The 72,089-nt window shown below is 37.3% G+C and overlaps 1 protein-coding gene across 2 annotated transcripts; it reads left to right on the top strand.

Moving 5' to 3' along the window:
* The first annotated feature begins 23,817 nt into the window (after positions 1-23,817).
* On the top strand, positions 23,818-57,005 carry ZBTB10 (zinc finger and BTB domain containing 10). 2 transcript variants are annotated; one of them, XM_063079459.1, is made up of 6 exons: positions 23,818-24,066; positions 36,361-37,246; positions 50,538-50,636; positions 54,771-54,947; positions 55,152-55,324; positions 55,597-57,005. In XM_063079459.1, the coding sequence occupies exons 1-6, from the start codon at positions 23,971-23,973 to the stop codon at positions 55,900-55,902; spliced, it is 1,737 nt and encodes a 578-aa protein (XP_062935529.1). In that variant the 5' UTR covers positions 23,818-23,970; the 3' UTR covers positions 55,903-57,005. The 2 variants fall into 2 exon arrangements, with proteins under 2 accessions (XP_062935529.1, XP_062935528.1); XM_063079458.1 differs by lacking the exon at positions 23,818-24,066 and adding an exon at positions 24,932-25,956.
* Positions 57,006-72,089: the final 15,084 nt, after the last annotated feature.

A 72,089-nucleotide genomic window follows, 5' to 3' on the forward strand; every position in this document is an offset into this window, starting at 1 on the left:
AGAGGGTGGGGAAGTGAAGCCGAGGGAGATCATGCTGAAACTTAAAAGATTTGGGCCTTTATTCTAAGAATAATGCATAGAAATTGATTGGAAGGTTTTAAACTAGAGACAGACAAGATCAGATTTGTGTTTTAAGAAGATCACTAAGTCTGCTTGGTAGAGAAGAACTGGAAGGAAACCAATCTGAATGCAGAAAAAACTACTTATGCAGGGTCATTACAATAGTATAGGTGAGACATGTAATATATCTCACTAGGTAGAGAGAACTGGATGGACTTAAAAAATATTTTGGAGGTAGAATAGACAGGACTTGGCAATTGATTGGATAACGGTATGAGGTATGGAAGGTTTCTGGAATGACTGGCCATATTTTAAATATAAGTAAAAAGGTGGTGCTAACTGAATGGGACTGAGACCTCACATGGAATGACCTTGGTTTTATAAGACTGTGCTGGTTGGCAGTTTCTTAAGTCTATTCTACTGTATAGATTCTCTCTCTATTTCTCTTTACCACCCTTGCAATGTATTTAAGAAACTTGGTGCTACATATGCCACATCCTGGATTTTGCTGACTATAGCCCTATGATGTCATTTAACATGCTCCTCTGTCTCCTGTATTTCCTGTAACCTAGTAAGTTGTTTCAGAGGCTTGATGTGGTACAGGTTTGGTTCTTTGAAAAGACTGCTTCAGAGGTGGTGGTACACTTCCATCAGGAGTCATATAATATTTGGTTGTCTATCTATCTGATAAATTGGCAGTTAGTGGTGATCACTGTCTAGAACAGCACTGCCCAAGAGAAATACAATGTGAACCACATGTGTAATCTCAAATTTTCTACTACTAGAAAGTAAAATTTTAAATGTGAAATTTATTTTAATTATATTATTTAACCCAATATATGCAAAGTATCATTACTTCAACATGCAAACAAGACAAAAATAATTAAGGAAATATTTTATATTCTTTTTTTCATACTAAGTCTTCAAAGTCTGGTTTGGTTTTCCCACTCACAGCCAGTGAGTGGGTGCTGGAGCTGGCTCTCACTAGCCCAGGAGAGCCGACTGTGAGCATCACATCTCAACTCTACGTTTAGTGACATCCCATTGGTAGCTCGAAACTGGCTATGGTGGGAGTATTTGTACCATGGCAAACACCACAAACCAGGGTTTTGTCCCTCTCAGAGAGCCAGTTATTAAACACTTAGCAGCACATCAATGCTTTAAAAGACATCTCAATTTGGACCAGCCACATTTCAAGCGCCCGTCTGTCATGTACGGCTGGTGGATATTGTATTAGACAGCCCTGGTCTAGATCTTGTTTCACTAGGGATTTACAAAAGAGCATAATATATTCTATCATTCCTTCTTTCTTTATTATCTGGAATACCACTATAGAGAAAAAAAGTCTTCATGAACTATTTAGTAACACTAATGTACAGTGAATACAAGAAAGGCAGGATAAATCCTTGATTCTTTTTCTTTATTAACTAGTGTTCAAAATAATGCGTTGGTTCCCTAGCAAAAGTAACCAATGAATATTCTTGGTATCATTATGAACTCAAATATTCTAACATATTGACTGCTTCAACCCATTGCATTTATTATTTTTACTGACGCTCAAATTCTCCCACCTTTGGCCAGTGGAAGCCTCTTCAAGTTCAGAATCTACATTTTTAAATTGCTGTAGTACCACCAATACCTTCCAAACTTTACCTCTTATAATCTCAACCATTAAAAGGGATTGACCCTATTTTCTAGATCAAAAGTTCAGAAAGTCTGGGATTCATTGGCCCTGCTTGTTTCAAGTGCTCACTGCTGTGACCAGCAATGTCATGTGAGAATTTGGCAGCTCTGTTAGGAATTAAGGGAGTGGCAGTTCCCAGAACAAACACTTGGTAGACAAAACAATAGGTGTTCACCATAACATACTGAATATACCACACAGAAATTTTTTTTTTTTTTTAAAAGATGACCGGTAAGGGGATCTTAACCCTTGATTTGGTGTTGTTAGCACCACGCTCACCCAGTGAGCCAACCGGCCATCCCTATATGGGACCCGAACCCGGGGCCTTGGTGTTATCAGCACCACACTCTCCCAAGTGAGCCACGGGCCGGCCCAACCCCACAGAAATTTTAAAACACATCATCCTTCTCATATCATTGATTGGTTGCTTTGTTTATTCATTCAATACATAACTACCAAGAATGTATGATATGATGTTAGTTAGATCATAGTCAAGGGTTCAGATCCCCGTACTGGCCAGCTGCCAAAAAAAAAAAAAAAAAAAAAAAGGAATGTATGATAACCATGGAACTACTGTTCTGACTATATAAATTAGTCAAAAGAAGTATAAACTTATGTGAAATTCTGGAATCCTTAAAGATTTTTGACTTTATCAAACAGGAAAAGAATAAGTATTTAAAACATCCTGTAGAAAGCAGCACAGAAATTATGCCAATTGCACATATTTAAAAAGACAACAGGTTTTTGTTTTGTGTGATTTTAAAAAGCACCTTTTTACTCAGGTTGCCCCTTAGCCATTAAAAGTAAATTTTACATCTCATTTAAAATTTGTGTATGGTAAAAGTTATATTGAACAATGAACAGTTAAAAGATGACCAGTAAGGGGATCTTAACCCTTGGCTTGGTGTTGTCAGCACCACCCTCAGCCAGTGAGCGAACCGGCCATCCCTATATAGGATCCGAATCCGTGGCCTTGGTGTTATCAGCACCCGCACTCTCCCAAGTGAGCCACAGGCTGGCCCTGAACAATGAAGAGTTCTAACAGAGTAACTGTGATCCCTCTGACTTGTTTATTTACTCATTTTTTCAGCAGCTAACAAGTATGGGGATCCAAACACGTGACCTTGGTGTTACCAGCACCATGCTCTCCTAAGTGAACTAACAGGCCAACCCTGCCCTGATTTCTTAATATTGTATCCTCTCACTCACTAAAGTCTCTGAAGACACTAATGTTGATCCAGCATCCAAACTAATCAACTAAAGCTTGGGCAGATAAGTATTTTAGTGATGGTCATATGCTCGCATTAAAGGACAGATCACTCCAATTTTCAATGAGCAAAACACAAAGAATCTATGTCTTAGTAAAAAATAGAATTGGACCGGCCGGCCCGTGGCTCACTTGGGAGAGTGTGGTGCTGATAACACCAAGGCCATGGGTTCGGATCCCTATATAGGAATGGCCGGTTGGCTAACTGGCTGAGCGTGGTGCTGACAACACCAAGTCAAGGGTTAAGATCCCCTTACCGGTCATCTTTTTTAAAAAAAAAAAAAAATAGAATTGGACAATAACCAAAATATTCAAAGAGTGAATTATTAAAATTCATCAGTTACTCCAAAATAAGCAAAGTATTTCCATGATTTCCTTTTTTTTTTTATGGTCTAAACTTTATACTTGGATTTTTTTTTTTTTTTAATTTTATTTTGTCGATATACATTGTAGCTGATTATTGCTCCCCATCACCAAGACCTCCCTCCCTTCTCCCTCCCCCCCTCCCCCCCAACAATGTCCTTTCTGTTTGCTTGTCGTATCAACTTCAAATAATTGTGGTTGTTATATCTTCTTCCCCCCCCCCGGTTTTTTTTTTTTTTGTGTGTGTGTGTGTGTGTGTGTGTGTGTGTGAATTTATATATTAATTTTTAGCTCCCACCAATAAGTGAGAACATGTGGTATTTCTCTTTCTGTGCCTGACTTGTTTCACTTAATATAATTCTCTCAAGGTCCATCCATGTTGTTGCAAATGGCAGTATTTCATTCGTTTTTATAGCTGAGTAGTATTCCATTGTGTAGATGTACCACATTTTCCGTATCCACTCATCTGATGATGGGCATTTGGGCTGGTTCCAACTCTTGGCTATTGTAAAGAGTGCTGCGATAAACATTGGGGAACAGGTATACCTTCGACTTGATGATTTCCATTCCTCTGGGTATATTCCCAACAGTGGGATAGCTGGGTCGTATGGTAGATCTATCTGCAATTGTTTGAGGAACCTCCATACCATTTTCCATAGAGGCTGCACCATTTTGCAGTCCCACCAACAATGTATGAGAGTTCCTTTTTCTCCGCAACCTCGCCAGCATTTATCGTTCAGAGTCTTTTGGATTTTAGCCATCCTAACTGGGGTTAGATGGTATCTCAATGTGGTTTTGATTTGCATTTCCCGGATGCTGAGTGATGTTGAGCATTTTTTCATATGTCTGTTGGCCATTTGTATATCTTCCTTAGAGAAATGCCTACTTAGCTCTTTTGCCCATTTTTTAATTGGGTTGCTTGTTTTCTTCTTGTAAAGTTGTTTGAGTTCCTTATATATTCTGGATATTAATCCTTTGTCAGATGTATATTTTGCAAATATTTTCTCCCACTCTGTTGGTTGTCTTTTAACTCTGCTAATTGTTTCTTTTGCTGTGCAGAAGCTTTTTAGTTTGATATAATCCCATTTGTTTATTTTTCCTTTGGTTGCCCGTGCTTTTGGGGTCGTATTCATGAAGTCTGTGCCCAGTCCTATTTCCTGAAGTGTTTCTCCTATGTTTTCTTTAAGAAGTTTTATTGTTTCAGGGTGTATATTTAAATCCTTAATCCATTTTGAGTTGACTTTAGTATACGGTGAGAGGTATGGATCTAGTTTCATTATCCTGCATATGGATATCCAGTTCTCCCAGCACCATTTGCTGAAGAGGCAGTCCCTTCCCCAGTGAATAGGCTTGGTGCCTTTGTCAAAGATCAGATGGCAGTAAGTGTGTGGGTTGATTTCTGGATTCTCTATTCTATTCCATTGGTCAGTGTGTCTGTTTTTATGCCAGTACCATACTGTTTTGGTTATTATAGCTTTGTAGTATAGCTTAAAGTCAGGTAGTGTTATGCCTCCAGCTTTATTTTTTTTGCTCAGCATTGCTTTGGCTATGCGTGGTCTTTTATTGTTCCATATAAATGTCTGGATAGTTTTTTCCATTTCTGAGAAAAATGTCTTTGGAATTTTGACGGGGATTGCATTGAATTTGTATATCAATTTGGGTAGTATGGACATTTTCACTATGTTGATTCTTCCAATCCAAGAGCATGGAATATCTTTCCATCCTCTTGTATCCTCTCTAATTTCTCTCAGCAGTGGTTTGTAGTTCTCATTATAGAGATTTTTCACCTCCTTGGTTAACTCAATTCCTAAGTATTTTATTTTTTTGGTGGCTATTGTAAATGGGCAGGCTTTCTTGATTTCTCCTTCTGCATGTTCACTATTGGAGAATAGAAATGCTACTGTAGGCCAGAGTTCGGATCCCATATAGGGATGGCCAGTTAGCTCACTGGGTGAGCGTGGTGCCGACAACACCAAGTCAAGGGTTAAGATCCCCTCACCGGTCATCTTTTTTTTTTTTTTTTAAAAAGAAAGGCACTATGCTAATGTGTCATGAATACAAAGGTAACAATGACATGATGTCCCTTTAGAGAGTTCACAACATGGTGGTACAACAGATCCATGCATAGACACGTTAAAATAATGTGGTAAGGGCAAAGATGGGCAAGAATACTGGGTAGTACAAAGGCACAAAGGTGTTTATGTGTAGGTATATCGGTAAGAAAGACTTTCTAAGGAACAGATGGTAGCTAAGTAGGTTTTATGAAAGAATGATTAGTAAATAGCCAAATGATAAGGAAGAGGATAGAAAGGGCAGAGTGTTCCAGAGAGAAACAGCATCATTGCTGGAGAGCAAAGTTTCTGAAAGACAGGAAGTGAAGAATGATGAAAGATCAAAATATAAAGTTAGATGGGGGCCAGATCATAGAATTCTTTAATTCCATGTTAAGGAGCTTGAACTTTACCTTACAAGCAATGAGGAGTCATTCAATTTTTTAAATAGGAAACATATGGAAAGATGTGAACAGAGCCAGACCACAGATTAGAAGACCAGTTAAGAAGTTTGTTGCAGTATTCAGGATGGGCGAGGATGAGAGGCTGAACCAGGACAGTAATAGCAGAGGAGGATAGTATGAAAAGGATGCAAGAACTAGTTAGGAGGTATAATTGGCAGGAGTTGGTGATTGGTTGAATCTGGGAAATATGGAAAATGAAAGAGTCAAAAACAACTGTGAAGCATAGCATCAACATTAAGGGTGATAGAGAATACAGGAAAAGGAGTAGGTTTGTAGGGAAGTGATGGCTAATAATTTTAGGCTTGTTGAGTTGGAGATGTACCTGCAGCATACATGAACTACAGCTCTGGGGAAAGGTTTGAGGTGCCCCTGTAAACTTGGTGTCATTATCACATTAGTAAGAGTTAAAGTCATGTCAATGGGATAAGTAACTCAGAAAGAATGTTGAGTAACAATTTTTCTCTGAACTCACCGTAAAGTTGTACTTTGAAAGTGCTTATCTCTGCCATTAACTGTGAACTTCAGATGCAGTACCCATCATAAATGGATCAGCCTACTTGATTTATCATTAATTTATATATCTTCAAGGTTGTTCTCCAAAGCCTAGACATGTTAAGTGAAAAAGCACAGAAGAACAAAAAACAAATGAGCAAGTAAACAAAAGTATGTAAAATTGAACATATTGACAGTTCTCCAGGACTATTTCTTATATTCCATGGTTTTGACAAGACCCACAACATACCAATTCTTGTGTGTTCTACCTCTTAGTTCAGCTTTCATACCAAACTCTACCTATCTAGCAAAGATGTCGCTATATTTTAAGTGTTCTAGTTCTTTGTTCATGAATACATCATTTGACAATATGCTGTCAAGACAATCAATTTAGCAATAGTACGAGCTCTCTTATGGAATTTTTTTTTTTTTTTTTTGTCGTTTTTTCGTGACCGGCACTCAGCCAGTGAGTGCACCGGTCAGTCCTATATAGGATCCGAACCCGCGGCGGGAGCGTCGCCGCACTCCCAGCGCAGCACTCTACCAAGTGCGCCACGGGCTCGGCCCTCTTATGGAATTTTTAAAATAGCAGCTGCATTCTTTTTTAATTCTAAACAAGCCAAACAAAAATGATTATTTTTGTTGGCTTTTTTTTTTTTTTTTTTAAAAGATGACCCGTAAGGGGATCTTAACCCTTGACTTGGTGTTGTCAGCACCACGCTCACGCAGTGAGCTAACCGGCCATCCCTATATGGGATCCGAACCCGTGGCCTTGGTGTTATCAGCACCACACTCTCCTGAGTGAGCCATGGGCCGGCCCTATTTTTGTTGACTTTTAAGTCAAATCAAAACTATTTTCTTTTAGATCCCTGTACCAGCCAGCCACCAAAACAAATGAACAAAATTTTAAAAAACTATTTTCTGAGCTACTTCAAGGAAAGAATCATGAACAAAACTCCTGTAATGACATTAGAGAACCATGTGTGACAGCCATGCAGATTCGCACTCACCCAATTTCCAAGATATACTAAAAATAGACCTTGTGTAATTGGGCTAAATGAGTGGGTGGGTAGATTTTTTAGTAAGGCCATGACCTCTAAGATTTTCTGTTATCCTCACTCTGATCTATAAACTGAACAAAGTGCATTTTCTTTCTCATAGGGGTAGACCATCACGAATATGAGTCAAAGCATCTTATAAGAATGAAGATATAATTCTTCTTGTTGTTTTCACTGGCAAATATGGACTACTTTTACCTCTTCTATGTCTCATGTCCATGGTAAATAATGTCACAGTGATTCACAATTCCAGTTCCTAACAATTCCAATTTGCCACAGCATTTTTTGATGAGCCAGGACTATGCTTCAAAATCCTTAACATCGCAATACATAGCAATAACTAAGTTAGTACCAATCAATTGGGGCTGACAAGCAAGATGAAACTCCAGGGCAACTGCTGGTGAAGACCTTCCTTTTTCACACTTGATTTAGGGCAGCATCCAATGTGATTCTCCTTGAGATAAAAAATGTACTGAGAATATAAAGATAACCAGGATCATGCTCCTTCTTCAAGACATGTGAGCAGTCAACGGGCAATACAGCTAGGTAAATAAAATAAGGGGGATTACTTCACATTTACAGTCTAAACTGATTTTACAGTTTAAACAAGAAAGGGAAGAAGAAGAACACACTGTTAATCAATGCCATCTATGCAAGAATGTAGAGTACGTACAAAGCTCTTACCTCCCACCCAAACTGACATCCATGAGACCAGGAGCAGATCAACTTATTTCATTCAAGTAAGGGTGTTGAGAATTATGTCTTTGAAATGTCACAACAGGGATTTGAAGCTAATAATAAAAACAAGAGCGTGATGCTGATAACACCAAGGTCCAGGATTCGATCCCTGTACTAGCCAGCTACCAAAACAAACAACAATGAAAACAAAAATTTACCTTAGCCAGTTAGACATAAATAACTAAAACTAGTTTAGCAAAATCCCAAATTTAACATGGAGCAAATCCAAACATAGCACTACGATATATAAAATTATTATGTAAGAAATTGAAGAAAATTTTCCCATGATCCTCAAAGTGAGTCTTGAAAGTACAACATCCAGCAACAGACTCAACTTAGGGATATGGAGAAAGTGGAAGGGATTCAACAGGGAGTCACAGAGATGATTAAAGGGTTGGAAAAACAGGAGCTAGAAATTATTTAGCCCAAGTTAGAGAAGACTACTAGGTTTCTTAATAACAGTATTCAAGCACATAGGAAGGGTTGTTATATACAAGATGAAGAACAACTGCTTTCTATCTCAACTGGAGAGTGAACGGAAGAAATACAGTTTGATTAAAGCATGGACATCAGATATAAAAAAGAACTACATGTGAGAGGTTCTTAGGATCCTCTTCTTGCACCTATTTCTTTTTTTTTTTTTTTTTTTTTTTTTAAAGATGACCGGTAAGGGGATCTTAACCCTTTTTTTGTTTGTTTGTTTGTTTGTTTTTGTCGTTTTTTCGTGACCGGCACTCAGCCAGTGAGTGCAACGGTCAGTCCTATATGGGATCCGAACCCGCGGTGGGAGCGTCGCCACGCTCCCAGCGCAGCACTCTACCAAGTGCGCCACGGGCTCGGCCCAGGATCTTAACCCTTGACTTGGTGTTGTGAGCACCACGCTCAGCCAGTGGAGCGAACCGGCCATCCGTATATGGGATCCGAACCCGGGGCCTTGGTGTTATCAGCACCGCACTCTCCCGAGTGAGCCACGGGCCGGCCCCTTGCACCTATTTCTTAAAGGATCTGTTTTACAGTGTTCTTTTAAATTCTCTATTTCTTCTCACTTTATGTTTTCTCTTTATTTCATTTACTATGATTTTATTAACCCTCCTAAGCTGATAATTCTCAAATATATATTTAAATATTGCCTATCCAGACTACTCTCTAAAGGCCTGCTAGACATCAGGCTTTCATCTCTTACCTGTTCTATTTCCAAAGCATCATAACTGATACCTCTGACCCTCCAGTCTTCAATTCCATCCTCTGGTTTATATGGTGGTCTGAACTTTTCTATCTAAAAGCAAATCTAATTATGTCATTTTCCTTGCTTAAAATATTTCAGTGGGTCCACATCACTTACTTGCTCTCCACTATTTGGCCCCTGACTTATCCAATATCATCTCAGGTCACTCACCAAATGTTGTTAATTCCAAGGTAATTTTACTTCTTTCATCCCACTCATGCTTTTATGTCTCTTTGCTTTTTATTTATTTATTTATTTATTTATTTATTTATTTATTTATTTATTTTTTTAAAGATGACCGGTAAGGGGATCTTAACCCTTGACTTGGTGTTGTGAGCACCACGCTCAGCCAGTGAGTGAACCAGCCATCCGTATATGGGATCCGAACCCGGGGCCTTGGTGTTATCAGCACTGTACTCTCCCGAGTGAGCCACGGGCCGGCCCGTCTCTTTGCTTTTTAAAGTCAATGTGCTCTCTTGGGGCCGGCCCGTGGCTCACTCGGGAGAGTGCGGTGCTAATAACACCAAGGCCCCGGGTTCGGATCCCATATACGGATGGCCGGTTCGCTCACTGGGTGAGCGTGGTGCTGACCACACCAAGTCAAGGGTTAAGATCCCCTTACCGGTCATCTTTAAAAAAAAAAAAAAAAAAAAAAAAAAAAAGTCAATGTGCTCTCCTCTCCTCCTAGAACATACCTTCTCACTTCTTTCTGTGGTCAACTTCTACTCTCCAGTTCCAGGAATCTTTCCCTGACCTTACCAAGCTGAACTAATGACCCTCAATTAATGTTCATGAATTTCCATGAAAACTTCCCTTGAATAATGTTGTAGTTAGTATTGATAAGAGCATTTCTCAGATTCAATAACTACTCATTTAGAAAACATCTGTGTTAACAACAGAAACAACAAAATAGAAAAAAAATTAATGAAAAAAGTAAGAGAGAGAAAAAAATATAACCATCCGCATTAAGTGGCTAACAGAATCTAGGGATCAACCTGCAAAGACCATACTATTTATCCCTCTAGATTCAGGCTGCTGCTCACCTGACACCCCTCACAACATTGTCTCCGCCATTTCATTATTACTCTTCTACTATTGGCTCCAGTACCATTTTCCTGCCCTCTCTTAGCCCAGCACAGTTATCCATGTATGCTTAGCACTTTATGTACATCATGTCCAACTCAATTCTTACATCTCTGTGAAGCAGGATCAGTATCCCCATCATATAGCTGAATAACCATAACTACATGTAGATGACATATACGTGTATGTATACACATACGTAGTTATGATATATATATATTCCGAGCTCTAGCCTACTTAACATGTCCTCTTGTATGTCTCAAAAGAACCTCAAAATCAGATTTCCAAAAGTGAATTCACAATTTTACCCCTGAACTTTCTTCTTCTATTACCTGTCTTAGTGAATGCTGCCAGAAACCTGAGTTGTCTTCAATACTCTATTCTTTTTAAATCCCCATAGCCAATCCATCACCAGTTTCTATACATTTTCCCTCCTAAATCTCTCTCAAATTTGTTCAGTTCTCTCCAGCTTTACCATTATCAACCCAGTCCAAGATTTCATCATCTCTTCTAATAGCCTCTGTATCCCCTGGTTCTCTTCTTACTCATTCTCTGTAGCTAAGATGATCTCAAAATCCAAATCTGATCATGTTATTTCATCCTGTCCCTCCTACTTCATTCAAGCCTTTCAGCAGCTTTGCATTGTTCTTATCGGAAAGAGAAACTTAAAACTGCTACAGGGCCCTGCACCACAGATCCCACCCACTCCATCTCACACCCTGTTCCCCTCAACTGCTCCAGCCATTCGGGCTTGCTTTCCATCCTTCAGACCTGTGATGACCCATTCCTCTGCAGGCCTTCGCCCAGGCTGCAAAGCCAACTGTCTTCTCTACTTCACCCACTTACTTAACTCCTAATCATCCTTCAGCTCAAAAGTTTCTTTCCTAGGGAAGTCTTCTCCGATAACCCTAAAAAATCGGCTGAAATCTATTATAAACTCCAAAACTGCCATGTTCTTTCCCGGTCCCCTTCTCTTCCTTCCCCTCCTCCTACTCCTTCTCTACCTTTTTACTTTTTTTTTTTTTTTTTTTTTGGTGATCATTTGTCAACATCCCCCATTAGATTGTGAGCTCCGTGAGAGCAGGGACTGTGTCAGTTCCTGCTCATTTTGTCTCCAGTACCTAATACAGCATTCGGCAAGTAGAAAGTATTTAAACATATTGAATAAATTTGTTGGTTTTTATTTACCAGCCACTGAGCTAAGTGTTTTATATATATTATCTCATAAAATCTTCACAACAAACCTATGAGGTTTCTACCATTCTATTATTAGCTCCATTTTACAAATGAGAAAACCAGGGTCTAGAAATATTAAGTAATTTGCCCAAGGCCTCAAAATACTGAAGTCCTCTATAGTAAGACTATGTGTGACTGGTGCCCATCATTTGTGGCTGTCTTTGTAGATGTAAATGTGTTAACCAAAAAACATGGAGCATGTGAGAAGAAAGAGATCTCTGAATCATAAATTGATCATTTATGTCTCTTGAGCAAACCTGAAAATCCTGAAATATTTAAGAGTCAATAACAGAATCCCACAGTTGTTAGCTCAGGTTACTTAAACAGAAGAAAAAAGTAGGCTATACCTGAATTGTACTTGTTCAATGAGCCTAATTGTTTCACTGACCAGTGAGGCGTAACTTTGCACAGTACAATACTGACTGTGACTGGCCTGGGGAAATACACCGCAGTCAAAAAACTTCCCAAGCCAGAATAATGACTTGATTCTCATTTCACCAACAAGTAAACAACTTGCCTGTCTCACTTGTGTTGACTGTCTTTGACCATGCAGGTAATACTACTGACCCACAGAAACTAGTACAACTATTTTGAGCAGTTTATCCAAAGGCTCTCATGAAGTTTTCCTTTTTCACCCATGCTATCTGGCCCACCATTTTTGTGAACAGAAGCACAATGGCACAGCCATTCTTTTCTTTCTTTCTTTCTTTCTTTTTAACATTTATTTGTACATATTTATGGGGTACAGTGTGTTGTTTCAATACATGCATATACTGCACAATGACTCAATTATGGTAGATAACACAGCTTTGTACCTAGTACTCCACCACTTTTCCTCTTCGCCTCCTCCCCTCCTGGCCTCTGGTTACCATTATTCTACTCTCTACTTCTATGAAAACCACTTTTTTTTTTTTAGATTTCATGTGAGATCATGTGATATTTGTTTTTCTGTGCCTGACTTACTTCACCTAACATGATGGTTTCCAGTTCCATTCATGTTGCTGCAAATGATTGACTTTCATTTTTTTATAGCCGAGAAGTCTTCCACTGTGTATATATACGACAGTTTTTAAAATCCATTCATTGTTAATGGGCATTTAGGTTGATTCCAACTCTTGGCTATTGTGAATGCTGTTGCAATGAACATGGAACTGCAGGTGTCTTTTTAATATATTGATTTCATTTCTTTTGGGATATACCCAGTAGTGGGATACCTGGGTAATAAGGTAGATCTAGTTTTAGTTCTCTGAGGAACCTCCATACTCTTCTCCACAGCTGTACCAATTTATACTCCCACCAGCAATGTAGGAGAGTTCCTTTTCTCTCCATCTTCATCAGCATACACAGCCATTCTTTATGGCTCTTGCTGCAAAAGTAATGTCTCAGTTTGAGAGAAATGTTATGTTGGGTGATCACAAATGTTTGGAAGAGCTTCATTTTTATTTCTGAAAGTTGTGTTAAGGATTTTAAAAGTATCATTGCCATCTTTTATGAAATTACTGCTACCATGACTACAAAATTCACGGTGAGCCTGAGAAACGGGAGGCTATCGTATATGCAATCTACTGGGGACTATAGAGAAAGTCATTAGAAGTCCTAGCAGCTTCTCAGGCAGAACTTTGTGAGGTGGAAATAACTGTTGCATCTCCCTAAGTCTCAGATCTGCAGCTCAGGTATGAGCATGTCAAAACTGGGCTTGATCATTGTATTTAAAATATCTACCTATCTGTCTGTCTATCTGTCTGTCTATCTATCTATCTATCTATCTATCTATCTATCTATCTATCTATCTATCTATCTATCTATCTATATATATATATTTGGCAGCTGGCCAGTATAGAGATCGAACCCTAGACCTTATTATTTTTCAATAGAACATTTATCTCACAAGGTAACCTACCTTGTTTACCAAGGGAATTGCTTCCTAGTGGATGAATCTACATAGGAGTCAAAATTAAAGATCAAATTATTTGTTTGATGAGGATATAATTAGAACAAAGAAAACTGATGTTATTAAGAAGTATCTAATTTAGTCATTCCCTTTCTTAAGAACGTTTAGTCTTCTCATTGCTTTCAGAATAAAATCCAAACTCCTTATTGATCACTCCCCCTTCTTTTTCAAACCTCCCCTCAAGCATTGCTCCAATAATCCAGACACCGAGTCACTTAAAATTTATTTTAGGGATAAATTTTATTTTGGCAAAATTCATATTTGTATCTCAAAACCCTGCTCAAAGATCTATCTTCCCTAGCAATTCAATTTTTTTCTTTTTTTTTTTAAAGATGACCGGTAAGGGGATCTTAACCCTTGGCTTGGTGTTGTCAGTACCACACTCAGTGAGTGAGCGAACCGGCCATCCCTATATAGGATCTGAACCCATGGCCTTGGTGTTATCAGCACCGCACTCTCCTGAGTGAGCCACGGGCCGGCCCTGCAATTCAATTTTTCAAACTAGCAACAGTCACTCTATTCTCTATATTTCCATAGCAATTTGTACATATCTCTAGCAACATTTAATCATTATAATTACTAATTTAAATGCTTTCTTCCCTCAGTGAAATGTGAGTTTCTTGAGGGCTGGGACAATCTTATTTATCTATTAAATTCTAATGTTTGGTACACAGTAGAAACACAAAAATGCCATTAAACTGCTTGCTGATTATGTCCATTAAACTATGTGGTAAATTGGCCATCTCCATTCCTCAATATCGCTAGAACATTCTGTTTTATAAAATAGTCCCTTTTAGGGGACTGTTCCCTCTCTGTAGTGCTCTCCCTTTTTTCTCCTAATTAACCCACATTCATCCTTAGATCATTTTCTTAAGGCAGATTTCCCTGACCACCCACACCAGCAACATTCAAATATCCTGTTATAGGGGGGCCTGTGGCTCACTCAGGAGAGTGTGGTGCTGTTAACACCAAGGCCACGGGTTCGGATCCCATATAGGGATGGCCGGTTATCTCACTGGGTGAGCGTGGTGCTGACAACACCAAGTCAAGGGTTAAGATCCCCTTACCGGTCATCTTTAAAAAAAAAAAAAATAATAATAATATATATATTTTTTTTTCAGCACAATGCTGTCCCAAGTGAGCTAACCGATCATCCCTATATAGGGATCCGAACCCGTGGCCTTGGTGTTATCAGCACTGCACTCTACCAAGTGAGCCATGGGCTGGCCCCAAAATTATTTTTAATGATCAACGGACACCTCAATTAGATCCTTCTTCAGTTCTGTTGAAAGCAAAAGCTAGAAACCATCAGAGTTGCAAAAATGTTGCTACCAAGTGATTAGGGACATTTACTCTCTTTACTTGTCTCTGGTGCCCCCTTTTTTCATTCTGAGACAATGTACCAAGGTAAGAATAGGGATGGGCAAAAGGTATGCCTTTTTTGGTGAAGTGGGGGAAGGGTGATTGTGAAAGAGGTGGGGGAAAAAAAAACCAAAAAAACCCCAGCTAGAGAGGAACATTCTCTAGCAGTTCAATTTTTAGAAAAACAGTCCATTTGGAAATGGAAAGCCTAAGAACCAATCCTCTTAAAAATAGACCATGTGGGGCCCGGCCGTGGCTCACTTGGGTGTGGTGCTGATAACACCAAGTCAAGGGTTAACATCCCCTTACCAGTCATCTTTAAGAAAAAAAAAAAATAGACCACGTATTCACATATTCCTTGAAAACTCTTTGTGTACCGCCAGGCCTAAGCATACCCCAGTCTGAACAACACTGGATTAGACTTGAAAGTATTAGTTTTCACTGAAGCAGTTACATTCCAACCCAAGGATGTACCCTCAATCTTGAACAGATAACAGGATCACCCTAATCACATCTTTGGGATGGCAGATTTCTTTTGTAAAGAATGATCTCATTATTTATATTGGTCCTATTAGCTTTAGTTTTCAAAGTGAGGTATTTTCTGACCTTGACATTATCTCCAAATTCTGGAGGATGGGAGTTAACCTATTTGGAACCTAAAGCCCTCTATGGAGTGACTGCATAAAGTTGTGTAGAAAGCCCTGCTTTATGGTATTTCTTCACAGCACCGTACTATTACAGCCTTGCCTTCTTTCTCTCTTCCACATTTTCTCACCTGGTACTTTGAAGGTAATTTTGTTTGCATTTGTGAATTTATGAGAGAGATGGATTAGTGTGAAATCTGTGGCTACTGAACAGAGCCAAGTTAATTGACCTACCAGGGAAATGAATCTGTGAACCAAACAGTATTCGTAAATATTTGGAATGGGTCTCTTAATCAACAAAAATCAGTAATGTAAATGTGGCTTTAATAATTGTTTTCAAGGGCCTGCCCATGGCTCACTTGGGAGAGTGTGGTGCTGATAACACCAAGGCCACGGGTTCGGATCCCATTCTAGGGATGGCTGGTTAGTTCACTTGGGAGAGCGTGGTGCTGACAACACCAAGTCAAGGGTTAAGATCCCCTTACTGGTCATCTTTTAAAATAAATAAATAAAAATAAATATTAAATGCCTGCCCCTACTCTATTGTTTCCATTCTTTGTAGCCCATATAAAAATTCATACTGGAAAAAATATTCTGTTTTTGTACAATTCATATACACAAAGGAGGCACTTTACCTTTTTATTTCATCCCTCTGAGAACAATACAGTGAGCTACTATTTGTGATTATTTAAAATATAGAAAAACTAAACTCAAAAAATGGTTAGCTAACATTAAATTTATTTTATTTTTTTAATTTTTTAATTTTTTTAAAAAATATGACCAGTAAGGGGATCTTAACCCTTGGCTTGGTGTTGTCAGCACCATGCTCAGCCAGTGAGCAAACCGGCCATCCCTATATAGGATCCGAACCTGTGGCCTTGGTGTTATCAGCACCGCACTCTCCAGAGTGAGCCACTGGCTGGCCCTTAAATTTAGAATTAAAAAAATTTAAAAGCGTGAATTCACAGATAAAGCAATGTTTTATTTGAATACTTTTTAATGATGTAGGAAGTTCTGACTGGAATTATTTTTATTAAGTAGCTTTAATTTTAAAACATTTTCAAAACAATCTCTCTATGATCGCACCCTTTATTTGTGGAAGTAAACTACATAACATGCAAATATTATCAACACTTAAGACCTGCCATATTTCTGCTCTGCTGGCTTATTCAGTAAAATTCTGATCTATGTTTTAGTCTTTTATTGAAACTTCAAAGTTTTGTGTACCTATAGTGCTGGCAAACTTGGATATTCATATATTAGCTTATTCATTCTACAAATCCTTACTGGTTGTCCTCCATGTCACAGTCACCATTTCTAGATGCTGGAAATAAGATATTGAGCAAAACCAGAAACAGCTCCTGCCCTCATGGAGCTTTCAGTTCAATGAGTGTGCAATAATCAAACAGTTTCACAAGTGCTGTGAAGGAGAGTTAAGGAATGCTAGGAGAATCTGTAACAGGATATGCGTTTTTTTGTTTTTGTTTTTTTAAGATGACCGGTAAAGGGATCTTAACCCTTGACTTGGTGTTGTCAGCACCACGCTCACCCAGTGAGATAACCGGCCATCCCTATATGGGATCCGAACCCGTGGCCTTGGTGTTATCAGCACCACACTCTCCTGAGTGAGCCACAGTTCCCCCTATAACAGGATATTTGAATGTTGCTGGTGTGGGTGGTCAGGGAAAGCTGCCTTAAGAAAATGATCTAAGGATGAATGTGGGTTAATTAGGAGAAAAAAGGGAGAGCACTACAGAGAGGGAACAGTTTGTGCAAAGGCCAGATGGGGATCAAAGCAAACCGAAGACAGAAAGAGCCAGTTTCTGGAGGAGAGTGTTGTGGGAGGAGAGGAACCTGGCATGTGAGGAGGCTGGAGTAGTTGATGGCAGCCAGACCTTGCAGGATTCTGCAGGCATATTAACAGTGTTTTGATATGTAGACCGACATAAAATAATTGAAACTTATAGGGTTTTAGGCATCAAGGGATCAGGAATCAAGAGTGTAGGTGGGGTGACAGAATCAGATTAGCATTTTGTAAAGATTACTGTCTTTTGTAGAGAATGGGATTGTAGGGCAGGGCCAGAATCTATGGTTTATTTTGCTAGATGCTTCCCTGAAAATATGCATGCAAATTTAGGCTTTTGTAAAATAAATGTTTTAAAGGGATTAGAATTTTCTTTTCTTTCTTTCTTATTGTAACACAGTTGATTGTACATATCTGTGGGGTACAGAGTTGAATATGAATACTTGTGTTCAATATGTGATGCTCAAATCAGAATAATTATATTCAACAATATACACTATCATTGTTATTCATGGCCCTTTACCAATTCCTCCCTACCCCACCCTTTCCCACTTCTAGTAACCTCAGTTCTTCTTTTGAAAGTTCAATGTATTAATGTGAATGTTGTATCTTTCTTTCTTTTATTTATACATTTATTATTTTAGCTCCCACTTATGAGTGAGAACATATGGTATTTCTCTTTCTGGGGATTAGAATTTTCTATGAAAAGAAACACAATGGTTTTTTATCTTTTGAATATTTTGTTTATCTGCGGGGGGGGGGCAGGGCAAAATTGGTTCATAATAAGTAGAGAGAAAAAAGAATGAACAGTATTTTTCTCCAAAAGTCCTGGGAAATACCTGTCACTGATTATCAAAGTTAATTGTTAAAAACTTCTCCCCCCAAATGAAAATAGCTTTATCGATTTATCATATACTCAATATAAGTTATAATTTCAACATAAGGCCACAGAAAATGTATTAAGAAAGTTATTTTTAAACTAAAATTCTATTACTAATTATTGCCTCCATTCTGGTGAACATCCTTTTAAATTCTTCTCCATGTTTGTTTTCATGTATAGATTTAGGTATACACTCTAGGGACCAGGGCTGTTTTTTTTTTCAACGGCATATATACGTCCAGTGCCCAATGAAATAGGTGCTCAATACAGTTTTTTTTGTTTTTGTTTTTTTGGCAGCCGGTTGGTATATGGATCTGAACCCTTGACCTTGGTGTTATGAACAACACATTCTAACCAACTGAGCTAACCAGCCAGCACCTGCTCAACAAATATTAATTGGATAATTATTCCTATAATATGTGTCAATATATTGCTTTTCTCTCTCTCTTTTTTTTAAAGATGATCAGTAAGGGGATCTTAACCCTTGACTTGGTGTTGTCAGCACCACGCTCTCCAAAGTGAGCTAACTGTCTGTCCATCCCTTTATAGGAATCCAAACCCGTGGCCTCGGTGTTATCAGCACCACACTCTCCTGAGTGAGCCACGGGCCAGCTCATATTGCTTTTTTCATTCAACAATAAGCCCTGGACTTATATAATGCCACATCAACCTTTTTAATAGCTGGTCAATAGTTTACCAAGTGAATGTACCATAATGTATATAAACACTCATATTGATAGAAGCTCGTTTTTTATCCCAGTTTTGTAGGCTTGTAAACAATGCTGCAATAAACATCCTTGCACAGACATCTTAATACACCTATCCAGGATAAATGACTAGTACTGAGATTGCTGGGTAAAAAGATACATATACATTTTATATGTTGATACTTACGGCCAAGCAGCCTATCAGGAAGCTTGTTCCTATCCACATTCCCAATTGTGTTCATTTTCCTATACCTCTGCTGGGTTAAAAAATTACTTAACACAGGTGTTTTTAAAGCACATTTCTGACTACTGGCCAAGATCGCCCATCTTTCCATATGTTTACTAGTCACTTGCTGTCTTAGTCCAGGCTGCTATACCAAAATACCACAAACCAGGTAGCTTAAAAACAACAAAAATATATTTCTCAGTTCTAGCTGGGAAATCCAAGATCAGGGCACTGGCAGGTTCAAAGTCTGGTGAGCGACTCTTCCTCACAGAGGCTTTGTCAATGCACGTGGTAGAAGGGGCCGATAAGCTCTCATGGGCCTCTTTTACGAGGCCCTAATCCCATTTTTGAATGTTCTGTCCTCATGATCTTCCCAAAAGCCCCATTTCTTAATACTATCACCTTGTGGGGTCAGGTTTCAACGCATGAATTTTGGGGAAACACAAATGTTCAGACGATAGCACTTGTTTTTCTTTTCATGTGATTTTCTAATACATGCCCTTTGCACATTTTTTTCTCCTACTACGTTTGTCTTTTACTAATTTTATTTTTTGCTTTTTGTTTTTTGTATGCCTGTTACTAATTTTAAAATTGATTTATAAGAGCCCTTTGTATGTCAATGATTTTAAGCCTTTGTCTGTCATAACTAAAAGTACAAATATGCTAGGATCCAACTTATAAACACCAAAAAACAACCTAGGCTAGGCATAGAAAAAGAAGAATATTTACACAATAGTGGTTAATTCTGGGTACTGGAAATAATGGCTGATCTTTGTTTTCTTTTTTTACTAAGCATATTTGAACAAAAAAGTTTAAAATTTAGTGTAGCTTGTAATTATGCTGATATAACATTGTTAAGTATATCATGTGTACTTTAGTAGCTAAGCATGCCTTATACTGGAGGGTATTATCCTTATCTGCAACCTTACAAACTTAACTTTTAGGTCATTCAATAACCTTGAGCAAACTGGTTAACCTTTTTGTACCTGGGTTTCCTCATCTGTTAAATGGGGATAATACTATTCACCTTGATTTAACTCACAAGGAAGTTGTGTGAATTAAATGTTTATAATTCACAGTAAACAGAAAATGGCATTAATAATATCATTTATATTAAACTATAATCTGATTATTGTTTTTAATGTAAATGCAATGGAAACATTAACTGGATACCTTTAAAAATAAATTTTTGCTGGCCAGCTGCCAAAAAAAGAAAAAAAAAGTTTTTTAGTAAGAAAAAAGAAGGTGGGTTCGGAACCCACTACCAGTCAACTGCCAAAAAAAAAGTGAAAATAGAAGAAAAGGTTGTCTATCAAAACAGATTGCAAGGGAGGGATGTAAGTTATTCAAACACACATTTATTAATTGCCTACCACGTGTCAGGCTAAGGATGGAAGGGTAGGGCAAGGAGTATAAGACAGTTCCTGTTCTCATGTATCTCACGCTGGTGGATGATCCATGCCATACCAATCCCACAGACAGAAGCACAGGCCAAAGTCCCTAGAACCTAGAGGCAAAGTGCTGACAGGGATGAAGTACCTCTTGCAAGGCAATAAAAGACACTCAAGTTTGACCACTAAGATCAGCTGAGCCAGGTATAGGAGTTAAGCCCCATCACAGAGTTATCCTGGGACAGTATCGAGTGTAAACCACACCAGTTTTTCATAGTCTAAAGTGAAATTAGGGGCTATATTGGTTGGGGATGCCCCATTCTTGAGGGGTTCCCCGGGTCAGCATAAAGGGGAATTCCCTTAAATATTGTAGAACCCTGACAGTAAATACAGGGGCCAGAGGGGAGAACAGATCCCTACTTGCTAATAGGAGACTGGAAGGGGTGGGGAATTCCTAAAAATTCCATTTACAGAGTAGGAGATCCCCTTCTGTTACTCAAAGTTCCCTTGTTACATTGTAATCTGAGAGATTTGTGATTACTATCCCCATGAACTTTGTTTCTGATTTGATGTTCCTTCAGAGTTTAGAAGACAACTGAATATATATAAAAAATTATAAATATTCAAGTGTGTGCACACACACTCATGCACACTACTCACTGATACTGTTTGGCTGTTAGGAGTTCAGTGGTCCTAGAATTTAAGTCATTTATTTATAACACTTGAATCTGGTGTCATTCATTCCTACTTAGTCCATGTTTAAGCCTAATTCCAGACAGAACACAATGTGGATTTTACAAAACATAAGGTAAAAGGAGAAGCAGCAAAGATTTAAATTTAACAGTTTGGGGGAAAAACAGACTTTAAAGTTGAAATAAAAATTCTTAAGTCCATTTTCACTTCCCATCACCTTAATCCTAGATAAGTAATTAACTTTAATAACTCTTCCCTCTTTTTATGGAGGAGGAGTCTGTGGTAGTTAAAATATAAAAAATAACAGGCCGGCCCGTGGCTCACTCAGGAGAGTGCGGTGCTGATAACACCAAGGCGATGGGTTCGGATCCTATATAGGGATGGCCGGTTCGCTCACTGGATGAGCAAAGTGCTGACAACATCAAGCCAAGGGTTAAGATCCCCTTACTGGTCATCTTTAAAAAAATTTAAAAATATAGATGTGTGTGTGTGTATAAAAATATATTTATTTGCAAAGTGGTTAGAATTAAAAAAAACCAATTCATTGAGGACAAGCCACTATATTATTATTATTACATTCTTCCATATGCATTACAAATTATATACAGTCACGGTAGGCAGAATTCTCTCCTTTCTCCAGGGTACAAATTAGATCATGGTCACAGACTCCACTGTCTTAAACTTTGCAACAACTAAAACAAAGCAAGACAAAAAAAAAACAAAAACATACAAACCATACCAACCTGAGGACCTACATCAGAATTTCAAGCTTGTTGATCACTGGTGGCCAGGTGACAATATGCTTATTACTGGTAAAATAACTCAAAGCCAAAATCTTTTTGAGGCAGAGTAATAGTGCCATTCTTTACATTTAAATTATATTTACTTAATTAATTAATTTATTTTTGACAGCTGGTCCGTGCTGGGATCTGAACCCTTGACCTTTGCTTTATAACACCACTCTCTAACCAACTGAGCTAACTGGCTAGCCCCTAAAATTATATTTACCTATATATATATTTTTTGCAGCTTGCCAGTTCAGGGATCCAAACCCATGACCTTGGTGCTATAAGGCTATAAAATTATGTTTAATCGATAAAATAGAACTAATGTTTTTTGTTTGATATACATAGGTACTAAAATTATAGTGAATTAAGTGAAAGTTGCTTTAATAAATCTATACAATCAATATATATGAGTCTGGATGTGCATGCATGTGTTTAGTACATTTAAAAATATTAAGACAAATGGTATTTTATAATATGTTCGGGAGAATTTGCTTTTTAAAGTTAATCTTGAAAAACATACCATATTCTATATTCTATCTTATATACGCAAAGCTTTAAGTATTGTTCTTATTTTAGAAATAGAAAAAACTTTCTTTCTTTCTTTTTTTTAAAAGATGACCGGTAAGGGGATCCTAACCCTTGCCTTGGTGCTGTCAGCACCACACTCTCCCAAGTGACCCAACCGGCCATCCCTATATAGGATCCGAACCCGTGGCCTTGGTGCCATCAGCACCACACTCTCCCAAGTGAGCCACGGGCTGGCCCTCATATGTATTATTAATGTAAAAAAATTACCCTGCCATATTAATATCTTTTTACTTAACAACTGTCTTGAACATATTTTATATTAGTTGACGATTCAATTTTTTTTTTTTTTTTGGCGGCTGGCTGGTATGGAGATCTGAACCCTTGATCTTGGTGTTATACCATCCCGCTCTAACCATCTGAAAACCGGCCAGCCTCTGATGATTCAATTTCTTTTTTGTTGTTGTTTTTTGTTTTTTGTGGGTTTTTTGGCGACAGGCGGGCTCAGGGATCTGAACCCGTGACCTTGGTGTTATCAATTTCTAATAAATATCTTAAAAGAGTAAAAAGCCCCTCCACCGTTTGTGAACATCTCATTGTAAGTCAGTAAGTCTAAACACTTTCGTATTTGCTAAATCTAGCATATTAAAAATTTCAAAGTAGGAGTAAAAGAACTCTAAATTGGAAAATCTTTTTCTGAAAAACTCGATTAACATTATAATTCTGGGAGTTTCATTTCCAGCTCAATTCATTTCCAGCCCAATCTGTTCTAATCAATTTAAATTCCATACGCAATGTAAATAGTTTAAAAGAGAAGTCTTAAAATTCTTGTCTTTTAACACACAATATTCGGTGCCGCACACAACGTCCGTATAGGCAGACTCCTCCCCGCTCCTGGGGAAAACCCTGCCTAATATTTATAACGTTATGACATACTGTAATACTCACAAGGTGGTTGTAGAAGTATAAACACGGCTGGAGTTATCTGATTGGCTGCTGGTGATGTAACACCCATGTCAATACTTCCCAGCGAACGCACGTGTTCGACCTTTTATTTAAATTTCCATTTCATCACAGCAATAAGACACTCGGGGCGGTGCATTTTATGTGAAATGATTGTTGCCTTGGGCCTGAGGTGCCGCCTCGCGCACACAATGCATCAGAGGAGGAGGTGTCCGTGGCTGTAACCTCCTCGCGTGAAAGGCACCGCCTGGTCCAGGCTTTGTGAAGGAACAAAATAAGTTCACTTCCCTGGGCACCGCCACCCACCCCCAGCAAATGACAAGGCTGGAGCGCAGCTCCCAACGCACAGTTATTTCCAAAGTCCCAGGTGAACTCGTGGCGAGAGAAGAAAAATGTGCGTCCCGGGCGCGGGTAGGTGCGTGTGGGCAGCGGGGAGGCGGCCAGCCCCTGACACTCACCAGCTGTTTGTCCTCCGCGTAGCCCGGCCCCGGCCGCACACACCCGCCCCCTCCCCGGGACCCTCAGCCAGCCGCCCGGCCTTTTGTCCCCCGCCCCTAGGCCGACTTCCTTCCCTGCGGCCGCACCCCCGCCCCCAGGCCGGAGGCGCGGCCCAGCCCCTTTCCCGGTCCCCTGGCGCCCCCACCCCAGCCCAGCCCCAAGCCCAGCCCCCCTCCCCCAGCCCGGCCCCCACCCTTTCCCCCTCCAGCGGTTACTGCTACCCCGGTGCATTGTGGGCGCACGGTCCGTTGTTCATTTGCCATTCGACCTCCGCCAGGGCCTGGTCGGACGGAAACGCTCCGCCGGCTTTATTGTCGGTTCGCTATGTGGCGGAGCCCAGCAGCTTAACGTGCCTCTCTCCCTCAGCGCTTCGAAAGCCGGAGGCGGCGTCGTCGGGACTCCTCGGCGCGCCGGAGGAAGGATATCTGTTGGAGGCTCGGTGTGTGCGCGCGGCTTTAAAGAGGGGGCAGAGGAGGGTCTCCCCGCACTCCGCCTCTCAACTTCCAAGGCCCACGCGCCCCCGGCTGCTCCTCGCCTCTCCGCCGCCCGCCCCCTTCTCCGCGCGGGACGCTCCCCGGAGCGCAGCGGGGCGGGGGTGGAGGACGAGGAGAGCGGCCGCGGGCGGCGGCGGCCCGGCGGCGGCAGCGGACGCGTGCGGCAGCCCCGGGAGCGAGCGCGAGCCGGGCGGGAGGCCGAGGCCCGCGAGACCGGAACGCCGGGGGCGGGGGCGGGAGCGAAACGGAGGGGGAGCGGCGGGGAGCGCGCGGGACGCGGCCCGAGGCCGGGCGCGAGCCGGGGCACCGGGCGGCGGCAGCGGCGGCGCGCGCCATGTCGTTCAGTGAAATGAACCGCAGGACGCTGGCGTTCCGAGGAGGCGGGTTGGTCACCGCCAGTAGCGGCGGTTCCGCGAACAATAACGCTGGCGGGGAGGCCGCGGCTTGGCCTCCGCAGCCCCAGCCAAGGCAGCCCCCGCCGCCAGCGCCGCCCGCGCTTCAGCAGCCCAATGGGCGGGGGGCTGACGAGGAAGTGGAATTGGAGGGCCTGGAGCCCCAAGACCTGGAGGCCTCCGCTGGGGCGGCCGCTGCCGCCGAGGAAACCAAGGAGTTGCTGCTCCCCCAGGACGCGGGCGGCCCCACCTCACTGGGCGGCGGTGGCGCGGGAGGCCCCCTGCTAGCGGAAAGGAACCGTCGGACTCTGGCCTTCCGAGGCGGCGGCGGCGGAGGGGGTCTTGGCAACAATGGCAATAGCCGCGGCCGCCCCGAGACCTCGGCGTGGCCCCTGAGGCATTTCAATGGGCGAGGGCCGGCGGCTGTGGATCTGGAGCTGGACGCGCTGGAGGGGAAGGAGTTGATGCAGGACGGCGCGTCCCTGAGCGACAGCACTGAGGACGAGGAGGAGGGGGCGAGCCTGGGCGACGGCAGCGGGGCGGAAGGCGGCAGCTGCAGCAGCAGCAGGCGGTCGGGTGGCGATGGCGGGGACGACGTGGAGGGCAGCGGTGCGGGAGCTGGCGAAGGAGAGACTGTCCAGCACTTCCCGCTCGCGCGGCCCAAGTCCCTAATGCAGAAGCTACAGTGCTCCTTCCAGACCTCCTGGCTCAAGGACTTTCCTTGGCTGCGGTATTCCAAGGATACCGGCCTTATGTCTTGCGGCTGGTGCCAGAAGACCCCCGAGGATGGGGGAAGTGTGGACCTTCCCCAGGTGGGGCATGATGAGCTTTCGCGAGGGACCCGCAACTACAAGAAAACCCTTCTGTTGAGGCACCACGTCTCTACTGAGCACAAACTCCACGAAGCCAACGCCCAGGTACGGTATATCCTGTTCCTACTTATTGAGATCTTTTGGGGGAAGGTTTATCAGCTTTTGAAAAAAGCATTTTCCTGAGTGAAGACGTCTTTCCAGTTGAGAGAGGTGCCGGGAACTTATGCGTGGGGGGTTAGAAAGCCTGGGAACAAGTTTTCAAAAGTTGTGTATGTGTTGGGGGGGAAGGGGGATGATGGAGTGACAATTTTCTAATTGTAGCGCTAAATTTGTTTTATTTTTATGACTCAGATTTCTTTGCTCATCAGATCGAATCAAAAAGAAAGTTTGAGAAAGTGAGATTGAAGGTTTTAACCTAAAAGGTTGACTTTGCGGTCAATTTTTATTCGCTGTGATTTTAGGGAAGCTGCCTTATGTTAATAGACATTCAGTATGCTTGTGGAAGTCAAATCTGGCAACTCTGAAGAATGGATTAAACAGTTTCCTTAACCTTTGACGCTACCCTTTTCAGGAAAATAGCCAGACTAAAAAATTCTTTATGTCAGGTCGATAATGTAAAATATGAGAGCAGTATGTAAATGTAGGGGAAGCTATTTAGATAACACTCCTTTTTCTAGTGAAACATTTTACTAATTTCATCTCTGTTGAACTTTCTTACCAAGCTTGCTTTTGATAAATTATTGTAGTTTTTACTTGTTTACTTCTACCCAGATTTGTCCTGAGATTTTCTATATATCTTCCGTTTTCAAAAAGTTTCTTACATTAAGTACTTTTTGGAAATGTTTAATGTGAAGTTATTTGTATCAAGTAGTTGATTTGGACTGGTAGGGAATTTATTTAACAAACTCCTTGAAAATCATGTCATTAGTTACAAAACAAGTAAGCTGTACTTTAGTTCTTAGTCTTTGTTTTAACATTTCTAGCCTGACGATAGTAGTAGCTTTACCATTTTGATATACCTTTTCAAGCCAAACAGATGTTGATCAGTTCTTTTTATGACTTTTAGACAACCCGTGGTGGTGGATGGAGTTCATTCTTTAGCATTGACAGCCAGTCTTTGATTTTAGATAGTCAACTCTCAGGCATTAGCCCCTCTGTGTATTGTTTATTGGAGTGATCCTGCCGTTCAGCACACTTACAATGGAGTTAGGCACACCAGTAACCCCCCCCACACACACACACACAGCACGGAAGTTTCTTAGAAGTTAGGGCTTTAACTTTAAAGCATAGGGTTATTTTTTTTTTCCCAGTGGACAATGCAATAGTTTTGGGGAGGAGGAGAACACAAATTTTAGTTGCGTAAGCCCTAGAAGGAAGGTCATTTAAAGATATAAGGCCCCGGCCCGTGGCTCACTCGGGAGAGTGTGGTGCTGATAGCACCAAGGCCCTGGGTTCGGATCCCATATAGGGATGGCCGGTTAGCTCACTTGGGAGAGCGTGGTGCTGAAAACACCAAGTCAAGGGTTAAGATCCCCTTACCGGTCATCTTTAAAAAAAAAAAAAAAAAAGATATAAGGCCCCAAAAGGTTAAGTAAATTGTCCTAAGTCCTGAGTGACAACTGAGACTAGAGCCTATAAAGAATGTCATAATGGAAAAAGAATGGGTTTGGAATAAATCTGGGTTCAGATCTCAGCTTTCTGCGGTTAGTAGCTTTGTGAGCTTGGGCAATGAAGTGAGATAGAACTAACTAACATTACCTTGTTTTCTGTGTGCCAAGCACATTTATTTTACTTTGCAAAGTATTCGTTTTTGTTCCCATTTTGCAGAAGAGGAATCTAAGGCTTTAAAGGGTTAACTAATGTATTCCTGAAGTTATCAAGGTGATGGAGGTGGGGGGATTGTGAAAATAAAATTTTAATCTTCCAAATAATGGTAGGTTGGTTATTTAGACAAAATTAAAAAGGCAATTGGAATGAATTTTCTTATCTACAGTGGACTCCTTACTCTTATCAGCATAGTCTTTCCCTGTAGGCAAGTCTAGATGGGAATGCAAATTATAATTAGCTGGTTAGTGAACCTGAAATCAGAGGAAGGGGAATTCATTGGATAACCTTATGGTATACTTAGTACGGGTGTACCCTTCTCAGGCATATATCTGGATCAGGGAATTTCATTCCTAGGTAAAACCTTTACCAAATTTGACCTCTAAGCTATCCCTCTCTTCCCCTTTCTCCCCTTTAATATAATGTGCAGGACATCTCCTTTTTTCTAGGACATTAGATTGAGGACAATACAATTTAGTAAATCCTGTTCATTTTAGGACTATATATTGGTCCCTTGATTGGATTTGGGGGGTTTCCACTTTAATTTGATCGTAAACATTTCTCTAGTTTTATTCTAACCTTAATTAATTTTGTGGATATCTTGCTATGGACCCTAGGGACCACCTACATATGTTTTGGTATTAATATAAGTGATAGGTTTCTTTTTTTTTTTTTTTTAAAAAGATGACTGGTAAGGGGATCTTAACCCTTGACTTGGTGTTGTCAGCACCACACTCAGCCAGTGAGTGAACCGGCCATCCGTATATGGGATCCGAACCCGGGGCCTTGGTGTTATCAGCACCGCACTCTCCCGAGTGAGCCACGGGCCAGCCCTAAGTGATAGGTTTCTGATTTGTTTTATTCCTTTGGGCAGAATTTAATTTTTTTTTTTTGTTTCCTTGTAGCCTTTGATTACCTGTAGGAGGCAGTATAACACAGACTGTAAGAGCATTCTTGGGGTTAATTTAAGGTCAGGGGGACCTGGGTCCTAATTCTCTAGTTTCTTGGTAGGCCGATTAGTAAACTTCTCATTTCCTCATGTGTTTTATATGTGCCACCACATAGTCATTTAGTACATAATAGCCATTATTTATTATCATTATTACTTATTTTTATCACAGGTAACTATCTGTAACAAGGTGTTTTTCAGTGGCCTGGTCCTTCATATCTCAGTGTCACCAATTTTATCAGTTTTGAAGCTACTTTCACTCATGGAATTACTCTTGATTTTAGATAGCAAACCAGTTCTCCTTTTTATACCTTCAGAGACTTTGGCCATCAGATTCTTTGAACATTCTGACCCTGTTTCTCATCATACTTGCACTTTTTTTCAGCTTCACAAAGAGTATCTTGCACTAGCTTTCTCTTAAAAACATTGAGTTCTGGAACTCTTCAGGCTGAAATTCAGTTTGAGGCTAGGGGTAGTTCATTCCTTTTATTTTCTCCATTATTATTTTTCTTTTAAAGAAGGTTGCTTTTTTTTTTTTTTTTTTTTTTTTTTTAAATAAAAGGAGTTAGGCCAAATCTTAGTATGTCACTAAGGGTTACTTTTGGGGGGGGGGGCTGCTTTTCTTTCTTATGCTTTCTATAAATAATAAAAGTCTTCTCGTTAATATCTTGGTGGTGACCAAAGTTTGATATTCATCTGTTAATTGGACTTTGTTATTAAAGTTCATGGGAGAGTCTTTTTATTTATTTTTGGCTGGTAAGGGGATTCACACCCTTGATGTCAACTTGATGTTATAACACCCTAACCAACTGAGCTAACCAGCCAGCTTGGAAGAGTCTTTTTAAACATGCTTTTTCAATCTGTATTCTGAGACTTCTGTTTCAGAGATAATTCCTGTATTTGTAAGGGTGTGAGGGACAATTTATAGTTTTATTTTGAGTAACAACTGGCTATATGTTCAGTCAATTTCAGTGATTATTAGTTCGTTCAGGATTTGACCATTTGGCCCAGAGCACTTGAAAGTTGCTTTAATAACAGTGATTACCATTATATCTTGGTTCAGACCCAGTTATGAAATTTTCGTAGCCCAAATCACGTATTTGTCAGTTCTTTCCAACTTAATAAGCCTAAAACATGCACCAAAATGTATTGTAAATTTAGTTAACCTTTCCAGAAATTAAATAGTGAATTCCGACCAGTGATCTAATTGAAATTTACTAGTTGTAATAGTTGATGTCAGCAGCTGGAGCAAACAGAAGGTGAGGCAGATTTACCACCCTTCTTTGCTTTTGGTTGGTTGTTTTTAACAATTTAGGGAGAAAGTCTGGAAGACCTTTCACTGAGAAGGAGAAATAGATATAAAAGATGAGCCTATGGCTTATTAAATTCCTATTGTGTAGTAATTATTATCATTCATTCATTCATTCATTCATTCATTGTGTTTGAGTCAGTAAGAGCTGATTCATTTCCCTTGTGTTTGTCAAAATGTTGGTAGTATGTCTGATCATACCTTATTGTGTAGCTAGGATAGGCTTCTTTCTCCCTATTAAATTTACCTATATTAAGTAGAAACAAGGCACTGAGGCTAAATTTGTCAATAATACATCTTCTCTGCCCTCAAGGAACTTGTAGTCTAGTAAAGAGAGACATGACAATAAAATGATACAGATACCATGGTAAAAGTGTGTTCAGGGTACCTTGAAGAACTAAAGGAAGGGAATGATCAGTTCTACCTGCAAAGGTTGGAAGAAGCTTGTAGAACTGGCTCATAGAACTGGCTCTTGGGTAGGGGGGATCCGAGCCAGTGACCTTATGTATTATAAGGCTGTGCTCTAACCGACTGCCCTACCAGCCAGCCCCAGAACTGGCTCTTGAACTTAATTAATTGTGTTAAATTAAAATAGGTGCTGACCAGGGAGGGACTGGCATTCTGGGCACTGCAGTTGGAAGCAGCATGAGTAATATGAAAAACCATGTCTTGATCTGTCTGAAAGAAATGGATAGTTTGAGCAGGATGAAAAATCAGATTTGAATAGCTAGATAAACTTCACATGGAGAAGCTCTTGTCATGCTAAAAAGATTGCATTTTATTCCTTTAACAAATGGGCAACAATAGCAGTTTTAAGCAGGGAAGAATCATGATCACATGTGTAGCGTTGCTGTTTAGAGGCACCTGTGTAGTGTGTCTGTGGGTTTAGAATTTGAGGAGAGAGCTGGTTGGCTGTATGTTATAATCACTTGAAGTGTACCCTGCCCACTCCTTACAGAATTAGAATTCCTGGTGTGATAGTACTTAAGCCACAAGGGAGGGTGCCATCACTCAAGTACATCAGAGAGGTGATCAGAGACTGCAAAGGAGACCTTTCTGTCTTTCTCTACCAACTATGGCAGTACCATTAGGTGTTGATTTGGCATCACATTTGCTATAGCCTCGTTTGTCCTCATATTCTATAAATTGAACTTGTTTTTCCTGAAATTCAGATTTGGAAGTGGAAGTTAATGTCTTTATTCTTTCAATATTCTCTTCCAGTGGGTTCCTATAGCAAAAGTAATATAAAGATTTTGATGTTTTTAATGCTGTCAGTTGACACTTTGATGTTTGTGTTGGAAATGTTTTTTCTGCTAATCCATTTATCGGAAAAGGGCTGTAATTCTGAGTAGGGAAGTGAATACTAATTACTTGTTGATTTTTAGCTAAATTGAATTTTCCTTTCATTGCTGGATTGACTACAGATGAGCTGTTTGAAATTTGTAGTATTACTTTCAACTGAAGGTAGTTTATCTTCCTCTCCTCCACAGAAGGGTGAGAGGACAGGGTGATGTTCTTGTATTCTCTGCAAGTTGGCAGCATTATCTAGTTCCCCAAGGTAGAATGCTGAAGACTCTATGATTTTTTTTACCCCCCTCCCCCAACCTTACATCTATTACATCAGTCAAGTTTGTTCATTAGTTCTTTTTTTTTTGGGCTGGCCTGAGCAACATCAGTCAAGTTCTGATTTTACCTTTCAAATATTTTTCCAGGCCCTGCCCCACCCCCAGTTAACATTATCTATCTTCCCTAGTTAAGGTTCTTGTTTCTTGCAAATACGTTGCACTGTTAACAGTACCTTCCCAACTGGTTACAGTATCTGCAGTCTTAGGTCCCTGATATTAATCCTCCACATTGATGCCACAGTCATCTCTTCTGTCTGCTAATCCAGTCAAATCACTCTCTGCTTTTAAAAGCTCTGTTAGGTGCCTATAGCAGTGGTTCTTAATCTTTTGGGAGATTCGCATCTCTTTTATAAGTATGATGAAAGTGATGGACATTTACCTCTGAAAAATGTGCATATGGGCACATTTGCATTCCATGGGCAAAATCACTTTGAAGTTCTCGGTAAATCTGGAATTCTGAGGATTCTGTAGACCACCTTAGGTTCTTTTTTGGTGCACTTTTTTTTTTTTTTTGGTGCCTGGCCTGTCCTCAAAACCCTTGACTTTGATGTGCACCATAGTCCAACCAGTTGAGCTAACTGGCCAGTCTCATGCAGTCTCATTTGCTTAGAATGCTCATCCTCCTATTTCACTCTTGTATCTTTTAAAGCTCTGCTCAGTTCTCCTTCCAAAAAGCGTCCTTTCCCCTCCAAAGAAATTGTATTAGATACACCTCTTCTCTGCTAACACCCTCCTGTATACTTTTTAGTCCCTAACCTTAAGAGTCTCACCCACTAGCAATAACTTAACATTAGAAACTAAATCATTTTGGTTCCCAGTGTAGGTACTGGCTAAAGTAGGCACTCACTTAATGCTTACTAAATAAATAAGTAAAGTTAGGATTTTTCAAGCTTTTTTTCCTAAAGTATTTGTGGTTTTTTTTTTTTTTTTTGAAATAAATATGAATAGGTCATGAGGACTTTAACTAAATGGACACTTTTCTATATTTTCTAAATTTTGGAAGATTTGATTTCTAAGGTCTCACCCAGATTAAACTTGTGATTTTTTTTTTATGTGCATCTTCACAAATAAAAAAAATTCCAGACTTTATATTTAAGTCTGTGAATGTCCATTTTCTTAAAATATCCTTGTTTAACCAGTTTAGACTAATGTTTGGACTAAGTTGTGTTTTCCTGTTTGGGAAAGTAGATAGAAAAAGTTCCTACATTTCAGAAAACCAGTTAGGGAAATACTTAAACCACTTCACCAGTATTTTTTTTTTTTTTTAAACCTATCAGTGATACCTAATGTTACCAATATACTAACAGTGGACATAGAGCATTAAAGAAAGGAACCAAAGAGATCCCTGCAGTTACTAGGGACCTACTTTAAGATTTTGTTTCTAGTACTAAGAATTTCTTAATTTATTTGGTTCAGCAAATAATGTTGGCAATTTATTTTAGTGCTGTGTGCTTATTTAGTTCTTTTACCCAGGTTCTCAAATAATAATCTCCTTGGAGAGTACACAAACTCTTGACTGGGAAACCCTTCATTTTGAAGGGCATATTTAATAGTTGCTACAAACACGACATAGTGCTTTTTAATCAGTAGTGAAAAATTGCTGGTGTTCCTTGTAAAGGCAGGAGACATTAATGTTTTCGTACAATAGTAATGAGGAAAAAAAGTGATTGGATAGTGTTTGATTTGTATAGTTTGTGTCAAAATAGAAGGGGGGAATATATTTTGGTGGATAGGCTTTTGTCTTGAGTTATTTTTAAAAATTAGGACATGTGGTATGTATGATAAAGGCAGAGAATCCTACAATCTGGGACTGGCCCAGAAAATTCAGGACACAGTGACCATAGCCTAGGATGACTGCTACAGTTAGACATAGCCACCTCCTTGAAGTGTTTTCAACTGCTTGATTTATAAACTTTAGGCAATTTCTTGACCTGTGAAAGCTAATTTACTGCTTCTACAAACTCTTCGCAGATGCGCTGCCAAATTTTATTGAGTGTTTAAAATTTTGCTTCTTCCACATATTTATACTTTTACTGCAGTGTCTATTAGATAGAATTTTGAAACAAACAAGCTTGCTGTTCAGGTACATCATGCATAATAAAGCTTAGTGTCAGGCCTGCACTAAAGAAAGATTCCTCTTTCATGTTCAGAATTTTCTTTAGAGAGCATAGACAAATTAATTTTTAAAATGTATTCTAATAGTCTCAAAAGGCGGAGACCAAGTAAAACAGTAAGATGCTTTTATGGAAAGTTATACTGTACAAATTATTGTAGGCATTTTAGTATTATTTTAGTTCTTTATATGTTCACACGAGTCCTAAATATTTTCATTCCCATTTGCTAAGTAGTTTGAAATTATACAACATACTGGTTTATATACAAGTTTTTTTTTTTTAAACAAGATGACTGGTAAGGGGATCTTAACTCTTGACTTGGTGTTGTCAGCACCATGCTCTCCTAAGTGCGCTAACTGGCCATTCCTATATAGGTATCTGAACCCGTGGTCTTGGTGTTTTCAGCACCACACTCTCCCAAGTGAGCCATGGGCCAGCCCCTTGTTTTGTTTTTTTGGTGGCTGACCAGTATGTGGAACCAAACCTGTGACCATATAAGGCTGTGCTCTAACCACTTGACTAACCAGCCAGCGTTATATACAAGATCTTAAGTTAAATAAAACAACCTCCTTTTAAAACCTTACTTCTTTTCCCTCATCCCCCAAAAACAAAAATTTGGGGGTGCTCATGAATGTATTAGTTTTTTTTTTTTTTTTTTTCTTTTTTCTTTTTCTTTTCTTTTTTTTTTTTTTAAAGATGACCGGTAAGGGGATCTTAACCCTTGGCTTGGTGTTGTCAGCCCCATGCTCAACCATTGAGCAAACCGGCCATCCCTATATAGGATCCGAACCTGTGGCCTTGGTGTTATCAGCACCGCACTCTCCCGAGTGAGCCACAGGCCGGCCCGAATGTATTAGTTTTGATAGCTTTATCCATCCTGATTACCAGTTTTTGCCGAGCATTGGGTGTTTTTATAGTAGGAAAAATTAGCTCATTTAAGACACATTTTTGGGGGTTGCTATAATATAAGGGCATTATGCCCCTTAGGCAGTAGGAAGGGATGGGGAGACTGCTAAGGGTCAGTGGAAAGTGAGATTTCATTCTATTCCATTAGTACTTTGGTGGGGGTGTTTTGGTTGGGTTTTTTTTTTTTTTTTTTTTTTTTTTTTGGCAACTGGGTAGTATGGGGATCTGAACCCATGAGTGACTTCATTCTGTAGTGATCATATACCCCAGATTTGCAGAATTATTCATATTGTTCCTTTATCCCTGTGAAACACTGAAGGTGAAATTCTACTATTGTAGTTCTTTCATGTGACTTCTCATACCTGGAAGCAGCACAGAAATTCTTAGATGGACTGTAGTTTGGTTTCAGAGAATTGGGATTATTGCATGTGACCAGGACTCAGAAGTAAGGATAATATTTTTATAATTTAGCCATACCCTGATTGGATTAAATAGGGTTTTGTGATTGTTTAGGAATCCACTGTTTAAAATGTTGTTTCATGTACCAGCCAGCCACCAAAAAAAAAAAGAAAGAAAATGTTGTTTCTGTGAGAATTTTTGCAGTCCTGTCTTCCCTACACCCCTTCCTCTCTTCACTCCAGGTATATCAGTCCTTTCAACATGTTCACACTCTAGTATGTATCTTTCCATGTTTTTCTCTATGCTCATAAAATCATAGATCTGAATATATTTGTATGTATGTGCATTATTTTATGGAAATGGCCTATATTTAAGTTAATATTTTGTGCCAAAGAAAATATGAAAAATTTTAACACTTACGTAAGGTCAGCATTTTCAGTCATCCTTTCTACTAGAAATGTCTAAGCAGTTTTTCTCTTGCAGGGGAAAAAAATGATTACTTCAGTTTTTTAGCATAGTCATTAAACAGTGTGCCATATTCTTTATTCTTACTGTTGTATCACACAGTCTTAATTGTCCTGTAGGAAATTACCTTAACTTGAGTGATGCTAAATAAACTATAATGAATGATTGATAAGAGGCAAAGTTTATAAACGTTAAGAATTTTGAATTCAGGAATCTTAAGTTACCTTAGCGTTTACACTATTTATGATCTTAAAGAGATAGAAGGGATTTTAAAAGTTGATTGAGAAATTGTTTAACTGGATATTCCTATAGTCGAAGCACATTTTCCTCTTAGGGTCTTAACTTTATCTCTAGTTAGATTTAATTAACTTCATTTTTCTATACTATTAGATTTCATTGTTTGCCAAGACTTAAAATTTACCTTTTTAATAGTGTTACATAGGGTGATATGCCCAGTATATTGTAACTTGGATATTTTAAGTTTAACCAGAGAGGAGACTGCTACTTTTCTATCAGTTAGAGATAAAGCAAACTAATTTGATTCCTATAAACAAGTTTCTTTTCTTATGAAAACAATTGTTCTTTTTAGTTGAATTTGAAGTAATTCTCAATTCATATCCTTAGCTTATATTTGAATAGAATGACTTAAATGTTATTTTTTAAATAACATCCTGCTGATCCTCAGTCAGAGCATTTGGTTTTTCTTATAATAGCATTGGGTTGTATCACATCTCACTCCATTCCTTTCAATATTTGGGATGATGAATACTTTCATCTTAGAATACATAATGATTATTCACAAATTAGTATATTTGATTGGTGCTTTTTAAAAACTTATTTTGATGATACTTGTTACCTTGGTTTGGGGTTTTAAAAAGTAAATAAAATTTAATCTAAATGTTTTCCATCCAATTACAGGAGTCAGAAATACCATCAGAGGAGGGGTACTGTGACTTTAATAGTAGGCCAAATGAGAACTCTTATTGCTATCAACTTCTTCGACAACTAAATGAACAGAGAAAGAAAGGTATTCTTTGTGATGTCAGCATTGTGGTGAGTGGAAAGATCTTTAAAGCTCACAAGAACATCCTGGTTGCAGGCAGCCGTTTCTTTAAGACTTTATATTGCTTTTCAAACAAAGAAAGCCCTAACCAAAACAATACTACCCATTTAGATATTGCTGCAGTTCAAGGTTTTTCAGTCATCTTGGACTTCTTGTATTCTGGTAACCTGGTGCTCACAAGCCAAAATGCCATTGAAGTGATGACAGTGGCCAGCTATCTTCAAATGAGTGAAGTTGTTCAAACTTGCCGAAATTTCATTAAAGATGCCTTAAATATAAGCATTAAATCAGAAGCTCCAGAGTCTGTAGTTGTGGACTATAATAATAGAAAACCAGTTAATAGAGATGGTCTGTCTTCATCACGGGATCAAAAAATTGCCAGTTTTTGGGCAACACGGAATCTTACCAATTTGGCAAGTAATGTAAAAATTGAAAATGATGGTAATGTCGACGAGGGCCAAATAGAAAACTACCAAATGAATGACAGTAGTTGGGTCCAGGATGGTTCTACTGAATTGGCTGAAAATGAATCTCAAGGTCAAACAAAAGTGTTTATTTGGAATAATATGGGCTCCCAGGGCATTCAAGAGACTGGCAAAACAAGGAGAAAAAACCAAACTACAAAGAGATTTATTTATAATATACCACCTAATAATGAAACAAATTTAGAAGATTGCTCAGTGATGCAGCCACCTGTTGCCTATCCAGAAGAAAATACGCTACTCATCAAGGAAGAACCAGGTAAATATCGTACAATACCAAGATATCTTAGTTTTCATTCTAATTTTAGTTGGATATTTTAACGTATATTTTTAAAGTATATTTTTTAATTGAAAAATTTTTGTTATGAAACTGTGTACACAAGCAATACTAGATTTGAATGTTTACAATAGGAGGGGGTAAAATCACTCAGACACAACATTTTTGGTATATTTTCTTTGTCTTTTCTTTAGACATGTGTATGTGGATTTCTCAAATGCTGTAAAAATAACCAGACATTGCATATATTGTTAAGGAATGTGGACTTCATTGCGTATGCAATTCTTTGACTCTCCTGATCTTTAGCCTCTGTGCTCAGTATTTTACACTCAGTCCTGGGAAAGATAGAATCTTTAGTTGTAATATATTCTCACTTTGTCATTTTGGGACATTTTTGAGACCTAGTTAACCTCTTTTTTTTTGTTGTTTTTAAACATATTTAAGTGTCTACGGAATTTTGCAAATTAAGATTCTAATTTATATAGAGCTGCTGTTCTCACTACAAATCTTACAGAAGCTGGAGTATTTTAAGTTTGTCCACTGTCATCTTCTAATTTTCATTCTCCTTTGCATTAGTTGAGAGGCCTCTTCGATGTATTCCCAAAAGAATGTATATAAGAAGTTTAGCATGTTACATTGGTGGTGGGAATTTTTTAAAAATGGGGTTGGAAGACCATTACTAAAGAGTAAATAGATTTGAAACTTTCTTTACCTTTAATCTGACTGTGCCTAACTTTATTTGAAGGAGCAGCTCAGTGGGTTTTAGGTTTCCTATATGCATACTCCTGGCTTGTGCACTATTCTCATACTTATGTACGATTTAATGCTTGTTTTACTTTAAGAACACTGAAACTGTTCAGTGTCTGATTTATATGATGGTGGTCATCTGAGGATGGGCTACTTTTCTGTTAAAAAGAATCATTGTCTTTAGTTCCCAGAGGGCAAAATGCCGTAGTAATTCTGTGAAATGGTTCCTCTGGCTTTTTATATTTGGGTTAGTTTTCACCAGTAGAAATTTTACTTTAAAAGAAAATCAGCATGTCTGTATAATGAATACTATTTGCTAATGTTTTTTGGCTGCTGGCTGGCAATAGGCCTGCAACCCTGGACCTTGGTGTTATCAACACCACGCTGTAACCAGCTGAGCTAACCAGCCAGCCCAATTTGCTGATCTTTTTTCTTATACTTTATAAAGTTTTTAGCAATAAAAACCCCAAGGCGGTTTCATTAAAGTATTAAGGGTAGATAGATTCCTTACCTAGCACTTTGTTTTGACTTAATTCTCAGTACAGAAGACCTTGATAGGATTCTCAAATTAAAGCTACATTGTTTTTTCTGCTACATGGATTATTCCTTTTTTAACAATATGGTGGGAACCCTGTAATGTTTTTAAATATACACACACACACAATTTTTCTTGAAGGAATAAGCAGATCTTTTGGATAGGTGATTGGCAAAACTAAACAGAGCTAACCCCTTTCTTAAAATTAATACCACATATGATTGGAGTAGTTTAAAGAAAAGCAAAGCATTAATATTGAACCGCAATGCATACTTTCCAAAAAACATAACTAGCCATTATGTTAGCAAGCACCCCCTAAACATGATTGCATCAACAGATTAGGTCTATTAGAAATTATTGGTAGTCTAATATGTTTTCAGTTTATCTCTTACATCTTATAAAAGGTAACTTTATGTCATTGATAACACTTTGGTATCTGATGAGCCTTGCTTAACTCACACTTCTTGTTTTATTAGTGATATGTGCTGTATTCCAACTGTAGTGCTTCTAAATTCCAACTTCATTCAGCAGCAGAAAATGGGGTTTATGAGTATTATGGTTAGGGTGTAATGTGATAATAGAGCCAGGAGTTGGCAAATTTTTAATGCAAGGGGCTAAAAACAGTAAATATTTTCAGCTTTTGCAGGCCATAAAATTAACTACTCAACTCTACCATTTGTGGCATGAAAGCAGTGTGTAAACAAACGAATATGGGTGTATTCCAGTAAAACTTTATTGCCAACCCTTGGTATATAGCACTGGTTCTTAGTCATGGCTGCATGTTGGAATCACCTTACAGGCTGTGATGCTTGGCTCTCTCTCCTAGGGATTCCAATTTAATTGGTATGCATTGTGGTCTGGATGTTGGAATTTTTTAAAGTTCTACAGGTGATTCTACTATGAGTCAAGATGAGATCCTCTGATATAGTGGAAAGAGCCCCAATTGAGTCAGACATAATGGATTTGAAAATCAGCCCTGCCACTTACCCACTGTGAGACCATGATCAAATTAAAAATTAAGTTAAACTCTTGTCCTCAGTTTTCTCATTTTTAAAATAATGGTGCTTATTTTATAGGATTATTATGAAAATTAAATGACAAGCATAAAGCCACAAACATTATCATGGTCATCTCAATTCCCCATAAGGTTGGGGAAGACTATTGACGTTATTTATATTGGTTTTCCAGTGCTGTGTACTTTATACCAAGTGCTAGATAGATAATCCAACCCCAGCCTGACTTTTTTGTTTGAATAAATACTATTTTCTTAAGCAACCTATACCAGTATAGGATGACTGATTATTAGGAAGTCATTTTATATTGAGCCAAAATTTGCTGCTTCATAACTTCCTAATTCTCCCATTTTGAGCAGTATAATCTGAACCCAACCTAATCCTTCTAATCTACTTGATAACCCTTCAAATGTTAGACATTTAAAAAATTCCCCTGGAGTCATGTTTTTCTAGGCTATGTGCTGTTCCTCCCACCTTGTGAATACACAGAATTGACTCAACTCTCCTGGCAAGTTCTGACCAATATAGTACACAGTGGGCCTGTGTTTATGAAGGTTAAGGCCTTTCCCAAGGTCATTCAGCTAGTAAAAGTAGAGAGAGTCAGATTTCATATTTAGGACTGTCTCACGTTAAAACCTTGTGATTAACCACTAAACTAGTAGATCCCTGTCTTTTTAGAAATTAGTCTCTTTTAACTATTAAACATTTTTACGAACCCCTACTTCATTGGTTATGCTTTAATTCCTTATTGAGAACAGTAGAAAAATGTTTAGTGAAATAAATGCTTTTAAATGAATTTAAAATTCTGTAACAAACATCTGAAAAGTCATAGTGAGTTATTCAGTCTACAAACAATGCTTGGCATATTTGGATTGATGAATCCCTTCCTTGTAGGAACTGCCTTCCCAAGGGTCTTAAGCCCACAGTTTGTAAACCACAGCTCTGATAATGTTGTCTTCTTGTTATGTAATGTTGAAGCTGGTATTTGGGTGCCTCATAAAGATTAAAATAAGAAGGTATACCTATAGCTCTGAGGGGTTTAATTCAGGTGGTAGTTTTTAAATTAAATTAAATTAAATTAAATTTTTTTGTGGCTGGCCAGCATGGGGGTCCGAATCTGTGACCTTAGTGTTTAAGGGCTGCGCTCTAACCTACTGAGCTGACAACCCGGGTGGTATTTTTTTTACTCTTGAAGAGGCTGTCATATCTGTTATTTTGAGTCACTTTCTGGTATCAGAAAGTAATTGAAGTAGAACTCAGGAAGGTTAGAAACTTCTGATTTTCTGGGGTTGTGGAATAATTAAATCTGTTGGCAAAAGCTAAAATCTGGATAATAGGAAAAAAGTTGTCATTAATAAATTGCTCTAATGATGTAAAATGTTCAAATCCTTGTCTTGCTGATTTGCAGCCAGAAGACATTAAGTTTTAGCCAAATAAAGTAGATAAAAATCTAAGAATAGAAATTAAATTGTGGAAATAGAAACAATTGCCTAAATTTGTTTTACAAAGTATATCCACATCAATTGTCCCATTTAATCAGAACAAGTCAGGTGTTATTTCCATTTTTTGATCTCTTGATGCTGTGAGCTAATATGAAAGGAACAAGATTTTCTGAGTCTAGATTTTTATATTTGTGCCAGTCATACTAACCAGCTCCACCTATTGTAAATAATTTTATTCTCTGTGTTTGTTGCATACATACCAACCTCATTTTGAACAGATTCTGAAATGACAAAAGAAACAAATTAGCAAAGAGGTTTAAGAGTACTAGTCATGGGTATAAATATGATAGCTCTAATTAATCTTTTAATTGGCTCTAAGATACTAAGCAGCCTTTTTCAAAAGGAAGAAACATACCTTCTTTAGTATGACAAACTTTTTCTCATACTGACTTCTAAAAACAATTTCTCCAATGGTTGTTTTATATGATGGACAGTTTCAAGTGTTTTCTAGTAAATGCAGCAGTAAATTATTATGTCATTGTTTTTTATCTTTGATGCATTTTATGTTATAGTTCCATGTAGATGATTGATTTTTTTTTTTTCCCTAATGCTATACAGGTATTCAGTTGTAAGGTGAATTTTACTTTATCAAAACATAATTTGAGAGATCTTTTAAACAACCTGAAAGTTCCTTTCACCTAAACTTCTGGTGGGAAAATAGTTTTACAGCAATTGTAAATTTGTAGTAATCCTTACAAGCAAAGTTGAAATCAGGTTTAAGCTTGTATAATTTAGTATTTAGAAAAGTTTCAGGGGCCGGCCTGTGGCTCACTCGGGAGAGTGCGGTGCTGATAACACCAAGGCCACGGGTTCGGATCCCATATAGGGATGGCCGGTTTGCTCACTGTGTGAGTGTGGTGCTGACACCACCAAGTCAAGGGTTAAGATCCCCTTACCGGTCATCTTTTAAAAAAAAAAAAAGAAAGAAAAGTTTCAGGAAGAGAGTATTCAAACTAGATAGCTAATGAGGCCTGTATTTGAAGTAATGAATTATTCTAATTATAGCAAACTCTTTAATTAGAGTTATCTACTAACTAGCATTTCTGCCCTTCAGTGTTTTGATGATAATTGATGTTTGTTATTTCAGGCACTGCAAAATCCTGAAATGCTTTCTAAATGATCAAATTTTTAAAATTAACTGGCCAGCCACCAAAAAAAAAAAAAAAAAAATTATATATATATATATATATATATATATATTTACACACACACACATATATATGCATATATGTGTGTGTATGTGTCAGTATAAACATTTTTTTTTTTAAAGATGACTGGTAAGGGGGTCTTAACCCTTGACTTGGTGTTGTTAGCATCATGCTCTCCCAAGTGAGCTAACCAGCCATCCCTGTATAGGAATCTAACTCGTGGCCTTGGTGTTATCAGGCACCACACTCTCCCAAGTGAGCCACTGGCCGGCCCTAAAAAAAAAAATTACTGATTTGAAAGTAGGCCATGTGATTTGAGACCTCCTACCGTCTTGACTGTGCCAAATAAATTTAGCAGATGAACTATTTAAAATATGTTTTAAAACCATGGAACTTAACTTTGGAAAACGAGACTTGGACTTTAGACTTATTTCTGCCACTTAACTAGTCTTGAGTATATTCCAAATAACCTCTCTAATGAGAAAGAAGTAAAACTTTTACCTCATAATTCTGAAATCTTAAAAGCTCTAAAAACCCAAAGCCTTTTTTTAGTCATTTGGCAACAGAACCAGCTATTTATATTTTTTTACTCATTTCCTTAAATATGAATATTCATGTTTTATTGCAGAAATATCAATGTTTTGATTATAGGTTGCTATCTTAGACTCCACTGGGGTATTATAGTTATCACTTTCCTAAAATCTGAAAAACTCTACATTCTACATCTTACTAGATTTATGGATCTGGATTAGTTTTCTTTTTCTTGGGGGATTCCAGATGTTCTGTTAAGCCTTTCATGCATCATTTCGGTGTGGAATATGTTATGAAAGGATAAGCTACAAGTCAAAATATTAAATCATTTTTCATTAGAAACTTATAATTGGAGTTTGAAGCCCTGATGCCCATTTTAAAAAAGAAATGTCCAATAGTTAATGGGCTATAAAATGTACTAATCCATAAGAATCTTCGGTTTTTGATCTTAAAAAGGTGATAGGAGGTACTAGAAATAGGTTGCCATCTTCTTCTCCATTCTTTATTTTTGCTCTGTTTCATGTTGCTTTCCTCCCCAGTCTGCCGTATTTGACCTAGAAGATGTCTGCACTGGTGATTATTACCTGTTAATTAGGAACCCTAAGGAATAGAGGATGTGTGGACAGAGTAAAGCTGGGAGCTGAAAAAGCCTTATGTGGATTAGGTATAAAAGCATTTTTGTGACTTCTGCCTGCTCAGGGTTTATTAAGTTATCTAAACCCTATTTGTCAGTGAGTTTTTTTATAAAATTGAATTTTTGGCTCCTGACATAGCCTTAGTTGGGTGACCAGATAGTTTTAAATTTTCATTCAAAGCTTTACTCTTTGGAAAAGTTACAATCAAATATTACTTTCCTGGAACTTCAAAATAGCTTTCCACATCATAATATAAGAGGGTATTTGGAAATGAAATTTTTATTTAAATCCCAAGAAACTAAGCATTAGGCCAGGCAATGTCAAGATTGAGGAGTTCTCATCTGGAATTTATTCACAATAGTGAGGTAGAAATATATCTAGTGCAATGTGCTTAATGTTAAAATTATTTAAGAAGTATGGCAGGGGGATAGAGTGGGAGTCTCCTAACTGCTCAGAAGAGTTGGAGAAAGCTTCATAGAGAAGACAGTAAGAATTGGATCTTGTATCATGTAAGAGTTTGCCAGGAGAGGAAGGAGGGCATTCACTGACTGCAAGGTGGCAAGAAATTGGAATAAGTGGGTAGTGAAAGAATAGAAAAGGGGGTACAGGAGGGAAATGAGGTTGAGAGATGACGATAGGTTAGGGTTGGATTGTAACCACCTTTGTATGCTATGGTAATTGTGAAATTTGTTTTTACAGACTGGGGCAATTAAAGGTATTTTGTTTTTGTTTTTGTTTGGTGGCTGGCCGGTAAGGGAATTCAAACCCTTAACTTTGGTGTTACCAGCACTACACTCTCCCGAGTGAGCTAACCAGCCAGCCCTGACATTTTTAAACTAGAGATTTGATCTGTTTATGTATTTGCATTTAAGACTAGAAAATTTGGAGAGCAATTGTTCATGGATTGGAGTGGGGAGTGAACTAGGGAGATGTGATAGGGACTGTTTGTGGCAAAAAGAAGAGCCTTTGTGTGAAGAAGAAACAGCCTAGTCTAAGTTAGATGGGTTTGGGAGTAAATGAAAAATAACTATCATTGAGTTTCTAGGCTGCTGTAGGAGTTGTTAAGGGTGCTTTATATAATAATACATTTGCAACTGAGTTTACTTTCCACTGAAAAGGAAAAACTGAATGAAGAGAAAGAAAGGTATCCCTGTTTGGAAAAAAACAAAAGACTTGGTTTTGAAACCATCTTTAGAGAATAGAAACTTGATTCTGGTGTATATTTATATGAAAATGAAAGTTGAATAAATCTTACTGAATGAGTCTTTAAGGCTTTTTTTTTACAACAGAGTTTAGCTATTTCTAAAACTTCCATTTCTGTTATCTTCTCTCATATCTCATTCTTTTCAAGAGTATTTGTGTTCTAAAAATCTGGATTAGTCTGCACCTTCCTCATGCTTGAAATATTGAGTGAGACCAGAGCAAATTGTTTGGGAGACAGTTTTCTCAGCCCAGTTTTGTTTAGTACTCACGGAAAGGTGCTGCACTACTCACTTCCCAGATAATTTGGAAAGGTTGCTAGCCCACTGTGGTCCAAGGTACACCTGCTTACTACAGGCACCAAGATTATTCTCACTTAATGATGATGCCTTGTTTTGTATTGCACTTTATAACTTACTCAGTATTGTCATTTATCATTTTTTCTCATATCACTTTTCATATATCACTTCTCATTGCACCTGTGAAGTGAATATTACTGCTACTTTCCATATGAAGGAAAAAGTTACATAAACATTTTCTTGGTAGAGACAGATTTTATACTGGTCTTAATCCCATCTCATTATCTTTCCATTGCTTGTTAATCATATTTTTTGAACCCATGAATAAGGTATTATTTTTTAAAACTGCAATACATGGTTAATAAGAGAGATATAAAAATGTGAATTCTAAGGAGAAAAGGTTGCTTTAAGATAATAGGCAAAAAAATGTAAAACTGTAAAGAATGATGGTAGCTAATACTTTGGTACCCTTAAGATTTTAGACATGGTTTTATTAATTAAGTAAAGGGAATGTAATAAAATGAATGTTGCTTTAGCATAGAGTGGAGTTAAGATTTATTTTTATTTAGCAAAAAAAAGTATATCAAGTATCACTAGCAAGTAAGTTGAACATACCTCTCTGCACTCTCATTCCTGGCACTGCAAATTATAGGGTTTTTATTTATTTATTTATTTTGCCCTGGTCGATACTGGGATTGAGCCCTGATCCTTGGTGTTATCAGCACCACACTCTAACAAACTGAGCTAAATGGCTAGCAAATTATACAGTTTTTTGATTGCCTGCTATGTGCCAGGCCCTGAGGCTTGGTGCTTGTAATAAATTACAGGAGGCAGTGTAATACAGTTAGTAAATAGTGCAGAGCTTTGCCACTAGCTTGTTATTTAGCCTTGCTCAGGCTTAGTTTCCTCATTGATAAAGTTGTAGATAAGAACATTACTATTACATAGATATGTAGTGAAATTTAAATAAGATAATATATGAAAGGAGTTGCTGCTGAAGGCATAAAATCTGTTTTTGTTTTGTTTTGAAGGGGCTGCTATTTGTTCACTGGGAAAAGACACTTGTAAAAATAGGAAATTATATGTGGCTTATCTTTTAGCTCTAGTCATTTGAATATTACATACTACACATGTACCTGCTACCAATCAGGAAAATACCTGTCATCTTGTGAAACTGTTTTAATAAGTCTTTACAAGCTCTTTAGCTGTTTTGCGAAGAAATCCTAGCCCTTTTTTGTTAAGTTTAAATGAAGCAAAAGATTTCCATAGGAAGATCTTGAATATCACAAGAACAAGTATATTAGAGTTTATTTTGTAATCCTATAATTTTAGAGAAAAAGATGATCAAGAATTACTGTCATGCTTGCTAATGAAGCAAAATCCATTCCAGTGTCAAGTGAATGGTTGGTTGCCTGGCTTCTAGCCCACTCACATCAACAAAGTGAATAATGAATTGCTAGGTTGTTTGGGTGGGTTTGAGTACAGCAGTGATACGATATATTGGTTCCTAAGTTAAGCACAGTATTGATGAAAGCTTATTGTCAGCCTAGAAGAGGTCACATATTTTGAGATTTGTTTTTGATAGGTATGATTTAGTATCTGTTGCAAGGGTATGATTTTATTTTTGAAGGGAAATATATTTAGTAAGCTTTTGCTTGAGTACTTCTGTACTTAGTGTCTATGTAGGATTAAAGACCGCAAATTAAATTCTAACACTTTAGGGGGTAGTGTAGGAGATAGGAAATACCACTTTTAAGAACTAGCTGGGAAAAGTGTTCGGCAAATCACTATAGAATGATACACCTATAGAAACATCCTGTATTTCCAAACCCACTTGGCAGAATTGTAGTAAGAAATGTCCTCTGAAGAGACTGCAGTTTGTGATAATGACTTTAAAAAAAAAAAATTGAGAAATCTTGTTTAATTGGATAATTTGCAGTTTTTTTGATTATTGAAATAATATATATATATTTTTTTTTAGTAATGACCAGTAAGGGGATCTTAACCCTTAACCCTTGACTTGGTGTTGTCAGCACCATGCCCTCCTAACTGGCCATCCCTATATAGGGATCTGAACCTGTGGCCTTGGTGTTAAAAGCACCACACTCTCCCAAGTGAGCGACGGGCCGGCCCCAAAATATTTTAACTTTTCATAGGAAAACAAAGCCACTTAATTTCAGTTAAATATTTTCAGTATATAGGTATGTTTCAGTGTAATTGTAGACAAAAAAAAAAAAAAAAATAGAAATTATTCTTCAGATACCATTAAGTAAAACTAAAGTTTATTTAGTAACACGGGCTGCAAAGAGCAGCATATTCAAGCTGTCATTTAACAGTATTTTTAAAAGCCTTTTATTTGCCATGCATTATGATAAATACTGGGAAAACAAACCTAAACAGTTCTCTTGCTCTCAGGGTACATGGAAAGCAGTCTATTTACTCTTCCTGCATTCCACATAAACTACTTGCTCATTCTTCTGACTTCCATCCCATTTACTCTAGGTAGTAACCTCACATTCTTTTTTTTTTTTTTTTTTTTAAAGATGACCGGTAAGGGGATCTTAACCCTTGACTTGGTGTTGTCAGCACCACGCTCACCCAGTGAGCTAACCGGCCATCCCTATATAGGATCCGAACCGTGGCCCTGGTGTTATCAGCACCGCACTCTCCCGAGTGAGCCACAGGCCGGCCCAGTAACCTCACATTCTACCATTCTACCTTACAGTGAAAATAGAAGCCAACAACCTGGAATGTCCTTAAGTTCCTGGCTTCAAACCTCTTTATATATATACACACTAATTGTCTCTGCTGTCCCTCTTAAATAGCTAAACCTGTGCTTCTAGATCCCAGACTTCCTAGAAATCTTATACAATTCGTAACTCCTTCTTTTTGCTGGTATGTCTTCAGTATCTTTAACTTCTCCCTTTCTCAGTGACTCCTTCCTGTTAGCAAAGAAATAGTTTGTTACTTTTACCTCCTAAAAAGAAAAAAAAAAAAAAAAAACACCTATTTCTTACTCTTTCTTCCCTTTTATAACCAAATTTATCAAAAAGATTGTCCATATTTTCTCTAAGTGGTTATCTTCTATTCACAACACAGGCCACTCTTATTCTTTCTACTTGCCCCAATAACCCACCAGTATCACTCTCACTAAGATTAACAGTGACTTCCTAGGTGCTTATCGAATGAAATGAAAGTAATGTACATTTTCAGTCCTTATCTTTAATTCTAGGCAGCTTTGACAATGGACCACTTTTTCCTTGAAAGTCTTTTATCATTTTTCTAGCTCATTAAATGCTAGGATTCTTCAATATACTTGGTCAGACTTTTTCTTACTGTCATACCTGTTCAGTCCCATAGTTTTATTTACCATCTATATTCTGACAACTGAAAAACACCAGACCTGTAGCCTTTGGTACTAAATTTCTTCACTTGAAAGCTTAAATGAAAAACAACCAGATGAACTTTTTGTTGTTGTTGTTAAAAAGATGACCAGTAAGGGGATCTTAACCCTCGACCTGGTGTTGTCAGTACCACGCTCTCCCAAGTGAGCCAACCAGCCATCCCTATATACGGATCCAAACGCGTGGCTCTGGTGTTGTCAGCACCACACTCTCTCAAGTGAGCCACGGGCCAGCCCACATTACTAAACTTTCTATCCCCTCATGCCTGGTCCCCCTCTAGGGTTTCCTAGCTGCCATTAGTATAGGCTAGAAACTTCCCTCTATACCTTAACCCCCTCCCCCCAGTATTCAGCCTGCCAAGCCCTGTCAGTTCTATACTCACAAACTTTCTCAAATTCATCTACTTTTCTTTCTTTGCTACTGCCATTAGCCAAGTCAAGGCCACCCTCACCCCTCACTTGGACTGCTAAAATAGCTTCCTAACTGTTCTCCCTATATCTTCTCTTGTCTTCCTTTAATTCATTCATACAACAGCAAGGAGTAATTTTTTAAGACAAATGAGATAATTCCCTACTTAAAGTCCTTCTATCCTTTTTAAAGTTAAAGGCCAGAATCCTTATCATGGCCAACAAGGCTCAGTATGACTTACTATGTGTACTTGACCATCATTTTTTACTATTATTTCTCCCGGTCATTATGCAATTGTACAGTCTTACTGGTCTCAGTATTTCGGATTTATTTAGTGATTTTTGAGTTTTATAACTGTACACTAGAAACATTGCTGTGTAGTATTTTATTTTATTTTATTTATTTATTTTTTATTTTTTGTCTTTTTTTTTTTGTGACCGGTAAGGGTATCGCAACCCTTGGCTTGGTGTCGCCCGCACCGTCCTCAGCCAGTGAGCGCACCGGCCATCCCTATATAGGATCCGAACCCGCGGCGGGAGTGCCGCTGCGCACCCAAGCGCCGCACTCTTCCGAGTGCGCCACGGGGCCGGCCCAGTATTTTATATACCACACTTTAATTTGCTCACTAGAAATATTTTTGAATGAGCACCTGCTTATTTACACAGGGTTTTTTGTTTTTTAATCTCGGTAGCCAGATTAAAAGATGCCAATACCAAAGGTAAGCATTGAATGGGAGAGAGAGGGGAAATTGATAAGGGGCATTTTTAAAATGTCTTCAGAGACTTAAGTCATTTGAGAGAGTGTAGAGGAGGGTTTGGGATAATAGCAGAGGAAGGATGCTGAAGTCATAAGCAGGAACCTAAATATTAGGACCTTCTAGACTAAAGAGTTTGAAGTTTATCCAAAAAGCTGTGGTAAACCATTGAAAAGTTTAAACAAAGATTTATGTTTTAGGAAGATCACTCTGGCAGTGTTGTGAGAGTTGAATAAAGACACGAACGCTGTAGTTTGGAAGCAAGGAGACCAGGAACCCATTTTGCTAGTTCACTAATCCAGGAGTACAGTGATGAGTGCCTAAATTAAGTCAGTGGGATGGAATAGTCTTGTAAGCAGAAATATTCATCTGTTAGCTTGCCCTTTTCTTTTATGCTTTTTACATCCTTTCCATATTTCAAGATTAGTTCTTTTTTTTTTTTATTTAAAGATGACTGGTAAGGGGATCTTAACCCTTGACTTGGTGTTGTCAGCACCACCTCACCCAGTGAACTAACCAGCCATCCCTATATAGGATCCGAACCCGTGGCCTCTGCATGTGCCGCACTCTCCCGAGTGAGCCATGGGGTCGGCCCAAGATTAGTTCTTATGAATTATCTTTTTTCAGAAGTTTTCCCTTACATTTCTAGCTTTAATTGTTTTTTTCCACCTCTGACCAATACAGAAACAAGAATCTTTTCTTATACATCTGGTACTTAGTGCTAGCAGTAGTAGGTATCATTTGGGTGTCAGGCACCATAATCCTAACACTTGGCTTGCATTATTTAATTACATTCATACATCAAATCTATGGTATAAGTGGATGTAAATGAGTAAACTGAGGCACATGGTCACATAACCAGTAATGACTAGGATTAGCACCTAATTCAGTCTGGCTCTAAAGCCCATTTTTGTGGCTGAAGACCATGTCTTATGCTTCTGTATTTTGTAACGTTGAGCACATAGTAGATATTTATTATTTACCAGATAATCCTTTATATTTAGTCTACATAAAAAACAATTCCAAGAAGAGAATGATGTTTTGGGTGGTGGCTATGGAATGGTTTGTAAATAAATTATTCTTCATCTCCTTTTCAGATTTGGAGGGTGCTCTACTCTCAGGGCCAGATGGTGAGAGAAATGTGAATGCAAATTTACTGGCTGAAGCTGGCTCCAGTCAAGATGGAGGTGATGCTGGTAGGTGGCAGAAAGATTTTAACAGGAGTACATTTTGAGGATTTGAAGATTGGGAAGTGCTTGTGAACATGTTTACTGGGGCCTACTGCAGTTTCTTTCCTTTAGGGGAGAGTATATGTAAATAAGTCAATCCGTGTTATGATGACTTTGGAAACTTGTTAAATACAAATTGATAAATGTTTCTGGTTTTGTTTGGGGAGTCACTTAAAGTTTTAAAAACTCTTCAATATCAAAGGTAATTAAGTTAATAGAGCTATGGCTTTCTGCTGGTATATAGGTGGAATGGGAATGGTAATTATCAGAATCGTTGACTAATGTATTTTAATTAGCTTTGATGCAAAATAATAGTATGGTTGTTGAAGGCTATAGAAAATGTTGATTAATTCTGAATAGTGATATTTATATCAGCTATACTTTAGGGAACGCTTGCTGCATATGAAGACCAAGAATCCATAAGTATGTTATGAGTAAAATAGAATAAAAGGGAGAAATGTTTCTTTGTAGAAGAATGCCAGGCTAATGAGTGATAAAATTGGAAAAAATACCTATCTTACAACCCCCACAGGAAATAATTCATCGGTGGATGTTAAGCTACTGTTAATGGGCTTGTTTCACTGTGATTGGGTGCAAGGTTGTTGGGTAATAACATTCACATGGTCCCAAAGTGTCATACTACAGATTACTTCAAAATTAAGATATTTTTACGATAAAGAGGAACATTACCATAACCAAGTGATTAAATTTAGTATCATTAATAATAGAACAAACTGAAAGTGTCAGCTGATGTGATGCAGTAGCTGGCACACATTACTTATATAGTATTCTTGCCAAAATGTTCAACCTGAATCTAATCATGAAGGAAAAGTCAGAGAGATCTATGTAAATTCAGCTACATGAGAGGTGGTCCAAACTCCAAAGTACTAATGTTATGAAAGACAAGCAGGGTAACCACTAGATTAAAGGAGAGCAAGGAGACAAACTAAATGCAGTATGTATATCGATCAAATCATGGATCCAAAAAAATAAAGGGGGCACTTGGAACAGTTGGAACTTTGAATATGTAGTATGTGTTAAGCAATATTATTCAATTCTAAATTTCTTAGGTCTGCTGAGGTAATGGAGAATGTTCTAAAAAGACACATGCTGTATTTAGTCTTGAAATGATGAATGTGTGGGTTTTCGATAGTGAATAAAAAGTATATATGTGTATACATAAAACGTGGCAAAACATCTGTTAAAAATAGATAAAGGTATATGGATGTTCATCGACTCAACTTCTGTAGTTTCAGAATTCTTTTCAAAGTTTTTGGGGGAGGGAGACAACTAGGAGTACTCCTTACAAAAGAGCAGTCAGGGGCTTCTGAGTGTATATGCATTGACAAGAATTAAGCCACAGTTCTGAAGAAACTATCTTAAGTTGGTTTCTCCTGCCTGTTGAAAAGAATTTCCAAAAAAGTTTTTAAATTAGCAGTTTGCAGGTCAGATATGTGGAGTTTTGAAGATTTTTTTTTTTTTTTTCTTGAGCAGAAAATCACTAATAGTGCAAGAGTATTTTATTGCACTTACTTTCTTGGTCTAGAGATCTGGTCCAAGAATGGGTTTGATGGGGCTATGTGGATTCATATATAAAATGAATTTGTGCACATAAACATTTCCAGTGGAGAATGACCCATATTATTTATTTCATTCTCAAAAGAGTAAACCTTTGATTCAGAATCATTTGCCTTAAAAGGGACATTTTGATCCTTTAGTATTTTTGCAGCTGAGATCAGCATTTATCTTAGGACTTGGATGTCAAAAACATTGCTTTTTCTTTAGTTTTTTTTTTTTTTTTTTTTAAAGATGACGGGTAAGGGGATCTCAACCCTTGGCTTGGTGTTGTCAACACCACGCTCAGCTAGTGAGCCAACCGGCCATCCCTATATAGGATCCGAACCCGTGGCCTTGGTGTTATCAGCACCACACTCTCCCGAGTGAGCCATGGGCCGGCCCTCTTTAGTTTGCCATTATGGAATAATGCGCCCAGAAGGATTTTTGAACAGTAAACTCAGTTTTCAAGTAGATCCTTACGTGTATTGAATTACAACGACAGTACCTTTGTTCAGGCCACTCTTATAATTCCTACAAATAATCTCTATTATAAGAATTAGGATAAAAGAAATTTGGGGCTAGGCTTTCTTAATTTGAATTATTATTTTCTATTTCAGATAGGGTGTCTCTTGTTATCGTGGATGCTCTTTATCGTATCTTTATCGTAAGCTTTATAGGCAAAAATGGAATTTCAAGTATAAAAAAAATAATTCTGAAATTATGAAATCAGTTCATAAATTGTTTTAGGGTTATTATTCTATCCCTTTATTCTTATATGTAGTGAATAATTAATGGAAGATATTAATACATCTAACATGACTTCTCATGTTAGTCCCAGTGTTTTGAGCAAGTCAAGTATCAGGTACATGTTAACATTTTCTAGATACACTGGACACTGGAAATAAAAAGGTAACTGGCTAGCTTCAAAGAAAAAAAGAAAAGAAAATAGAAACGTTAAGACAGGCACAGTCCTTGCTCTTTTGGAGCTTAACTTTGTTTTATACCAATTTTGACAAGAAATATGAATCATGATGCTCAAATTTTATTTAGAAATGTCAAACTAATGATGGATACATTCACCTCCACATGCTACCACCCCTATCCCAGTCTCCATCTCACACACATAGAAACGTTGTCTCACTTCAGGATTCTGAAAAGTTTCCCCCAAACAGTATACATGATAAATTCTATATGATTATGGGTTCAGAGGGCTTTTGTAACATCAAAAAATGGGTGAAGATATTCCAAGCACTAAACAATTTACATTAATAGTAATGAAATGCAGTTTTAAAATACTTTTTACTTGGGTATTGATATTTTTACTGACGAGGAAATCTTGCGTTCATCATCTTAATTTTTAAGAGGGGCAGTGTGTCTGGTACATAGATATGGAAAAATGAATTCTAAGGAAATCTGTTTTGGAAAGCATTCTTTTATTAAAACCATGGTGTCACTGGGAGGCGAATTTATTATTGCTGCATAAGTGAGCTATGCATATATTCTGGAAAGGAATGCTCCCAGGCGGGTAAATGCATAAGTGCCTTGAAGTGTGAGAGACCGCTTACCGTGGAGGAACAGTACAGAGGCCAGTGTGGTTGGAATGGAGTGACCAAGGGGGTGGTTGGAAGCAAGTGCTCCATCAGGTAAGGCTTTGTGGGATATTGAAAGTCTTTGGCTTTTACTGTGAGTGAGGTGAGTAGCCCTTTTTTATAGCCTTTTGAGCAGAGTGGTGACATGATCTGAGCTAGCATTTTAAAAGAATCTCTAAGATTGTTACTCTGAGAACAGACTCTAGAGAGGCAGCAGTGGGAGCAGGGAGACAAGTTTGGTAGCTGCTGAAAACAGTCCAGAGATAATGGAGTTGTTTGTTGATTGGATCAGGGTGGCAGTAGCTGTGGAGGATTCTGGGTATATTCTGTTACCTGAAAGATTCCTGTGTCCAAGGGATTATGTACAAATTTAAGATGGAATTAAATCCAGAGGAGATAATTCCTGCCCTTGCTAATCTGAAGCTCCTCAGGTGCATCCATTATTCTATTTTGATTATCTTCTGAATTTTCTTTAAGGATGGAGTTAGAAGTTTCAATGGACTGCAAGGGAGCATTCATTTACCTTGCCCCCGGGTGTCTGAAGCAACAAGGATATAGTAATAGAAGAATCTTAAAACAAGATTATGTGATTATCTTGGGTGCAGTAAGGAGACTATCCCATTTGACAGAATAGCACCTTTTAAGAGAGTTCTGTTTTGAATATGTTTGAAACCCAACATTTAAAAGAGTAGCTTCTTGTGGCCCCACACAATTAAATAATATTCATAGATTTTTTTTATTGAACTGTTTCCTGTGGTTGATAGTTTATATTTTAAACTTGAGTTTATTAAATTGTGATAATGAAGTGGAAGACGACATCTTAATTTTAGACTGAAATGTAGAGTTTTTATTAAGATGTTCTAGGATAATGCTTATAAATTTATTGTCTGTTTTCTGACTGTAATGAGACCTTTATTACCATCATTACTTCAAAATCACTTTTTAATTGTATTAGGTACTTCACATGATTTCAAGTATGGTTTGATGCCTGGCCCTTCAAGTGATTTCAAGTATGGATTGATACCAGGTACTTCAAATGATTTCAAGTATGGATTGATACCAGGTGCTTCAAATGATTTCAAGTATGGATTATTGCCAGAATCTTGGCCAAAACAAGATACCTGGGAAAATGGCAAGTATTAGTCAACTAAACAAATACAAAACTATTAAACAATTTATAACAGTTAAAAGCTTCCATATTCTGGGTTAAAAAAAATCAACTAGTTAGTAGCCCTGTATCAGTTGTTCTTGGGATTTGGATAGAAGCTTTGATAACAAGTTTTCTGTTTAATGTATTATAAGTGCTTTTTTTTTTTTTTTTTTAAAATTCTCAAAGGTGAATCATCTCTAATCATGAACAAGTTAAAATGCCCTCATTGTAGCTATGTAGCCAAATACAGACGAACACTAAAAAGGCACTTGCTCATTCATACGGGAGTGAGATCGTTTAGCTGTGATATTTGTGGAAAGCTGTTTACTCGAAGAGAACATGTAAAAAGACATTCCCTGGTAAGTAACTTTAAATAGAGCTGATCTTTGGGATAAGCTATATTTATGTCAGCAAAGTTTAAGGCATTTAACTGTTACTTGCAGATTTAAGGAAGGTTGATTTTTAAATAAATTGTTTTAAACAAACAGCATAATTTATGAACTGATACTGAACTTCATAAAGAAAAACTGGTATCTTCATTCATTATTAAATAGTTTGGTTTGAGTGATTCAAATGCATTCTATTATCTATTCTGTCTATCCTTATATTGGATTTTTCCCCCTTCAATTAGGTGCATAAAAAGGATAAAAAATACAAATGTATGGTGTGTAAGAAGATCTTCATGTTAGCAGCCAGTGTTGGAATAAGACATGGATCTCGACGCTATGGTGTTTGTGTAGACTGTGCAGATAAATCACAACCAGGAGGGCAAGAAGGTGTAGATCAGGGACAGGATACAGAATTCCCTCGGGATGAAGAATATGAGGAGAATGAAGTAGGAGAAGCTGATGAAGAGCTGGTTGATGATGGAGAAGATCAGAATGATCCGTCTCGATGGGATGAATCAGGAGATGTTTGTATGTCTCTAGATGATTAACTGACCTACTATATTCCTCAAGGATGCTGCATTTGGACATAACATGAATCGACGATTTGGATTGTTGAACTTGAAGGCTTGCAAAATATGGTACATGCTGGATGGTAGTTATGTTGCTGTGAAAACTGTAGGGTCAAAGCCTTATAGCAAAAAAAATTTTTTTTTTAATATTTGCACAGGACTGTACAGCAAACAACCATGTGGTTGGATTACATGGAGTCCCCACATTCAGTCAGTTATCAAAGTAAAATATTTTTTATTTATAGAATATACAGTAACTATTTGGGTCCTATGAAAATATAGCACCTGTCCTTGCAGAGCTTACATTCATGTGCCACTTTAACATGAATGAAGAAAATCCATTTGTGGAAGTACAGTGACAGTTGACCCAATTACTCTGTCCATCAACCACTCAGGCTAGTTTGTACTAGTAGAGTTTTGTTTCTATTTTTATTTTTATTAATTTTATTTTTTTTTTAATACAGATTTTCAGTGAGGGGCTTTTTCAGCCCCATTGGTTCTATTTTCTTGTATTTTCCATTTTAATTTGCTTCATAACTTAAACCAAGTCTCTTCTAGTCTTAGGTATTATTCCTCAATTTTGTGCTGACGGGCATGTTTATAAGAACTGGAGAGGTAATTTATTGGAATGAACTAACTGACTTCCCCCCCCCCCTTTCCTTTTTGACATGAATTTTACTACTTCGCAAATGAAGAATGATGTTGCGAAGTTGACAAATACCACTAAAATGATTATGATTTAGAAGGTAACTTTCTCCTGCTGCTCTGATCTGATAAATGGTTACTATATGATGTTTTCTGACAAGGTATTCGGTTTTGGGTATCTGTTACTTTGGCACTATTCTTGTTTGCCTCTTTTTATTTTTGCCAGTGTGCTATACCTCAGTCCTATTTGAAAGACAGAAATCTAATCGAAAGAAAAGTCATAGAAACAATAAGTAAAATGATATGTTTTATAATTTATCCTCCATGTCCAGTTTGGTTAGCTTGTTATGCAATATAAGTGAAATATCAGGTTTTTTACTCCTGTGCCCTTCTTATTATTAAAATTAACCAAAACATGCATTTTCTTTTGTTTCATACTTACCGGGATATTGAGTATTTTGAAATTATGATAATTTATTTTTCCATTTCTTAAAGTTGCTACATCTTGAGATAGTCGTTCTAGTAGTCATTGTAATTAAACAATCTGCAAAAATCTTACAAAGTATTGAGGCTTTATTATTTTATTAACTAAATTCTTCAGCGTACAAAGGGTGATATATTAAGTTGAAATTGTCAGACTTATTTAGCCTGGTGACAAATGGATTAGCTGTTTATGGATTCTCAGCAACATTTCACATATTAACATGCATGACATTTATCAGGAGCATATTGTATATTACATAAGATTGAGGGACATCATATTTTCAGCTTTCTTTTAAATATAAATTGAGTATATTTTCCTATTTTATATCAGGTAACTAAATTATGCTAATTGTGTGGAAAATTAGAGTTGCTTTGACAGATATAATCCTTTTGGTGCTCCATCTGATCAAAGTTGAAAAGTTGATATGTTTTTAAGAGACAAGCTTTATCATTGTCTCTGATTTCAGTAGATTAATGGTTTAATGTTAGACAATGATGTTTCTGCTTGGATAAATCAAAGAAAAATTATAGTTACATGGTTAGATGCATCTTTTGTCATCTGAACTTTATTGTAGTTTCTGCATACCTGTAAACCTGACAGATGAATAATTTTGGGTTTTTTTTTTTTTTTTTTAAACTGAAAAGTACATTTTATTCTCAGTGTTGTAGACAAATGAATAAAATGCAATTATGGTGAGGTCCAAAGTAGAAATTAGTTAGGCAAAGATACTATGAATGAAAAAGTATTTTAAACGTAAAATGTTCTGCTTTGTGAATATGTAAGTATAGTATAAAGATTTCTTTCATCCCATTTATCCCCTTCCTTTAAACCATAGTTTACAATTGGTAGATCTGTCTATATATAAATATATATTAAAGAGCAAAGATATATATCTTAAAATCACCTAAATCTGCTTTATTAGACTACAGTTCACTTATTGCATAGAAACTGGACTTGGCTTTACATTTTTAATGTACTTTTACTTTTTCTAAAGATATGAACTTATTCTCTTGAAACTGAATTTTCACTTACTACTTAAATCATTTATGTATATCTGGTAAATTATGACCAAATTTTTGTTAGATTGCGTACAGTAAACTGAAATACACACTTGGTACACTACGGGATTGTTGTGCTTCTGTTTTGGTTTTAGTTGGAAACAAGGTTTGATATAGATGGCTTGTTACTGTTAATTTAAAATATTCTATAATTGTCCATTACCTTTTATGTTGTGTTGTGACAGATTTGGCTATATTTTTAGTCAACTGAAATATGATACTTTAAAATTTTGTTTTTAGGTAATCCAAAGGAAAAATGTTTATACTCTTGAATATATTAGCCTCAGCCTATATAAAAATTTCTTTGAAGTAAACATTTTGCCAGAAACAATTGACAGATTTTTCTACTTGCTGACTGCCTAACTTATTTTGTTTCGTGATCTTGAGGGACTGCCTTTTCCCTTGTAGATCTTTTTTTAAAATAGTTTTAGTATTAAGGTATACTACTGGACATTTCTATTTTTTTAAGTGTATTCTTTTTCTGACTTTTAGTACAATTTCAGGAAGTTGATAGATACTAAGAACTTATGATTGGTCTCAGAGAGGTAACAATGGAATACTCATAATTTTGTTTGTGGAACTCTAGCGAAATTATGTGTTACACATCTGGTGAGGTTTTCTCTTGTAATTTATATTTTAAATGAAAAATATTTTAGAGCTTTTAATTTTAATGATGGAAGAGTATATAAACTGTTTCTTTCATATTCACTTTGTAGTAACAGACCCTCTCACAAATCAAGGTCACATAATTTCTTAGGATTTATAGAGATAGTTACTTTCATATGGTCTCCTTGTCACAGTTCTTGGCCCCCATTTTTCTTAATTACTAGATGTTTTGTTAAAGTTTAGCCCCTTAGTAATTAGGAGCTAAGAAGAAAGGAAACATTATAGGAAGGGGAAACTGAACAGTAACAAGTAGCTTTGAAATCTGGGGAAAATACACTAGCTGGTTTAGGTAAAGCCATCCTGATGGAGAAGAGAGCTGAATGAGATAATTCATGTAAAGTGCTTAGAACACTGGTACATACTAGGTGCATAATACATCTTAGTTGTTTAATAATAGAAGTGAACCAAGAGGAAGAGAAGTAATGAGAACAAGAGGGGGAAAGGAGAGAGAAAATAGAAAATGAAAGGATTAGGACTCGAAAATGTGTATTAATACAATATAGTATAAAAGGCCTGAAATTGACTGGAGTAGTTATAATACAGGGGAAAGTGTGATGGAAAATAGGTTTTTAAAAAATCTTAAATATTGAAACTCCAATAAGCTTTATTTGTATTTTTAGGATTTTCTGAAAATAGCATGAAAGGTTTAGATTCATTTTTCTGAAAAATAATTCCAAAAGCTACCAATTTTTTGAGTGCCCATACTTGCCATTGTGCTGTATATGTTATTTAATCCCCTATAAGGTAGGTGCTATTGTCTCCATTTTATAGATGAGGAAAGGCTCAGAGAAATTCAGAAACTTGCCTAATTTAACACACTTATGTTGGAGCTGGTATTTGACCAGGTCTGATTCTGAAACCCATGCTCTTTCCGAGAAGCTCTTTTGCTGCCTCACTAAACAACTCTTTTGTAGAATTTCAGCTCTTTAAAGAATCTGTATGTAGAAATTTGTATTTTCAGTATAAAACAGCTATGTTAGGAATTTTGAGTATCCTTCTTCCCTCCACCAAATAAATATCCTTCCTTTTTCCTCCTGATAAATTGTTTTGTCACTTTGACTATATGAAGACACACAACCTCAATTTAGCACATGCTATTAATCAGCTGTGGCATTTTCATTTTTAAAAGGATGGTTTTTAGGCTGGCCACTTGGCTCAGGTGGTTAGAGTGTGGTGGTGTAACACTAAGGTCAAGGGTTCAGATCCTCATACCGGCCAGCTGCCAAAATAAGCAAAAGTAAAAAAACAGAAGGATGGTTTTTATCTGAAGAACTAGATACAAACCCAAGTTTTTGTGCCGCTCAGTCACCCGGATCCTTAAACTCAACTATGGTACATAATATACACACTTAGAACTAACAAACAGGTGTTTTCTTAGTCACTTTAGGATTTAAAATGGAAACGTCTACAGGTTTTTTTCCTGCTGTAGCCCTCTTTCAAGTGAAGTTGAACAATTCTAGGCAGTTTAAAATGTGTTAGGGATAAGCACACTTTAGATGTTCTCTAGCCCTGAGTTTTATGACATCGGGTACTTAAATTTGGAGTACACTAGCTATTGAGAGCAAAATATGGGGTTGAGGAGAGGGATGGTTGAGGCCATTATGAAATGGGAGAATCAGCATTTTGAACACTGTAAACGTAAAAGAAAACTTTCTTCTGCCTGCTGTTTGTAAAAGCTCTTTGGGAAGATCTTTTACGAAGACCAATTTTTTAAAAATGTAATTCACCTACCTAATATAAGTGTCCTAAGACATGTATGTAAACTTCCAAAACTTGTTTTGTCTGTGTATTTAGAAAATACACAAGAATCTTTATCAGCCCTAGAAATATAAACTTGTGAGCACTAAACTGCTTCTGGCTTTGTGAATTTTCTTGACTCTGACATTTAATTCACATTTCTTTCCAAGTGTACTAATTTAGACTAATTGGGTATGGGGGACACCTTTTAAACTTTGACTTATGTATGATTAAGATATCTTTGTACTTAAGATTTACAAGTTGAGGGTTTTTTTGTTTATTTGTATGTTTTTATATGAAAGTGCATAAATGACTCAAACTACCTCCAGTAGTCCTTGGAGAGCTGCTTTAATTAATAGATAGTGATTTGTAATCAGTGTATCTGTCATCTTTATTTACTTTTAAGATTCTCTACAGGTTTTAAGAAACATAATTAGTTCCCCTATAATTTACACTTGTGCATAATCTTGGAAATGGGTTAGAAAAACAAAGGTAAATTACTGCTTCATCCACATTTACTAAATATTGGTAGACTTAGGATTACAAGTAAATAATATAAATTTCAAGTGTTTGAAACTTTATTAATATAGAGGAAACATACTTAACTAGTTTTTAAAATTTTCTTAAAGTTAGTAGCAGGACAACAGAAATCATAGAATGGCCAAATATTCAGATTTTACTAAAGAAACCAGAGTTTTAATTTAGTGTGGAGAAGGGCAAAGTAAAAGGGGGATCCACACAGGATATAATGCCTACTATCTTAAAACACGTCAAGAACGGTCATGTGGTAATGATTGGGACCACTTGGCTGAAAATTAAAAATTTAGTTTTAATTATCCAAAGATGAAATGGGCTTCAGAAAAAAGCTGAATCTCCTACAACTGGAGATGTTTTGTATAAAGTGAAAGATTACATTACCTGATAATCATTTGGCTAAGGCAGAGTATAGACCAAGCAATTCTATTTAAAAGGTTTTTTATAAACTGGGACCATCACAGTTACCACCTTTTTGTTTTGCTTCGTCAGCAATAATAATTGATAAAATTATGCATGCATAAATGAGGACATTTTGACACTAACAAGGACATAGTTCAGAAAATTTAGAATTAAGAATTTAGAAATCAAATTTAGCTCTGGAGAAAATTGCTACATGAGCTTTTTTTCTTTTTCACTACAAATTATTGTCACTGATCAGAGTTTGGGAGCTGGTGTAGAAAATTGAATTAAGTCTATGGTTAGATAAGAAAATTAAATGTACTTCAGAACTTAGTCTAGGGCATAACTTTATCTTTCTGAAGTTTGAACAAAAGAAGAAAAACTACAGGAAATCTATTCAGTTAATTAAAGTGGATAAAAAAGGCTTTTTCACTGCATGGTAACTTGCCTGCTATTAATACTACCTTTTCACTGTCAGCCGGATTTATTTTTTCCCAACACTACCAATCTTAAGTTTGGCAATAGGAAAATACTAATAATCTGAGTGTAATTAGGTATGTATTAGAATCTTAGCAAAAGACAGTCTTACTTCTTGGCATGTTTTCCAACAGTTGGTGAGACAATACATAACAGTTTCAAGGTAATTGTAGAATTACTTAGGTTGAAAGGGACTGGAAGAGACTAATAAAAAATGCCTAGAGAGATTAATACAATGTCTTTGCAGTCAATTTTGGAACCCAGAACTGCTGAGCTTCCATTTTTAGTATTCTTTTCCCTGTGTCAAAAACTCATTCAATAAATATTTGAGATTAGGGAAAACTTTGAAATTAGACTACAAAGTGTACTCAAATACAGTGCCTGGCACATAGTCTGTGTTCAAAAGTATTTACTAAGTGAATGACTCATGGCATCAGCAACTTTAAGGATTTTTGCCTGTTAGTATAGTATAGCTATCAGCCAGTTTCATTTAGAGATATTTTGTGTTGCTGCACATACAATATATGTGGTCACACTAAGCCCTTGGGACCTTTTCTCCCAGTACATATTCCCATAGGTAACCATATACAGAAAGATGTAATGATCAAACCCAACAAATAGCAGATAATATTGTAGAGATCTCAATGCAAGTAGACTTTTGTGATTTTGTTTTTTCTAAACCATCTCTGTAAGTCAGAATATTTAGTAAGATTAGTGAGAAATCTTAGCCATTTGCTGCAAAACATTTGTTTTAAAATGACTCTTATAGCCACCACTTACACACTGAATGTTAGACATTTAGATGTATGTGAAAAACTAGAAAGAAAGCCCTACTTGAGTTTCAGCGTAGAGTGCAACAGTGCATCAATAAAGATATTTAAGATCTGATGTCTTAGTTGCCAATGTGATTTTTGTATTTGTGAAGAGACCTGTTTGGTGTTGGCATTTATATTTTCCCATATGAAAAACAAATAATTATTTGAGTGAAAGGTGATGTGGAGCTTAGCACCTCTGACAACCTGTCCCCTATTCTTCAGTCATCCACTTGGATTTTTGTAGAAGCTGGATCCCTAAACTGGGATGGTGGATGTTTACATGAAGACATGGATAATTCTCCAAAGCAGGTTTTGCCAGACATTTTTCAAGTAGTTGTCACCAAATCATTAAAACAATTTTCTCATTTCAAAGAATAGGAAATGTAGGAATTGGATCAGCTCCCAAGAGTACTAGTCCAGGGCCATATTATTTATTGCAAAGGAAATTTGAAAAAAATTATTTTAAGACACCAAAAGTCTAGAATTTTATATATGTAGGCATGATTTTTTTTATATATGTAGGCATGCCTCCTTTTTTGATTTTACTTGATAGGCTTAAACATGTTTTTTATTAAAATCTTAGACTGAAGGCAGTTCTTTTTGGAGCTAGCAATCATTCTAAACTTTTGCCCTATTGCTTTTTGGAGGTAGTTGACTTTTTGGAACCCTAGTCTATGTTGGCTGGCCCTTCCTTACTACTGGTGACTTATTCCCTACTCAAATGTGAAGACCCTATTTCAGTTTATGTTCTCTCCCTCTTTGGTCATAAATATCTGCAACAAATATATATTGAATACCCATTTGAGAACAAATATGGCCAGGCCCTTTGATGGATAATGAGGTCATAGAGTATATACTGTTCTCAATTATTATACCTGAAGCCATTTGTGATGGGAAAAGATGCAAGATTAGACAAGCAGGTAACTTTATCAAAATGGCCCTTTATTTTGGATGTTTATAAAGCAAAGTGTGGGAGGGGTGGACAGGTAGGATGAATACAAGTATCAAATCATGCAGACTAACAGTGCAGATAATACATACAAGGGAATACAGCACTTTGTGCCCCTTCAACATAATAAAAAGGGAAAGAATACTTTCACCTTGAAAATATAACCTTTTAGAGACTTTTGGGAAAGATTTGTTACCCATTAATTTTGGCATGGGTTATATTTTTGTCTTAACTGGGAAGCATAAAAAGATGTTAATATTAGTTTTATCTTTTTCTGGATAGGAATATATTATTTGCTTTTTCTTTTGCTTTTTGGCAGCTAGCCGGTACAGGAATTGAACCCTGGACCTTGGTGTTATCAGCACGCTCTAACTGCGCTAACCTGCCAGCCCCAGGAATATATTATTTTCTAGGTGCCTCCTATTTCTCTGTCAGCAGCACTGGACAAGTCTGTAGGACTAGAAGAGTTCTCAGAAAACTCAGGGGGATGGACACCTTAATAGGATCTACCTACTATTTTAGGGGCCTAGATGCTGATGGGCCTTTGCCTTAGAGGAGTTTTCCTATCCAACAAAGCAGTTCAGTAAAATTTGCAGGCATTTAGTGTTAATGTTCATTCCACATATTTTTTTGGTAAGGAAAAAAAAAATCACCTTTTCTCATGATGAAATCACTAGCTTCTGTAGTTTTTTCCCTTCACTTATTCTCAAGGAAAGTGATAGCCTAAGTATCTTTATTCAATTTTGATGTGCTTTTTGTTTTAAAGCATAGCGTATATACACCCCCAAAATTAATTCTTAATATTAAATAATCAGTATTCAATTTCTTCTTTTTTTTTTTTTTTTTTTAAGATGACCGGTAAGGGGATCTTAACCCTTGACTTGGTGTTGTCAGCACCACGCTCAGCCAGTGAGCTAACCGGCCATTCCTATATGGCATCCGAACCCGGGGCCTTGGTGTTATCAGCACCACACTCTCCCGAGTGAGCCACGGGCTAGCCCAGTATCTTCGTGTGTGTGTGTACATGCGTGCATGCGTGCGTGTGTGCGTGTGTGTTGCTTTCTAGTCAGGATGATCTTTGTAGGAATCAGCAAACTTTCTGTAGAGGGCCAGATAATAAATCTTTTTGGCCTTGTGGGCCATCCAGTCTTCATCACAACTACTCTGCTCTGCTATGAAAGCAACCATAGACAATATGTAAGTGAATAGTGCATCTGTGTTCAATGTTTGTTTATAAAATTAGCTAGCTACACTTTCTGACCCCCGATTTGCAGGTCCTCCTTCCTACAAAGGAAGATTCTCCCTCTTCCTACAAAGAAGGTGCCTTTGTCTCTGTAATACATACATTGAAGGAAGATGTGCCTTCTTAACATCAGTGAATTATTTCCCTTCCAGAGTTACAAATCTGAAGGAGCAACAAGACTTTCACTTAGGTGGCACCATTTTAGCTGAGAAGGATAAAAACCTAACCATCTCAGTTCCCATTAAACAATAAGACCTTAATAGGGATTCAATTATACTGGTACCCTAGGTGTTTCCCCCCTCTGGTACCTTGGTTCCTAAATGAGAGAAATAATGAATACATCTAATTCAAAAATACATGGAGAACTTTGAGAGAAGACTCACTTGCTGATATTTATACCTTTCTAATCGAGACCCTTTTAATGCCACATTATCCCATCCCTTTTATTTTAGCTCAGGCTTCAACCTTGAGTACTATAACATTGACTTTCCATAGCCTTTAGAATGTAAACTATTTGGGCATCTTTCACTAATATGTACCTTCATAAAAGATGTCAGTAAATTAGACATGTCATTTTGGGTGTAGCTTAAAAATGCTAAGCTTGTGAGCTAAAATACATGACCTAAAAAACACTTTCTATCAAGCCCCTGAAGGAATAACTTCCCAAGATTAAAAATTATCAAACTGAATCAGAAATTTGTATATAATTTTTTCAGACACACTGATCCCGCATTGTAAGCCCTGTTTGAGGACATTCTTGGTCTTTGTGTTGCCCAGTCTTGCAATAGTAGGCTCTCAGTAAGTACATGTCAAGTGAACTAAAGGTTGAGCACAATTCTTTAGAGTCAGAAAATTTTTATTTGAAACACAATTTCAATATTGATTTAAAGTTATTCTAAGCGTGTTCCCTTAATATTAAGGTTAAAATTAATCAGAATAGGTAATTTGATTCTAAGGGATTTAGAAGAAGTTTAGTTGCTCTTCCTGTCTAATGAGACTATTCCATCAGGAGTGTCAAATAGAATCAGAAACAATATATGATGGAATTCTGAGGAAAACATAATCACTTAAGAATATAGCAGGTTACTATTTGGGCATCCAATGCACTGCTGAATCCACTGTAATCTCGATTCTGTCTTGAATGAAACTACATTTGAAAGGCCACGGATGACTAAATACCCCTCTGCAGCATTTGGCATTATTAATGACTAATTTCCTTCAGATAACACTCCTCTTACCTGACCCTGTAGCACTGGTATTCCCTTAGTTCTTTGCTGGGCACTCTTTCCTAGTGTTCTTTCCCTTCATGTTCTTACTTAGTTGCAGTGATCACAATGGCTTAAAATCTGGTGGCTTTTATCCCTGACCTGTCTTCAGAGCTCACAAACATTTGTTTAAATGACGCCATGTGTTACTTGATGCACAAAGGATTTTCAGTCACAGTCCTAATTTGGGTCACAGTTTTTTTTGTGTTGGATGTCTTCAAAGGTCTTTAAATTTTACTGTACAGATTTCACCATAAGCTGATATTGCATAGCAAAGTCACCTTTAGAAAAATTACAATCTTGAATTTTCTGAAGATATGCAATACAAGTCAGCCATGTTAACACTTTATTTGATGACGTGGTGTCCAACCAACTTCATCATGTCACATCAACATATATGTGTCTCTGTTAACTCACTGGCATCATGCCAATTTGTTATGTTTTATGTTTAATATAAGCAATTTCTTTATAGTATCATTGTGACTCTAATGTAGACCCCAAAATGGTCATTGTTGGGAAACTAAGTGCAAATGATGTAGACAAGTAATATATATATATATTTGGGTTTTTTTTGTTTGTTTGTTTTTTTAAAGATGACCGGTAAGGGGATCTCAACCCTTGACTTGGTGTTGTCAGCACCACGCTCTCCCAAGTTAGCAACCAGCCATCCCTGTATAGGGATCCGAACCCATTGCCTTGGTGTTATCAGCACCACACTCTCCCAAGTCAGCCATGGGCTGGCCCTGACAAGTTTTTTTTTTTGCAAACAGAAAATGAATAAATATGCTTTAGCTGATTTGCCACTGTAAAAGTTCACTTTCTGCATATACAATTGTAACTTGAAATAATCAGATTTGAGAATGAGAATGTTTCCAGTGTATCATACTGTCATTAATGTCCTGCTTATTAATAGCATCTTTGTTATAGTTATTATCACCTTTATTAATATAATTTATTGTTGAATATAATTGAGACACCTGCAAAGGCAGAATCTGTTGTTTTGTATATCCTAAGAAAGACTGTCAGTTTTATTTTTTAGCCATATGCACTCACAGAAAGACTTAATCATACCATTAAAGAAAAATCTTAAGCAATTGAAACTAAAGATTAATGTACGATGTAATTGAGTTCCGTCATAATTTAAGAATGTTTAACATATTTTTATTGTGGGATTAATAATTAGAATGTGGCTTATATTTAAGGCTTTTATATTTCAGTTTCAGAGATGAAAGCTTTCAAAGGCTTCTAAAATAATAGTTATATCTCATGAATGTGGCTTCCTCATTCATGGACATTGGAGAGGGAATGTATGAAAGTCTCATGAGGCATGATATATTGAAAAGAGGATTCCTCAAGCAAAACTTTTCATGATTTGTAGATGTGATTTAGGTTTCAGAATAAACTACAGAGTTTCATATGAACTGGCTTTACTTGTTTGAGCAGGTAAATTTGGTGAATAACTGAAGAATGTTTTCCTCTAATGTGTCCAGATCACTTGGTTTACTAGTTCACTATTATTATCATTTAGATGAAGTATGTTTCTTTCACTCTATTAGAAACCCTTTGTTTTTTCTTTAGTAAACAGTGATCTAAATGGATATATATGCAGTTGTATTTTACAGTGACCAATTAGCATAAGCTATTCAAACACCAAGTCATTTCTATTTTAAAGTCCTTCCTTAAAGAAAAAATATACTTCACAGGGTAATTGTTAGTAACTGTTCTTTTTTTAAAATAAATAATCTAGTTAAATTATTTATAACATGATTTTCAAAGTGAAAGCATTGTTTGAACATCTTATTTTCCTTTTTTGCATTTGTGCTTGATGGGTATTCCACACATATTCTGCCTTCATCTCTGAGTTCCTAGTTTAGCTCCTTGCTTAACTTCATTTGATATTTGGCTGACTCTTGGAGTTATTTTTCAGGCTAAATTCTTTTAACTAAATCTAGCCATGTTTTAGATATAAAGACAAAGCTAAGTAAGTATCCAGTGTATCCTCAAGCTAGCCTAAAATGAATTTTAATCCTACTTCATTTGCCAGAAATCTTGATTTAAAAATTTTTATTCTAATATTAACCATGTAAATTTACTACCTGATTTGAATACCTTACTTCCAGAACAGTATCTTCATGGTGTATTTTTCTCTGCTTCAAATTTGGCCATTTTGCCCTGTCTATGACCTTTCTTATTTAAGCCTAACTGGCTAACAAATGCAAAACAAACCTCAAAAGAGGAACATTGTTTTCACTTCTAAATAACCTTTTTCAGGGATTTTCAAACTGTGCTCTGGGGTCTTAGGGGTTCTTTGAAGATGCCTCTCTGGGTTGTCCGGGTATGGAGTTAGCCAGAGCAGAGCAGGTGAGGCCCTGGGCCTTCAGCCAAACCTCAACTAGAACAGCTTCACTTTTATCTTACTTGTTACACCTTAAGGGTTCAGAGCTTTTAAAAAAATTTTTTTTTTTTTTATTTTTGAAGATGACCAGTAAGGGGGATCTTAACCCTTGACTTGGTGTTGTCAGCACCGCGCTCTCCCAAGTGAGCTAACGGGCCATCCCTATATAGGGATCCAAACCCGTGGCCTTGGTGTTATCAGCACCGCACTCTCCCAAGTGAGTCGCGAGCTGGCCCCTAAAAAAATTTTGTTTTAAACCACTGACAACTTAAAAACATTCATGGATGACAATATTAATGATAATAATAGTAAATAGCTTTTGTTTATAGAGTGCGTATCGTGTCCCAAACAGTAATTCATTAATACTTAAGAAAAAAACCCTATAAAATTAAGTACTTTTATTATCCCTATTTTACAAATGAGGAAACTGAGATGAAAGATTAAGTAACTTGTCCAAGGGGTCACAGCTACTAAGTGACAGATTTTGGATTCAAATCTGGGTGAGTCAATTAACGGTTTAAAGCAGGAGTAGCAAATACAAAGTAAGTGTGCTCGCACCCTGTACTCTCACACCTGAGGCAGACAGAGCTAATGAATAAAAACTGTTTTTCACTAATCACCAACATAGCCTTAGAATCCTTCTGACCAAGGTGCTATGGACAGTCATTCCTAATCTATTGATGCTGGCATTAAGATGAGACCTATTTACTTCCCTACCTTAAGGTGAGATATTCATGACCCTATGTTTCTGATTAGGAAGTCTCCCCCAACTCTAATGTTGCCAATTACTTGTTTTATTAATGGTAGTAGAAAAGCATCAAATTACTTTCGATTCTAGATATAATTTTTCATGGTGAAGTTATTCTATGAACTGAACTCCCTAACTATATCATCCTAGTTCTGACCAACTTCTAATGGAGAAGTTTTGTTTCTGTATTTTTATATTTGTAGTTTGTATAAATTTGTACACTTATCATTATAAACATTGTATAATTCTCATAATCAGGATAGTTAGGATTTTTTAAGTTTCTCTTTCAGTGCCTAGTGGAATAAAGACCTCAAGTAATTTATATTCTGAGAGCTAATATTTTAGAGGTGGGTGGAGGTGGTGAGGGAGAGGGTGGAGAACTTATGCTTGGGGTAAGTCAGCCAGTTTCCATATAGTTGAGAATTCAGTGGTTTGAATAACTTTCACTATTTCCACTACCAGTATGCCCTGCCCAGGAATGTTATAGCCACAGGGCTCGGTGAATGCCCAAACATTTAAAAAAGGAACACACACACCCAACCCCCAGCTGATTTTTCAACTGCTCTTTCCAGGAGGTACCCAGTAGTTCCAATGCTGTGCCCATTCTTACCAGGGAAAGCTGGGTGCAGTTAAAGTTTTTCCTGTTAGGTGCAAGACTTTTTAAATGACTCATAGTAGTTCCTGCTCAAGGAACTTGCTATGAAATTAATTGCCTGTTGGTTTCAACCAATTTTTCCACTATAGTATGTATGGAGAGTTAGTAGCAAGTAATTTATATTTTTAAATACATGAAAAACTCTTATGTCATTTTATTGTTGTATACTGGTATTGAAATCTAGACTTCCTAAAATGGATCAACAGCCCTTCTTCTGTGAAATGATTTAACATTCATTCAACATACAAACTACTATATTGGAATGATCCTCATATGACCGTTATCATGGAACCCATTAAATCCTTGTTCATAAAAATGTTTGAATATGTCTTAAAATGTTCTCTATATAAATAAAAAGGTTCTTCCTCAAAGCTATTTCTGATTCATTCTCTTTCTAAAGTTTTCATAAAACTAGAAATTGCTGAACAGTGCTAAGGGGAATGAGTCATGGTGATTGGGTCCAACCAATGATGCTTGGATAGTGCTACTATAAACTATGAAGTTCTTTTAAGAGAGTTTAAAGAACCACCTCCTGCTGATCAGAGTGCTGGAAAGTTCTATGGTTGCTGTCTAAGGTGAGCTGCACATGCCTCTCTCTCTTGGTTTTTGCTCTTGTCAAATAAGAGAAAACAGAGTAGCCAGTTGTAAATTGTCCTATTCCTAGATGAACAGGAATTGCTAAAATTGACAACCAACGCATTGATTCAATTACATGTAAGAGTTTTAATTAAGATTAGTAGCCCACATGAAGTAGAGATCTAGATAGGCCCACCAAGGAACTATGTGACTCTAAGATAAGATTTCCAGAGATGTAGAAAGCAGCATTAAGATTTAGATGACACTAGGGCTATATTAAATGGTGATTGGTGGCAGTTAAGGTTTGATGAGGTAGGTTAGTTATGTTTGTTTTTTTCAAAAGCTTGTTCCCCTTGATATTTCTAAGTCATTGTTTATTAAGACATCTAGGGCTGGCTGGTTAACTCAGTTGGTTAGAGCGTGGTGGTGATAACACCATGGTCCAGGGTTCAATCCCTGTCCTGGTCAGCTGCCCCCCAAAAAGTATTAAGGCATCTAAGCCTAAACATTAAAAGTTAAAGTTCTGTTTTTTTAAAAAAGTAAACATGCATTGCAGTTACTTCATGCTACCACATATTAATTGCATGAAAAATATTCCATAGAAATAAAAAGTCCTTTTGAATGTGAAATTACAAACATATGTTAATGAGTAATATCACAAGCTATAAATTGAATGTAGTTATTTTTTTCCTTAATGATTTAGCAGAAGGACTCTAAGCTTAATATAAATACTGAGTACTGCTACTTACAGCAACTGACAGTAAAATACTGTCAGATCAGAATACTCCCATTTGTGTATTGATAGAAGGCCATCACTTTTTGGGGGGGAAGAAAAAAATTATACAAATAAAAGTTACAGACAAAGTTATTTCTTAAAAACATTGTTAAAATTTTTAAAAACATTTTATTAAAATTTCTGGCCCATAATTTACTTACTGGATAACAGTCATCAGTATAATGCTATTACAGCACTTGCCATCAAAATCCCATTTTTATGGCAAATAAACATATAAAAATAATCCAAAGTAACTAGTTCTCAAATTTAAATTAAAACTAGAAAATGGACGATGATATTTTTAAAAATTAGGGATAACACTATAGATAAGCATCTGTGAGGTGAGGTAAGACCATTGAGACTATTGGGAGAACCTCTCTGGAAAGCAATTTGGTAATATGCTTCGAGTCATTTAAAAATGTTCATGCCCCCAAAATGCACTCTTAGAAAATTATCCAAAATGAAGATTATTTTTATGTAAGGATGTTTTCCAAGTGTTACACATAAGAGAGAATAAAAAAAACCAAACCTATATTTCCAGCAGTATGAGAATAAGCAAATTATAGTGGATCCTCGTATTACATCATGTACCCATTGATGATGATATTTAGTGTTATCCTGTGGAAGCCAGAGTCCCAAGCTTCATTATATACTCTTCCTTTTTATAATTTGTACTGTTTAAGTATTACTGGGTTTTTTCTTAATTGGCTGCCACCAAGGAATATTGAGTATCAAGTACTCT

Source organism: Cynocephalus volans, chromosome 15 (assembly GCF_027409185.1).
Source record: "Cynocephalus volans isolate mCynVol1 chromosome 15, mCynVol1.pri, whole genome shotgun sequence".
Lineage (NCBI taxonomy): Eukaryota > Metazoa > Chordata > Mammalia > Dermoptera > Cynocephalidae > Cynocephalus > Cynocephalus volans.

Coding starts and splice junctions, on each gene's coding strand:
- ZBTB10 (XM_063079458.1), top strand. CDS start 24,982: ATGTCGTTCAGTGAAATGAACCGCAGGACGCTGGCGTTCCGAGGAGGC. Junction 25,957..36,360: donor TCCACGAAGCCAACGCCCAG/GTACGGTATATC, acceptor ATCCAATTACAG/GAGTCAGAAATACCATCAGA. Junction 55,325..55,596: donor ATGTAAAAAGACATTCCCTG/GTAAGTAACTTT, acceptor CCCTTCAATTAG/GTGCATAAAAAGGATAAAAA.